Consider the following 72089-nt stretch of genomic DNA (forward strand, 5'->3'; position numbering starts at 1 on the left):
TCTTGACTTTTTTGGGGATCTTCATTGCCCTGGGAAACTGCAACCACAATTCTTTTGAAGAATTTTGGTTTAAGCACAAAGTCAAACTATTCCAATATGACCCTTTGGAGTAACAAGAATTAGAGACCCTTTTTCTTAATCTGGATAAAGTTCTCATTCTGGAACCAGGCTTTGGAACAGGGCAAGATGTACATTTCTGGCCTGATGTGAGTTGGTGCCTCTTCTGCTACAGGTAATTCTAATATCTCCTGTAGAAGAGAGTTTTCCAAACTTTTCAAGGGTGTGAATTAATAGTAGCACAGCTGTCCCATAAGTTAGTCAACCAATTTAGAATAGAGGTGTCAATCTTTAAAAAATTTATTTCTCATATATAGCTTTGTCACCTGTATTAAAATTCTTAATTCATAGGACTTTTGAAATTATTTTGAAAGTATATCCTGATATGGATTTTTCCCATCTCCACATTTCATTAAAAACTGGCTAGCTTGCAAATTACTCCTTGTGTTCTAAGAGCCCTGACTTCACTGCTGCATGACTGGGACCATGGAGGATATGAAATGAGAACTTTAAGGCAAGAATAGAAAACAGCTAAGGTATAAGATAAATACACACATAAATAATGAAAATAAATGTCACTATCCTCAGAAGAGTATATGCAGACATGAATTCCAGAGAATGTCTCTAAAATATTTTTTTTAAAAATAAAGGCCCAAGAAAATTCATTGTTAAATCTGAACACTTAATTAAAGATCCTAAAATAGAAATTTCAAGGCGCTCATTCCTGAGATTTTGCTTGATACAAGAAATAAGCAAAACCTTAAGAATGAGTATCTTGAAATTTCTATTGCTTGAAACAATGCATCTTGTTTTATCTCAGCTTTCCTAGCACAAAAGGAAATAAGTTGACCTTCGAAAGAAAAAAAATAGAAGAATTGATTATTTTATACACCTAAGAATAATTTAAGCCTAAGACCTAAGATATGGTGCCTGCTTTATTTCAATTGTCTTTTCTTCATAGCTAGCATTTGGATATATCAACAGATCAATAACATTTGACTTTTTAGACTATATTCTACAAAGAAGTTTAAATTCCCCCCACATATTTTATATAAATAAACTAATGAGCATTCTGATCCTTATACAATCCTTAAATATCTACGTACATATATAAATTAATACTTATCAAATCAACCTCTACTCAATTAAATTATGTCTAATTATAAAGTCACCAAAAAGAGGCTGAAGAGATAAATGAGAGAATAAGGGTCCTATCACTCTCTCTGGAAGATTCTGGAAATTCATCACATGTTAACATGTTGTATTTAGCTGAGAAAGCCTTACCAAAAAAAAAAAAAAAAAAAACAAAGAAAAAAATCATCTCTTTTCATAGCTTCACCAAATTGAAGTATGAATTAAGGCCACACATCATTAATATTCTCACAAAATTAATTCTCCATTGGCCTTTCCCACTCCTTAGATTCCTCTACTCCATCCTCCACGATGCATTAAAAGAAAAAGAGAAACAAACAAACCAAAAAGCCCTCTAGTAAGTTTTATCAGCCAGGAGGTCCGTTTTGGTTACCAAAAAACTCACAGAATATAAACCGGAAAGGCTGCTCCCTACCTGCGGGCTTCTGTGTGGGTTCAGATAGTTGCTGTTGAAATAGGCAGCTCCATTAGGTTGGTGTAACAGTTGTCAGAGTGGCTGCATCTGTTGTGTGTGCTGGAAGTTGCTTGTGTGTGTGCATGTAAGCATGCTGTGTGCCTACATATGTGTACACGTGTATGTTTGTGTGGGTAGGAAATTAACTGTTGAGCTATGTGAGCTGGCAAATGGTAAAACTTGAAGCAGAGAGGAAAGCAGATATGAGTAGTCTTGTGGGCCAGGCTGAGAGGCTTGGACTTTGTTACATGCAACAGAGAATTTAAAGCAAGGGGATAAAATTAAATTGAGCTTAGGTAACCCACTCTGTTGCAATGTGTTACAATGAAAAGGGGATTTATAGCAAAAAAAAAATTAAAACACAGAAGTTAGGAGAGTTTTGCAAATGCAATGAAAACTTGAATCAAAGCCACTATAATGGGAAAAGTAAGGAGTAGAGAGTTGCAAATATCCCTTTGTAACCTAAAATATCGTAATAACTAAAACATTTCCAATGTGATTTTAATTCACACATATGAGTTTGAATATCCTCACTTTAAAAAAAAATCATTTCATGTAGAGGTTAAAACAGAGCTTGGTTTTGAGGCTATATTTAAAATCAAACTATGACCTAAGACTGTAACTCAACAAGGAGTTTCTAGCAATTACTCTAGCCATACATGGATTTATCATTGTAATATTCATTTATCAGTATTTACTTAATTGGTAGAAACTTAATATTCTGATGCATATGATCAATAAACATTTGTTGATGTTAAATAACATGAATAAATAATTTCAGTTATTTCAAGTTAAATAGATCACTTACGACATAAATTATGTTTTCTTTTCAACATTGTAAAATTAGGGGTGATGGGAAAGGTCCACACTATGGCCACATAAAGGCATTAACTAATAAAGAGTGATCTTCACTACCAAGTTATTCCAAAGATTAAGGCAACCTAGGTCATTTAAATTTCTAAGGCTCATTAACCTAATGATATAATTATTTCAAATGACTGTAAAGATACTGTTAGTTCACCAGGTCATAATATTTGAACATACTAGTGGCTGCTTTATGACTAGCTGGTTGGAGAGCTGAAATGGACCAGGAATGGGATTTTGAGTGGTCAATCGAAGCAGTAAGAAGTTGTGTCTGTGTGCCAAAGGTATGAGGGTTTTGAATGAAACAACTAAAATGATTATATTCTGTGTAACCAGGCTACTCAGAGACAGTAAGTTAAAGCCTCCCTTGAATCTGCTGTGTATGGATTTTAATGCATAGCCTCTTCATAACTTCCTTCCCATCAACTGAAATAGTGACTATTACTTCCCCAACAGTCTTCTACAAAAGAAGAAAGACAGAAGGAAGAAAGGAAGGAAGGAAGGAAGAAAGGAAGGAAGGAAGGAAGGAAGGAAGGAAGGAAGGAAAATCTGTATGATTATATCCCCCAAGGATTGCTGGGGAAAACAACAAAAACAACAATAAAGCATATGGTCAAACCAAAGTGCTGAGGTAAAAGAAAATAAGAAAAACAAATAAATAATAAAATGAAATGACAGTGCTTGCTCTTAGTGTCCCCCCCCCATTTTTAAAAAACTGTGGCTATGACTTTAACTGATTTTTAATGCTGCTGCTTCTTTCTTAGACTATAATTGAGAACTATTTTTTTTTAATCCATGAAATATTGCAAGGGAAGAATATATTTAAAAAGATTCAATTGGCTATTGAGTGAAATGATTAGCAAGCTTTGGGAAAATAAATTATTGAGTAATAAGAACTTGTCCATTTCCCATGGTATGTGAGTTTTACTTTCTGACTCTCTGAGACTTGCCTGGTTATAGGTAGTCACTTAATAAAAATGAAAATCATTTTGCATGTTCCTGTTTCCAAGAAGGTGAACACAGTATTCAGGAAAAAGATTTGCTTTTAGCATTTTAAATTAAATGTACTAGAAGGTATAATATGATTTCTCTCAAGTTCTTTTAAATTAATATTTAATATTGTATACTCGGTGTTAAAATTTGGTGGTAATACAGGCTTATGAAAAGCTAATAGGTAAAACACAGAAATAAAGTGTTTGGCAGTGGTGTTAGCTCTTGACTTTTTCTCTGAGCACAAACTACGTGAGGCTATCACAAGGGGTACAAATCAGCTGTTAAAACAAGTTTCTATCTGTCCTTACCAATGTATGGCTCCCACATGGTTTAAAAGCATCAAGTCTCTCAGCATTGGGTCAATTCAAAGATACAGAAGTATGAAAAACAGCTCCAGAGGAATGAGTTCTTTTGGTGGTCATCTGGAAACCAGTACAGACGTGCTCAGCTTACAGTTGGTCTACTGATGGGCACATTTCTCCAGATCATATGCCCCATTTGTTGTTTGAATCAATGAAGCTAGAGACAACTTTTCAGCCTGCGGACATTGAATATAAAAGAATTTCATTAATATGCAAAGTTCTTCCTATTTCCATAATGCTATGTTAACATTTTCCTACTATGAATAATAATATGTTCAGACACTTGCTAACATATGTATCCATTTCATTATGGGTTTCAAAATAAGATGAGGTAGGAGTTGGATCATTCACGTCCTGAAAGGGAACTCATCATTTGTTAGTAGATGCATGATGTAGATGGTGACATGAAAAAGCACAGCCGTTCTATATAGATTTTCCTCCATTTACCCAAAAGGCAACAGGCTACCATGAGGCAAATATTAAAAATGAACCTCATTTTATTCCTGTTACTACCAGCAACCTTTCAATAGAACAAGTATTTATTTTTAATAAATAGTGTGATGATCTATGTTGTGATCATAATCTCTCAACAGACACTTGTCCCAGAAAGCCTTTTATTTCGAGGGGTTTCGACTTGTTGTTCTCATTTTGTTTGGGATTGTTTAAATTCATCATTTATTTTCCAAACTCAATATGCCCCTTAGTCCACAGATGCTGCTGAATTTATCTTTTGTATAGCTAAACCCTGACATGATTTCTATAATATAAAAAGCACTCAATAAATTTGTTACCACTATTTTGTTTTCAACCAAAAAAAAAAAAAAGAGTATCGCATCCACACTCCCATTCATAAGACAAATCTCTCCTGCTAGATGTAAATATGACCCACACATCTAAAGTGAACTTTCTCAGAATAAGTATAAGTAAGAGAGATGGAGAAAAACGGAAAAAGAGAGCAAGACAGAGCAGGGACAGCAGGAAGGAACTGTTTGCTTTTTTATTTGATAAATCTCTACTTAATGAAATGATAAATTCTTGTTCTTTTACATGTTTACCTTAACCTCCTCTTTAATTATCTTTATCATACGAATTAATTCCCCTGGAATAAGTCAGTGAGATTGGGAATTTGAGCAGAAATATAAAAACAGTATAAAAAATATTGCTCTCCTACACACACACATGCACACACATGCATATACACAAAAAGCCCTATGCAGTGTTAGATATGATAAAAACTTAGAGAATATTTCTACAGCTCACATTTCACAAAGGATTATCTATGAGGTGCTCTGACTGGGGAAATGGGTTTTTACAGTCAAACACACCTGGATTTAAATTTTAGAATGTCTGCTTCTTTCTAGTGTGGGGGTCTTAGGCATGATGCTACCTGACCTCTTTATGTTTCCAATTCTTCGTCTACGATATTGGCATAATAATGCTAATTTATGTCACATATGTTATTGAAATGTGTGTTAGTGAAATGATCTGCTTAAGATATGTGTTGCTGTGTGTAGAACATAAGACACTTCCTGATTTTAACAATTGCTTTTTCATGGATCATATATGATACTGAGGTGATATTTTTGTTTATGGCTTTATTGTGAATATGTGTTCATAGGCATGCTCTTGCCTGTTTTAAATTTTACAAGAAATTATCATCAGAGTCAAAAAAAATTGAAGCCTGTTGGATTTTGTCTTTTAAAGGTGCATGATGAATGGAGAAGTGTTAGTGTGGAAATACAAAAGAAAGATCACACTGAAAAGAAATTAAATTAAATTAAATTAAATTTTAAAAAATAAAAGAAAGAGCACAGTAAGAAAAGTGGACTCAAGTTCAAGTCACCTGTCTGACACCATTTCCCTGTGAGTTTGAACCAGTCACCTGTATTTCTGGGCCCTTGTTGTTTTACTTTGGAGCTATGAATAACATGTTCTCCTCTGGAGGAAGCCAGAAATCTGGGCCAAACCCAAAGTTTTTCCTGTTCTTCCCAGATCTGAACTTTATGTAACTATGAATGATTTTTTTTTTCATAGTTCATTGCTTTGTTCATTTTTAAGATAAAGTCATCATGGACCAAGTGGAAAGAAGCTGGTCAAGCACCACCCAGTAGAACTTTCTGTACTGAAGAAAATGTTCTGCAATAGTAACCAATATGGCATCCCTCCAGGCACATATGAATGGCTACTAAACACATGAAATATTGATAGTATGACTGAAGAAGTGAGTTTTAAAGTTTACTTAATTTTACTTAATTTAAAATTTAATTTAAAGAGCCATATGTGCCTGGCGACTGGAGTATGGGACAGCACACACTTGGTTATAGAAAAGCCTCAAGTCAGATATACCTCACAGGACTAGTCACTGTGTTAAAATAGATGTGGTAAATTAGCAGAGTCATCCCTTTCTGGAATAACGATATACGTGACCTCATGACAGAAGAATTTTCAGAAAGAAATCCAATTAGAGGTGATAGAGTCTTAACATGGAAAGTGGTGACTTCCTTTTTATTTATATCTTTAATTTAGTTTCTTTGAAGTACTTTTCTGTTGTATTAAAAAGGAGTTTTCCTGGTGAAAGCCTCATGATGGGAAGCCAATGGGCTGAGTTCCCACCCCAGCCTCTCAAGTACCTTCTATCGTTAAGATTGTCAAATAATAGTGAATGAAGAGGAAGTTTGGGAATTTTGTAGAGTAGAAGTTGGAAAACTGTAACATGGGTAACCCCTGTTTTAGACACTGTATGAAACAAACAAAAAAAGAAAATTAGTTTGTGTTGTAACAGCATACATGGGAATACTGAAAAAGTAGATGCCTTTTTAGTCATTGGGAAACTGTCAGTATTTGAAATCTTTGGTAAATATCTTAATATTTTAGTTACTATATCTGCTTAAGATATTTAATGTTAATTCATTTATTTAAATTAAACTTAAATAAAAAAATCAGATTTTTGTTGTTGTTGTTCAAAAACTTTTATTTATTTTCCTGTACAGTTTGTTAAAAAAAAAATCACAAAACAATCATTTCAGTATTTACATTTCACAAAGCACTTCTGTAAGCGTCTGCCAGCATTTGCGTCTCAGAATGGAATAATCCCATGATTGACATATCACAGTGAAACTGAGATTTTAGAAAGTTTAAGTGACGTCAATGAGCACTTAATGAAGAGTGCCAGAATCAGAACTCCAAATCTGGGATTTTTTTCTCCTACACATACCCGTTCTCTACTTTGCTTACAGCTCCGATTAGATGGTTTTTCTCTCAAAAACCCAATACTCCACTGAAAGGGACGCTGCCCTCATGTCCCATACTTGTTTTTGTTGGGTGCATAATTTCGTGCTCTAGAGTAATTCTCCTTTTGGAACCTTGCAAAGAATAAACACAAGCCCTAACATATGTGACTTGCGGTTCTGAGAATCATTCCTCTTCCCACTTGCTTTGTGAATCATATTTGTCTTGGAGTTGTCGTTGCTTTATTTGGATTTAATTTGCTTTGTTTTCCCTTGCCCCCAACAGATTGCTTCATGGAGACCTACAAAATACAGCTTTAATTTTAAAACTGTATTTTAAAAAAATTCCATTGTATGAATCTGGCTGAGATATCCTTCTTTGAACACAGATCTCAGGAATGTTCGCTGGGTGAAATGGAGTAGCTTCTCAGTGGCAGTTTATTGGGGGGTTTTGAGTTCATATAACCTTGGGCTTTACAGAGGTGTCGAAAGTTTGTAGCATGATGTAATAGTAAACATGTGACATTTTCTTCAGATATTTCCTTGTAAAAGAACAGTCCTTAAAGGAAAATTGTTCTACAGATGTTTGTAACTTTAACATTGGAACTGCTTATTTAAAAGTATCATGGGTCTTTGACCATTTTTCAGAGTGCCTTACTCAGGAGTCTTGACTTTATGGACAATGTTTATGTTCAACATTACAATGAAACTATTTATGGACTAAGTTTTGACATTACTCACAAGATCTCCAACTTAGAAAGCATTTAATGTATCAAACACTCTCTGAGCTATACATTTTTTTCCTTAATATTTTCTTCTTTTTAAATGCCAAAGGAATTGTGGGAATAAGTAGAACCATAAAATGTGAAAAGGTTAAAAATAGGAATATTCACCATTTCCAAGATATGATATACACATCAACCAATGTGCCTGTATGTGTTCAAGTAAATACTAAAATGGTCATACACAGGTCTTAGTCTGAAAAAGGACACCACAAATATGAAAAATGGGAAAAGGTTTAAAGAAGACAAATCACTAGAAAACGGAATGTACGGGTCCTCTGTTTATGACACGAGCTTTTTATGTCATTTTATCACGCTCTTTGTTAAAAAGCTTATTCTCACTCCAACACTGAAAGTCTGCAGACTGGAGTATGTCAAGTCAGTACTGTGGAGAGAAACTCAACCCATGGTTACTAACTGCATTTTTTAAGAAGACATGAGGCGCTGTTCAGTCCAGGGACTTGAATAAAGATTGTATTCGGATGGAAACATACCTGAAATCCAGTTGTCAGTTCTGTATCATTGCGCCCACGTGGTGAATGAACAAAATACAGGGTAGTAAAACAACTGGGAGAAGGTTTACTTGAATTTCTGTGGCCATTTAGACACATCTAAAAGAATGATAAGAATTTCTATTAAATGAAGTCACAGAGGAGCCATGGGAAGAAAACTGGACACGCAGGAACTTATCTCTTACCCTGCAGAGGAATGTACAAGGCGTCTCCCTCCATTCCATTCTCACCCATGCTCCCTGTCTTTCTCTACAGTGAAGGCAGGCTAGCTGACAGCCAACCTTCCAGATTCCTCAGGGATTTCTGAGGGAAACTTTTTCCTGCTTAGACAAGCACTGGGTCTTCCTCTTTCTTCAGCATGAATCACAGGCTTAATGACAGCAGTATTCATACCAGAAGGAGGGAAAAGCCAAGAAATCATAGAAGCTGTGCCATTCAGCTAGTGGGCCATGGCTGGTCTCTGTCTTCCACCAGCTTCTGTGTTGTACAGAAATAGCAAAGCAGTGTGTACTTAAGCTACTGCTTACTCAGGGGTTCTGGACTTGTAATCAAAGATAACCTCTGACATAATCCTGGCAGGAAAGAGAGAGAATGGAGAGAGACAGAGAGGAAGGAAGGAGCGGAAAGGGGGAGGGAAGGGAGGAAGGCAGGAATGGCAGTGTATAATTTGGCATGTATTGCACTAAGAATGCGACAAAGGTGGGTCTTGCCATCCTCATAAAACCCACTGAAGTCAGCGCTGTTTTCATCCCCGTTCACTGGTGAGCTAAGTGACTGACTATGAGGCGACCATTATGGTCCATGTTATACAGGTGAAATGCTAAGGCAGCTGGTCCACTGGAATCCAAAGTCCACACGCTGAAAGGCTTTACCACAATGACTTTGACTGAAAATGGAAGGAACACAGGGCGAGATTCTGCAGGAGGCTCAGGAAGATGAAAGACAGATTGGCATGGTGTTTCCACAGTCAATGGCTGACACTGTTTACGAAACTCTTCAAGGGAGGGCCCTGTGGCAAACGAAGAGGATTTCAAAAGGACCAGTGGTACCCTGGGGTGCCATTAGAGGTTAAAAGACAAAGTGATTCCACAGAGAGAACTAATAAAAGACAATGAGCAGGGGCACCTGGGTGGCTCAGTGGGTTAAAGCCTCTGCCTTCAGCTCAGGTCATGATCTCAGGGTCCTGGAATTGAGCCCCGCATCGGGCTCTCTGCTCAACAGGGAGCCTGCTTCCCCCCTCTCTCTGCCTGCCTCTCTGCCTACTTGTGATCTCTCTCTCTCTAATAAATAAATAAAATCTTAAAAAAAAAAAAAAAAGACAATGAACACAGTAGGGAGCAAGCTATTGAGGACCAGGCTCACAGGGTTCAAGTTCAATAGGATGATGCATCAGGATATCCTCTTTCTGTGATAAACCCCAGAGAGAAATAGGGTTTATTTCATCTCCTAGGACAGCACCATCCAAAGGAATTTTCTGTGATAAGGAAAGTATTCTGTATCTATGCTTCCTAACACAGGAACCACAGGACACACATGGTCTTGAAATGGGGTTAGTGCAACAGAGAAATTGAGTCTTTGATTTAATTTAAAATTTAATTGAAATAGCCACAGATGGCTCATGGTTACTGTATTAGACAGCATGGACTAAAACTATAGGACTACAAGGGCAGGCAGAGTGTATAGATTCCCCTCAGTTTGATGTCTGCTCATGAGAGAACATAAATCTCAAACTACAGACTGTTAGGACCTTGCAGGAAGTCATGTTGGATAGTTCAAGGAAAGCAGATATCCCAGGCATTTTTTCTGGTGTCACTGAGAGCAAAAAAATATCTCATTTCTTTCTTATCAAGAACAGATGTATTTATTTCCTTTGTGTATTTTCAAGCTTATTATCTACTTGCTTTATAAGCATATTATGACTCTCACATATTAAAAACAACAAAGTTCATCAATAATAATAACAAAAATACCCTCTTAGCATTATATGTCCCTCCAACTATATTTTTCTGTTTCTCCTTCCTCATATCGTCAAACTTCTTGAGAGAGCACCACATAACAAGTATTTTCACATCCTTTTTCATTATTCATCCCAGTCCTCTCATCTTGGCCATCTTACTGAAAATCTAAACATCCCACTGAAAATACCAATGTTGACAAATCCAGGGGCACTCCTGAGTTTTAATCATATGTGAACTATGTTCAGATTTAGCCCATTTTGAACACTACCAAAGAATGTTGGCTCCATTGGCTTTGTAACACAATTAACTCTGGGTCTCTTTGTTCTTCCTCTCTGTATTTCTCTTTTACACATTTTTGTCAACTCATTCTTCTACTTTTAGATGCTGAGGCTTTCCAGCATTCTCTTCTTAGTGTTCTTTTCTCCCAATGCAAACATTTACTGGTGTTTCTCATTCATTTTCATAATCCCTAATAATACTAGCACTTTGTGTCACCCAGTGTTCTAAGAATTTTACAGTTATTAATTTATTCAAATTTTATAATAATGCTATAAAGTAGATACTGTTATTGACCCATTTTACAGATAAGACTACAGAGACTCAGAGAGGTTAAATAATTTTCTTAAGGTTAAAAGCTGATAAATTATGGGGATGGAAATTGAAATCAAACAGTACAGCACAAGGGTCTATTTTTTCCCTTTATGCTGTATTGTCTACATTACAACCTCATTTATCCCTTGATCCTGGCAATATTCTGAACACATAGATTTGTTCATTTATGTCCACTCATACAACTCAATAATCAGAAAAAAAACCAAACACCTTCCTATGAATTCCAGTCTGCTGACTGTTTTCATGAACTTTCCAGTGTTTCTCAAACTCTAGTGTTTTCTTGAACAAAAGCAAATTGAAGATACTATCTCTCAAACCAGCTAATCTTCTCTGTATCAGATGAGCATTACCAGCTAAGAGTGAAGGTCAGAATCCAGGTCATAATTCTTTATTTTGTCCAATATTTTTTTGTTGTGGTAAAATACACATAACATTACATATAGCAGCTGAAGTGTTTTTAAATGTACAGCTCAATCATATTAAATACATTCATAATCTTGCACAAATATTACTACCAACCATCATCAGCTCTTTTCATCTTGTAAAACTGGAACTCTATCCATTAAACAATGACTCCCCCATTTAAGCCCCCTCCCAGCATCCAGCAACCATGATTCTATTTTCTGTCTCTGTAATTTGGACTCCTCTAAGTATCTTGTATAAGTGGAATCATACAGTATTTATCTTCTTGTGACTGGTTTATTTCACTCAGTGTAATGTCCTCAAGTTTCATCCATGTTAGAGCATGGGCAGAATTCCCTGCCTTTTAAGGTTGAATAAGGTTTGTGCATATTTTGCTTATCTATTGGTCTGTTGATGGACCCGTGTGTTGCTTCCACCTCTTAGCTATTGTAAACAATGCTGTTACAAACATTGGTGTACAAATATTTCCTTGAGATCTTGCTTTCAATTTTTTTGGTATATACCTAGAAGTAGAACTCCTGGATCATATGGTAGTTCTATTTTTAATTTTTTGAGGAACAAAATGGTTATGCTACACTAAATTCCCATCAATGGTGTACAAGCGTTCCAATTTCTCTCCATTCTTGCCAATACCGATTTTCTATTGTGATTGTTGTGATTATTGTTTTATAATAGCCATCCTAATAGGTATGAAGTGGTATTGCACCTAGAATTGATTTGCATTTCCCTAATAATCAGTGATGTTGAGAATATTTTCATGTATTTACTGGCCACTTGCAAAAATTCTTTGGAGATATATCTATTCAATCCTTGGGCATTTTTAAATCAGATTGTTTCTCTGTTGAATTTTAGGTACTCCCTATACATTTTGGATATCAATCCTTTATAAGACATATGAGTTGTAAATAGTTCCTCCCATTTCGTGATTTGCCTTTCTACTTTGTTCATATTTATGCTTTCTGTTTTGACTATTTTAGCTTTGCGGTAAATTTTGAAATTAGGAAGAGTGAGGCCTCCAGTGTTGTTATCCTTTTTCAAAATTATCTTGACAACTTTGGGTCCCTTGAGAGTCCATATACATTTTAGGATGGGCTTTTCTATTTCTATTTTTAGAAAAGTCATTATAGGGCCACCTGGGGAGCTCAATCAGTTAAACATCTGCCTTAGGCTCAGGTCATGATCCCAGGGTCCTGGGATCCAGCCCCACATTAGGTTCCCTGCTCAGCAGAGAGCCTGCCTCTCCCTCTCCCTCTGCCTGCTGCTCTGCCTATTTGTGCTCTCTCTCTATCTCTGTCAAATAAATAAACAAATAAAATCTTTAAAAAAATAAATAAACAAAATGTTTATTGTTTTAAGGTTTTATTTATTTGTTTATTTGACAGAGAGAGAAAGCTCACAATTAGGCAGATAGGAAGGCAGAGGGGGAGGGGGAAGGCAGGCTCCCCGCAAATAAACAACATTTTTAAAAAGTCACTATAATTCGGGGGCACTTGGATGGTTCAGTCAGTTAAGCATCCATCTTGGTTTTGGCTCAGGTCATGATCCCAGGGTCCTGATATCAAACCCCAGAACAGGCTCCACACTCAGTTCAAAGTCTGTGTGTCTCTCTCCCACCCCCTCTGCCTCTTCCCCCCCTTCTCACATACACTTTCTCCCTAAGATAAATAGGTATGTAGATAGAGAGAGAGAGAGAGAGAGAGAGAGAATCTTACAGAAAAAAACTCATTAATTTCTTCCAATGTTTTATAGTTTTCACTGTACGAGTCTTTTACCTCCTCTGCTTATCAGTTCCTAAGTATCTTCCTCTCTTTAATGCTATTGTAAACAGAATTGTTTCCTTAGTCTCCTTTTCAGGTTGTTCATTATTAGTGTATAGAAATGCAACTGATTTTTGTGAGTTGACATGTAATCCTATTGCTTTGTTAAATTCTGTTATTAATTCCCCCCAGGGGTGTGTGTGTGTGTGTGTTATCATTAGGGTTTACTACATGTAATATTATATCATCTGTGAACCAAGAAAATGTGCTTCTTCCTCCCCAATTTGGGTATCCTTTGTTTCTTTTTCTTTTGTAACTGCTCTGACTGGGACCTCCAGTACTATGTTCAATAGAAGTGGTGAAAGTGAGCATCTTTGTTTTGTTCCTGATCTTAGAGGAAAAGTTTTCAGATTTTTACCATTGAGCATGTTGTTTGATGTGGGTTCTTCACATATAACTTTCATTACACTGGGATAGCCTTCTTCAATTCTTTATATGTGCAATATTTTTACCATAAAAGGATGTTCAATTTCTCCAAATGCTTTTTCTACACTAGTGGAAATGATCATGTGTTTGTTTGTTTTCCCCTTCATTCTGTTAGTGTAGTGTATTACATTGATTGATTTTCATACATTGAACCATCCTTGCATTCAGGAATGAATCTCATTTGGCCATGGCATATTGCCCTTTTAATATGCTGCTCTATTTGATCTACTAGTGTTTTTTTGTTTGTTTGTTTTGTTTTGTTTTGTTTTTTGAGGATTTTTGTATATATGCCCAGAAGGGATATGAATCTGTAGTTTCCTTTTCTTGTAGTTTCTGTCTGGCTTGATGTTAGGGTAATGCTGGCCTCATAAAAGGAGTCTGGGAAAGTTTGAGAAGCATTGGTAAGAGTTGTTTAAATGTTTGGTAGAATTCATCAGTGAAGCCACCATGTCCAGAATATTCTTTGTCCAAAGAATTTTTTTTTTCCTTACTACTGATTCAATCTCTTTACTATAGTTTTATTCAGATTTTCTGAATTTCTATGATTTCCATAGGTTTTATGTTTCTTGAAATTTGTCAGGTGTTCTCTTAACTCTCTTTTTGCACTCCATGCTATCTTATTATTTGCATCCTCTGTGTCTTATCATAGTTCAAGGCCGTATCATTTCTCAGTGGAATTACTATTTGACCCTCCCATTTGGTCACCCCATTTCAACTCTACCCTGCCCCCTTCTCCAACACAAACAAACACACACACAGGAAACCCAGATTTAAAACTGTTGCTAGACTCATGTTTCTAGGATGCAAAACCAATTAACCCTTTTCCTTATTTAAAAGTCTTTGTTTCCCAGTGTACACTACTAATAACATCCAACTCCGCATGGTAGACAAACTCCTTCACAGTGGGCTACTCTCTGTCAGTTCAGGACTGTCTCCTGAGCCACACCTAAGGGCAGCCTCCTTTAGCTTCTACTATTCACTCCCTGAGAACTCTGTTACTTCAGTCTTTTCTTCTTGGCATTTATTGTTCGTTTGACTAAAAGTGCATTGCCTCTTCTGCACATAAACCTTGCCTTACTTGGGAACTACTCTTCTGCATTCCCCTCACACCATACTTTTAAAAAATTTACCTATTGTGCTTCAGTTATATAGCTCTGCTTTTCCCCACTAGCGTTAAAGGAAGGGAACATGTAGCATTCTTCCCCCTGTACTGCCCCCTCGGCCACAGTGCTGTACTGCATTGCTACTTCATAATGAATTCTCAGAAAATGTTTGATGAGTGGCTGAATGAGTGCAGCTACCCTTTCTTAACACTGCCACACCACTTCGGTTAAATACCAGAATGGAGAGATGCTTCTGCAAAATTTACCATAAAAAGATAAAAATCATTGTCACTCCCCATCACCCCCCGTATCAGTCCTAAAACTCTTCTCTCATAGGCACGCTTTTCTCACATTTTGGGGAGAAAAATGCCACCCTGGAGATTCTTTCTCCTCGGTAAAATGCTGTTGGCACATCTTGTGGAGGAGAAGGGTGGTGCCCCAGGGAGAGGAAGGACCACACACAAGCAACAACACTTGGAAATTTTCATTCCAGCTTCATCCCCTACTGCACCACTTCAAGAATGTCCTTAAGTCTGGCAGTTATTTCTGACACTGTTATTAGAAAACATGTGAAGAGCCCAGAGAATGTATTTCTTATGGAAAATAGAGTCTCTGAACATTTTCTGGAGTGCAGTGACTTTAGGAGTTATTTTCTATTCTTTGGAAGAAAGTGTTGGTATATAAATGTGGGCTATGTTGATCTCCACAAGTAATGACAAAAATAGGAAATGAAAAACATAATCTATAATATAATATATAAAACATAATATAATATATAAAATGTATAATATATAAAAATATAAAGACATTATGTAATTATTGCGACCCAGAAGAGCAAAGTCATGTGCTTATTTCCTGAGTTGGTACTCTTCTATCGATCAGCAACCACTTGCAAAGCATACCTTTGCTGTGTGGGGCAAAACACAGATGGAGCTGATTCAGTAATGCTAATAAGAGTACTACTAATAATGACAAAGGTTAATAAGAGTTTACTATTTACCAGTCATTGTTCTAAGTGCTAATATATACTAACCCACAGCTCAATAAATTTATCATTAGTATGCAAAGGACTTTTCAAATAAATCATCTAGTTTAGGTAATTTTTCATACTTACCAGGGTATGGATGGCTAAACTAAGATCCTAAGTAGTTAAAGGTCTTACCCAACTTCCTGCAACCAGTAAGTGTGGGAGCCAAAAATCCAGGGTATCTGAAACCAGCATCATTGCATAAAAAAGAGCCAGCTTCTATGGGATGAAGCTTCTAGTGCTGGGCATGCTGCTTCACCTGCCCTACATCTGAAATTCTTCAACATTTTGGAGGCCCAATTTTTTCTTTTTCTTTTTTTTTCCTAATCATTAAAGTGTTACTCATAATGTATGAAGGTGTCTGAAAACTATTACATAGAAAGTTGTGTGTAATTCAATTTGTAAGGATAGAAACATCCCTTAACATCCTTGACCCAAGTCAACCAGTCTTGCCCTAGTGTGAAATCATCACAGGCATGCCAAACATCCTTCTGTGCCTGTGGCTGGCTCTGATTTTAAGAAAAGAAGAGGAGTCCATCCAGTCATCCACTGTTCAGATACAAAGCTGCCACTGTGTGCCTGGCACTGTGGTAAGGGCTAGGCAGAGAGATGGACATTTGACTACAGGTCAGCTCCAAGTGTGTGTGGTGTCATCAAAGAATCCTTTTTCTTTTTTAAATTAAATTAAATTATTTTCTTAAAGATTTATTTGTTTATTTGAAAGAGAGAAAGAACACACATGGAGAGAGCAGAGAGATCTCAAGTAGACTCCCCACTGAGTGTAGAACCCAATGTGGGGCTCGATCTCACTATCCTGAGATTATGACCTGAGCTGAAAACAAGAATCAGATGTTTAATCAATTGCACCACCCAAAGAGCCATTTTTCATTTCTAGACTGAACTGTACTCATTGCTTGCTACTCTTTTTATGCTTATTTTTATGGATCTTAAGTGGTTTTCTCATTACCTGATTGGTGAGAAACATAAGCCATAAATATTCATAAGAAATAAAGAAGTAAGTGATAGATTTGGGAAGACAGGAGCATTAGAAAGCAATGGTGAGGGAAAGAAAGAAAGTCATTATGTCTGAAAAATAACTAATTGCAAATATAAGAAATGTCTGGAGAAATCTAAAGTCAGTTGAAAAATGAGAAAGGGCATTGGGTCTCCTATGGACCTGCCAGGTCTCTGTTGGGACTAGTGTTTAGTGTGGTGCCCAGTTCCTGCTTAGAATAGGCCACACCTTGTATGCATAATGACCCCTGGAGAAAGGGGAATAGTAATATCCTTAGTATCTGAGCCAGGCCTGATTTGGGTCATTTAGTCCAGTAACTGGGCCTAACATAACCAAGAAAAAAATATCAGTTTCTTCTTGGGCGGGTGGGGGGGGAGGCAGAATTACACGTTGAGAAATATGTCTATGCATCAAATGTATAAGGAGAGAGGAGTCAGGGAAATTTGAAAAACCAGTATTTGCAGGAAAGAACACTGGAGTAGGATAGACTTAAATGAAAGAAAACTGTTTTCCTCAAATGGTTTGTTTTGGTTTGTTTGTTTGAAACAGTGAGTGTGTTTAGAGTTAGATAGGGGCCATGTGGGTTCAGGTAAAGGGATGAAGAAGGCTGTGGACAGCAGGAAAACTAGACACTCAGAGCAAAGATAGGGTTGAAGAGGAAGATGCTTATAAAGGAAGATAAGACCACATATTGTTGAGGTTAAAAATCGCTTAAATTTTTGAGTATATTTTCACATGAAAGCAAACAAAATATCAGAGTGCTGTTGCCTGACCAGCTTTGGAAACCACAAATCTAAGTGGACAAGCATTATAAACTCTGCATTCAATTACTGCCCATAACTCTCTCTGACCTTCAAAACAAACAGGACATTTACAGAGATCTGGAGAGCAGAGAGGAAAGCCTCCGGTGTTCCATCTGATATTATACTAGACGCTCGGCTATATGATCTCCTCCGTCAAACAAAAGAGCCAGCTGCATCAGTGTCATCCAAAATCAGAGACCTTTCCTGTTAGAAGCCTCAGGAAAGTCATTAAAAAACATTGTTTATTTTCAGTGAAAATAGCATTCAGGCTAAAAGGAAAAAACCCATGGTCTTCACTGTTTAGAGCCCCCAGTAAATTAAAATATGTATTGTTTCCTAGTGAAATTAATATAAGAAAGTAGACTCAAGGGACAAGTTTCAGGCATGGAGAAGGAGAACCGTGGAGGAAGGGGTGAGGAGAAATAGAGGAAGAAGAGAAGGAAGAAGAAGAAAAAGAATAATGAGGGAAGGAACAGGACTGAGTGTAGAGAAGAGAGAGAAGATTTATAAAGAGATTTCCTTCCTGTGCTAAGATGCTTTACATATATTATCCAATTTAGCTTCACAACTGCCAAGGAGGTAGGTTCTACAATTATATGCATTTTAGAGAAAAGGAAGGCAAGGCTTCAAGAAATTATGGAAGTTGCCCATCATCTCATACAATGAGATAGAGGCAGACCTCCCACCCAGTTCATTCTGCCACCAAAGCCCATGCTTGCCAGATAAGCTCAAAGACCAGGGGGCAGTTTTCAGCTATGTTCATTTACATGTCAACCCTCTAAGATAGGTAAGTGGCTACCAAGCATTGAGTATACCAGTGCACCTAGACAAGTGGCTGGCCTTCCTTCCTTCCTTCCTTCCTTCCTTTTTTTCTTTCTTTCTTTTTTCTTTCTCTCTTTGAGAACTAAGCTTCCTTAATGGGGGATAGTTTGGAAAGACACATTTAATCAAGTATTTCATATACTATATATAAAGAGTTATAAGTTTTTAAAAAATGCTCTTTTCTCTCAATCCATCTCAATTGTTTACTTAAGGTGATGCAGTTATTTGAACTCTAACGTAAAGAAGTGAGACATGTACAAGCCCTCAAGGAAACAAGAAAAGGAAGGAAGGAATTTTTAGAGGGGAAAATCACCTACTAGCTTAAAACTAAAAACAGAAAGAGGACTACATTTCTAGCAGTTTCCAAGACAGGAGTCTCTGTTTCTCACTATTTGAGAATGATTAATGAATTGACCTCCTGTGTGCCACTTTGAAAACACACCAAATGTGCTTAGTTTGGCAGACCAGTAGAGGAAGAACTATTCACACAGAACAAAAAAGGCTGCTGTTTGCCAGTAGCTATTAACTTGTGGCTATATCAACACTTGTGCTGTTAACAATAATCTTATCCAAGAGTCTATTCTTGTAGAACCTCGAGGGTTGAAAAAATGTTTTATTGGCAGCATCCCTAAGCCTATAAGTAGCAATATGTTTTGACAGAAGGAAGCCACACAATTCTCACCTAGTCTTGGGTTTACTTTCTTATGCGACAGTCTGAGGCTGGAAGTAAAAACATACCTCCCCCTTCTCCAAAGAAATAGGTTTCATTCTCAAACCCTGATGTTCCAATTCCTTTTAAATTTTTCATTCTTCACAGATCCTCTAAACTTGTACCTTCTAGGCTTCTGAATCCAAACCTCCCACACAGATGCATTTTTCAACCTATGCCTACAAGAGCGCCTGACAATATTGATGTGGTCTCAAGATCACATCTATTTTGTGACCAACTACTGTTGAAATACCTCCTTTTGTTGTCATATGCTGGCTCTTAGTTTGTGGAAAAACTATATGTATCTACTTAAATTGAAAGTATTCTGTCTTGAAACAATGCCCAGAGCTAGAAAAAAGAAAATTGGGAGTAGTGGCAAACTAAGTTTATAATAAAAAGTAGAAGAAGTAGCCTACAGCACAAGTAAAACAGATCTACTGGGAATTCATCATTTCTGTCTATGGGGGACAGCATGGAGGATAGACAAGAGGGAGTGTTAGGAGCAAGGAACCATAGGTCCTCAACAATTAATTGTTATATTAGTCTGTCAATTTGTCGACTCTATCTTATCATCATTTCTGTAATTCCAAGTTCTACTCCTTGGAACTTTTGTGTTTTCCTTTCCACATATTCATGCCATAAATATCTACTGAGTATTGATAATTTACTGATAACTCTGCCAGGTACTGGGTCCACCAAATACCGTGTGACAACTTCCTTGGCACCAAGGAGCCCATGTTCTGTGTGTGGAGATACAAGCAAAGTATAAAGAGTGACATATGAAAGGAATGCAGATGGGGCTGGCTCTGGGACCAAAGACTTAAGGTACTCAACCCAAAAAAGGGGGTAGAAGGGGATGAGACACTTCAGTTCTATTTTTTTTTTAAATGAATAGAAATCAGAGAAAACACTTCTAGGTATGAAGGAAGAGCATGTAATGTCAGAGTTGTAAGAGATGCTGAATGAGATGCAAGTGATTCAGTAGAATTGGAGAACACCTGCATGGATTAGTAATGAGGAGCCATTCATCATGAACTGTGTTCAAGTGAAGGATGCCAAGAAGGAATCTCAAAAGGTTCTAGATTGAAGTAGTGGTTCCATGTGTCTAGATGGCCTTAGGTATATGACTTGTACTTAATTATTCATTCAGCAAATATTTGTTGTATGCATACTCTGTGGCAGTGCTCGGGGATGAGATAGTGATAAGGAGGTGATATGAGATAATATAAAAAGGATGACTTTCTGAATCTTCCACACAAAAGAAGCACTGAATTTTAGAAATTATAGTCCCCAGCCACATGGCAGTTGCTTCCATCTTCACCCTTATGTATGGTTTAGTGGCAGTTGCTACGTGATCACAGCATGACCCTGGCAGATACTTACCTTGTGGGCCTTGCCTCTGTGACCCCAGTGTATTTTCATGTAGCTGTTCTCCATGGATCTATCAAAGGAAACAGGAGGCATAAGCTCAGGGTCTTTGTGTTGGCAGTCTTGTCCTTGTTCTGTCACATTAATTGTTCTTAGAAAAATTATTTCATTTCCACATTAGTTGTTTTTTTTTTTTTAACTTTTCCAGTAAATGGGTTGCACATGATGCTTTTTAAGATTAATTTGTCTTGTAATTACTTGGTTCAGCAAAGAAAAATCCATGAATTTCGTTTTTGTTTAAGTTACAAACTTTTTCTGAAGAGTGAAAATTTGTACAACACTCAGCTAGATATTCAGGTGCTAAAATAAAAAATGAGTAAAAATTTTGGTGGAAAATCAACAATCACAAACATTCACTGAACATTTATCAGGTGTTAAAGTTCATATTCACATGCATTAACTATTTAAATCCTCACTATAATCATTTGAGGAAAGCACTACTATCTCTAGCTTAAAAATGAAAAACCCAAAGCACAGAAAGTTCTGTCAGAAATCAAAGAACTAATGAAAGTATGAAATAAATTTGGCGTCGGACTTTCTGAGTCTACTCTGCACTCTAGATTTCTGGCTTGGTCCTGTCCCAGGAGCAGGGAGCAGCTTGATATGGTTGAAGCATAAGGTGGGAGGGAGATAGAGGAAGAGAAACATGAGAATAGGAAAATGAACCCAGCTTATATGGGCCTTGAATACTATGCTAAAGAAGATGGGCATTAGAATACAGTGGAGGAAGTGGGTTGCTTATAAGAAAAACTAGAGTAAAACTGTCCTGACAAGTGATGTGTGAGGGACACTCTCTCATCACTAAGGAGATGTGGATACAAGAAGTAGTGAGGACTACAGGGAAATGGAGAAGCCTCACAGTGGGAGGGTGGTACAGGGACAGCAAATCAGCTGGACAGGAGAATGTAAACCCAATGCTGCCATTTCTCTTTCTCAGGAAAAGCAGTGAATATCGGATGTTAATTCTCCAAATTATTAAATGTTGGCCAATGGCATTTGTTTTTGTTTTGTGTCTTAAAACCACGGACCAAAAATATCATGTCTATTGGCCAGATGCACCCACTGGTAGACAGATGGTTAGTGTGCGACACCTGTGCTTTCAAAGAGTGCATTGTTATTATTATTTTTTAACCTGGAAAGCAATGTAAGCACATTAGCATTTTAGAAAGATAAATCCGGTGGTATTGTAGAAAATAGGAGTTGAGAGGGAATGGTCACTTAGAAGATTATTGCAGGAGGAGAAAGATGACAAAGGCCTGGGCCAGTGTCTATGAGCTTAGCAAGTCATGGAAGAGTTTTCAGAGAATAATTGATCCATTACGTGTGGCTGGTGATGAGAAGGAAGGAATCAGCACTAATTCAGGACTGTCAAGATTTGGTGATTAGAAGGAAAGTAATGTATTGATGGAAACAAGAAACATAAAATGAAGAGCACATTTCTGGAGGGAATTAGTGAGTTCAATTTGAGAAGTGTTCAGATAGGGTTTAGGGAGCATTCTAAGAGTATGAAGCTCCTCGGGGCTCTCCTCTCATAAAGAACAATCACTCCTCAGATTCAGGAAGCTCCATCCACTGATCACAATGGCTTCCTTGAAAACAGTCAGAACTTCAAGAACTGCTAAAAACTGTTCATTCTTGTGAGATTTAAACACAAAATCAATTATTGGCAAGACTTAGTAACCACAGGATTGTAAACAGGATTCTTTTAAAAGAATTTTCTCATTGTGACTTTCCTGTAAGTTTTTATTCTTGTCTCTCGCATGTAGGTTCTACCATCATGGGTAAGAAATCTATTGGAGGGAAATGGGGCTTGATATGGACAATTTCATTCAAGAAAATAAACTTGGAAACCTCGGTTTTAGTTCAGCATTATTTTTTCCTAATAGGTACACAATCAAGTTTCTGGGAATTTCTATTATTTAATGATCATAAGGTCCCTTTAGCCCACCAGTGCTGCTGAGCATAAAGCTTCACTTGTTACAATAAATAGATTTTAAAGGACTTTGTAATCACATATAATAATAGATTTATAAATATTAGAGACTAAAATTGAATAAATTTTTAGTTTTTTCTAGTCTCCATGGACTTTGATTTATTTGATTTGATTAATTAATTCCTTGGGGATAAAGCTGTAACAGAGAGAGAGAGAGAGAGTGTGTGTGTGTGTGTGTGTGTGTGTGTGTTTTAAACAGAGCTCAATCTATTCTGCAAAAAACCTGGAAGGATGTGAACTAAAACATATATTAGGGCCAATGGAAAATAAGTAGGTAATACCTTAGAATGATTATATATTATATATATATATATATATATATATATATATAAAAGAATGAATATATATGGAAAATAAAAGTACATTATCTTTCTACATATGTACTTTTATTTATTCAATAAACATTTATATGTATCCCACATGAAAGACATAGTGTTTGCTGGTGCTGAGAAACACAGAGAAAAAAAAGTTGTAGGCTAGAAGCAATAACAGTATGATGACAGATATATCACTAATTATAATATGAAGCAAAAAAAAAAAAAAATGATGCCAAAAAAGAAGGACTCCAAAAGTTCTAAATTTGGTGAATGAGAAATGAAGGTCTCGCTAATAAAGTGTGGTTCTCTGCCATATTTCTGCCCTGCTGAGATATTCCTTAATGTCTTGGTGAGTCTAAATCCACAAGATTTCTCTGACTCTCCAAACTTTAGCACAGTTTAAGAAGCAACTCAAACTTCTGACCAATAAAAGTAGAAGAAGTTGTTCTAAAATTAATTTTGAAACAATATCAAGGGCTATCCTGTGGAATAGTATCATCATTCTTTAAGGTAAATTTGTTGAAATATTGATTTTTTTCCAGATTTTTAATTTCAGGGGCAGTTTCATAAAGCTTGTCTTGTAAACCTACCGTATGTCTCCTAATGGATGCAAGAAAGCTCTAACACATGCAGAGATAACAACATAGTGCTTTTCCTTCCTATACTTGAAACAGGACTGAATATGACAGTAGCTAAATTAATATTAAGCCAGGATTACTTTAGTCTTCTTTTATAGCCACATCCTTTATACAACTCAGCGTATATGAAGTTTCTCCAGGAGCTCACGTCCTTTCTGACTTTTTAGTCTTTTACTGAGACCCTATCTGGGAAGACATGAATGGAAAAGATAGTACAGCCCTGAGATGATAGGAAGTCTCAGCAGTGGAGTGGGGTCCTGTAACTTGATCTTGCATTTTGGTTGCATGCAGGATGCTCACTCTATAGACCACATATTCAGGAGTTGACACTGGCCCAATAAAATGGGAAAATGGGATGTGTCACTCTCATGAAGGTAACCAATATTTTTTATAGATAAGAACACAATTGTCTTTTAGGGGATTCTCCCAAGGTCACACAATTAGTGAAAAATGGGCTTGGATGGAGTCAAGTCATGGATCTTGACTCAAAGTCTAGTGATCTTTTCTTAATCTTTTCTTCTAATATTGTATTAAATATAGAAATATCAACCTACTTAATCCTCATAAAAACTCTATGACTGGATCAGATTCCATCATGACAGCATGAGGAGCTCTGCTGACTGGTTCTTCAGCAAAGCTAGTGAAAATTATTTTTAAAAGCAACTAGTTAAAACTCTGTGATGCCACTATCATTATTATTATTCTTCCTATTTTTACAAATGAGGAACTGAGACACAGAGAAGTTAAGCAACTCACCCATGATCATGTGTAAAAGCTTGGATTTTAGCCCAGTTAATTGGTTCCAGAGCACATCCTTGGTATGGAAGGGGAGTGGTGATGGGAAACATAGTTTAAATTATCTTTATTCTGAAGAAAAAAAAAATGATGTAAATGAGATATCATTTATCTCAGACTTAGGAGACACTCAAATGGAGGTGTCTAATCTTTGCTTTCCTACTCATTAGCAGTGTCATCCTTTGCAAATAACATACTCCCAACCTTGATTTACTCATTAGGGAGAGACGATGGGGATGATAAAGTCTCCTTCTCTGGATGACTGCAACAACTGAAGAAGACATGCATGAAATGCAAACATTCTTTTTTTTTTTTTTTTAGATTTTATTTATTTATTTGTTAGAGAGAGAGAGTGAGCGAGCGAGCACAGGCAGACAGAGTAGTAGGCAGAGGCAGAGGGAGAAGCGGGCTCCCTGCCAAGCAAGGAGCCCGATGTGGGACTCGATCCCAGGATGCTGGGATCATGACCTGAGCCGAAGGCAGCCGCTTAACCAACTGAGCCACCCAGGCGTCCCAAATGCAAACATTCTTAACACCTGAGACATGGCAAGTGTTCAGTCAATGCTAATTTCTCTATCCCTTAATCTCTTTTCTCATTTCTCCTTCCAAAGGTTAAAATGGATTTTTACAAAGTGGAGAAAGTTCACCAAATGGAGAGTGTATGTATAGGAAAAGAATGTGGAATTGAAGAGTTGGTGTTTCTGACAACTTAGCATGCCAACCTCAGCATGACAGATGCTATCACCAAAATAAAATGCAAGAGCAAGGTTCAGATTTTCAAAATATCCTTCAAACAACTTGCTTCATATCTCTTGAGATCTTCACACCCAAGGAAGATATAAAAGGGACAGAGTGTGGACCAGCAGAGGACTTGTGTAAGATTTTATTTTTATTTTTTGAAGAAAGAAAGGTGCTGCTTTATTGAAAGTGTACTTTTCCTCCTGGAGGGATTCTTTCCTCTTCTGCTCATCCTAGGGAGAGGAGAGTCTGACACACCCCATGGAGACTTGTAGATCTCTTAGAGTAGGGGATACATTGGATAGTGGTCTGTCTCTCATCCTAGAAATCAAGGGGATAAATGGGGCAGGCAAAGAAGAAGTGGCTGCAGGAGGCAGAGATGAACCTATACTCTAAGAGTTTGTCAAAGTAATGGATATGTGAGTACTGGTCCTGAACCAGATGTGGGGGAGAAAGCTTCGCAGACCTGTTTTTCTTTCTTCCCTAGAAGAATCTTCAGAGATTGATGGGTCTCCACAGGGAGAGGTCTATATGGAATAGAGCTCTGGGAAACCACCTGCTAAATGAGAATCACAAGTATCCATGAACTGAATGTTGGAAGAACTTCACAAAAGTCAAGCAAGCATTGATTTTAACATATCTCATAAGGTAGAGCACAGAAGGTTATAATAAGACCTCATTTGAAAGAAAAACATTCTTTTTCCCCTTCTTACTCTCTCTTCCCCACCCACCACTGCCCCCCAAACCTGAGAGTTTGGGGAGAGAGTCATAGAAAAGCAAAGGCATGGGGAGCCTGGGTGGCTCAGTGGGGTAAGTATTTGCCTTTGGCTCAGGTCATGATCTCAGGGTCCTGGGATTGAGCCCCACATCAGGATCTCTGCTCATTGGGGAGCCTGTTTCCTCCTCTCTCTCCGCCTGCCTCTCTGCCTACTTGTGATCTCTCTCTCTCTGTCAAGGAAATAAGTAAAATCTTTAAAAAAAGAAAAGAAAAGAAAAGGCAGTGACAACTGGTAGGAAAAGGGAAGATGATTTCCTTTAGGATGAAAATTAAATTCATATCTACGATCAGACATTTTAAAGTACATAACTGTTAGTTTGGTGGTTTTGTCTCATTTTGTTCTTATGTTTGTTTTTATGTTAAAGTAACCATACAGCTATTTATTTGCAAGAGTGAGTATTGGAAGAGTAATCTCATCTCCTGATTTTTGTTCTATAGACATCAATAAATTGTGTTGAATTGTATTATTATTGTATTGAAATATATATTATATATATAATATAATAATAATATATAAAGGATTTATTATATATATATTAATATATATAACATATATAATATATAAAGGATTTACTTATTTATTTATTTATTTATTTATCTAAGAGAGGAGGGAGGGACAGAAGGGGAGAGGGAGAGAATCTTCAACCAGATGCCTCGTTGAGCAGGGAGACTGGTTCAGGGCTCCATCTCATGACCCTGAGATCATGACCTAAGCCAAAGCCAAAAGTCAGATGCTTAACCCACTGAGCCACCAAGGTGCCCCAGTATTGAATATATTTTAGTGACACAGTGTGAAACAGATATACATTTTGATCAAACCTCAAAATCATGGTAGTTCAATATGTCAGGTTGATATATTTGGTTATGAATATATGTGTTCTGTTTCTTATAATTAATTACTTTGATAAGAGAAACGATAGAAATATTCAATAATAAAAAATCACTTTTCGGGGCACCTGGGTGGCTCCGTGGGTTAAGCCTCTGCCTTCGGCTCAGGTCATGATCTCAGGGTCCTGGGATCGAGCCCCACATCGGGATCTCTGCTCAGCAGGGAGCCTGCTTCCCTTCCTCTCTGCCTGCGGCTCTGCCTACTTGTGATCTCTCTCTCTCTCTCTCTCTGTTAAATAAATAAAAAAAATCTTTAAAAAAAATCACTTTTCTTCCTTTCTCTTTTTCTACCTAATATGCACTTTTATATTAGCAGGCAGAGTTTACATTAATTTTCTGAGAACATTTATTTGTCTCAATATCTACAGTGCAAACACATCACTAGGAATGAGTTTTAGTTCACAAATTAGTAGGTTATATTGGTTTCAGATGCATCCCACAATGCCTGCTTATCTAGTGTTTAATATGTGGGGGAACTATCTCAAGCTCATTCCTTACATTCTAATAATTATTATCATATAGTAAGTATAAACATGATTTAACAAATGAAAAATATGGTATCTTTGTAAGAGAACAGACCACAAGTAATAAGACTAAAGTTCTCACATCTGACCAGTCAGTGGGTACTTTTGTGACCCTGGATCGATATAAACATTTCTATGTTTCAGTTTTCCCATGTGTAAAGTTAAAATTGATAGCAATCTAACTTTCTCAAAGTTTTTGTTTTGTTTTGTTTTGTTTTAAGAAAATTAGCTTTCTTGATAACCAAGAGATACATGCTGGGAAAAACACAAAAATGTATCAAAAGGAAAATGAAGATAGTTTCTTTTATATGTTTTTCATTTGGGCTAATATGAGGGACAGACGAGGTATGGCTAGAAACATGGATCAAGATATCATCAAAATACAATGGCCAATTGGCAAAAACGTTTTACATTTGTATAATAGTATCCAATGATACCAGTTAAGAGACTCAATAACAGCAAAAATGCAGATGACCTCTTTTACGTCTTGATGGCAAAATATACAAAGTAATTAGAGTGAATTTTCTCAGTAAAAAGGCTTTTGTAGATAATATTCCTCCTGGAACTATTATGTGACATAAATAATATCTTATAATATAATAGAATATGTAAATATATATAAATATCATAGAAATATTTTATAACATAAAATAGATTGTCTTAGGAAACCTTTCCTATCCTGGCATCCCAGATCTGGTTAAAATGTAAGTTCTGACTCAGGAGACCTGGGATGAAACTGACATTTATACAAGTACCCAGGTAATAAGGATACTGTTGATCTGTGCACCTGTCTCTGAGTAACCTTAAGTTACTGCTAAGTGCACTGAGTAATCTTAAGATTCAGCATTTTCACTGCTAAGAACGTACCTGAGTAAAATTCTCATATGTGGACACAGGGAACAGGAATGCAAATATTCCTAGCAAGAGGGTACAAATAAAATTTGGAAATAAAATAAATGTCAATCACCAAAATAATAGACTAATAAAGTTTTTGGTATATTCACACAGTAAAATAATATTCAGAAGTGAAAATTAATGTGATGGTGATAACAACATCAATGCATTTTAGAAACATCACACAGAGCAAAATAAACAATAAAGAAGTCTGCATGAAGAATAAAGCTTTTATAAAGCATAGATAATAATAAAAACAGACAGTTTATTGTGTGCAAGGCATAAACAGATAATAAAGCTAGTTTTACATAACTAGGAAATAAGAAATACTAAATTCAATACAGGATATCCAGTATATTCGGTGGATCCTGGGCAAGCATGAAATGGATGCTGCATGAGTAGCTTAAATGTTTTCTGTAAACTTCCATCACCTAAGTTAGGATATGAGTTCATCACTATATATTTAATTACTCTGTTTCCTGTCTTCCTATACATCGCCTATGTTATTTTATATATATCACATAATAGAAGCAATTTAATCTAAGGTCAGGAAAGAAGCAATCTAAACTGGAAAGAACGGTAGAGAGGTGGAAGGAGAAGTACTATTTTCACTTTATGTATTTTTGAAGAATTGGATTACTTTCATCAACTATATTTGTGATGTAATCAAAAGCAGAAGCCGTGTAGGAACATGCAGACGTGCACTCTAAGTTTGGTGGTCAGGCTGCTCTCTCCCAGAATGGCACATTTTTTTTTACACGAGAAGCTTTCAATTAGAATCCTATGGATCACATCATACATGCAGATATCTTTGATGGCTAGCATCATGCTTTTTTAATTTGTTTTCATTTTGATTAGAAGCAACTTTTCTAACTGACACACACAGTATTTGGATTTCTAGTTGTCTTGAGGAGTCAGAAACTCTAGCAAATGCAAACCTCTCTCCATAAGCACATGGAGGCTCTTGATTGGACCACGAGGGCAGCTGCACTATTTTGATAAGTGCATTTTCCACTCTACCGCATTCTCTCCCTATCACTATCACATTGTCTGAATGATCTCCGTCAGCTTTAATTTCATGTCTTGCCCCACATCATAGCACTGCTTAAACAAAGTCACTTTTGGGGGGCTCTGAGGTCAGAATGCCTGGCTGGAATCAGGTCAGCCTCTTGCTCACCATGTGACCTTAGGCAGTCTACAGCCTAACTTGCACAATTTCATCTGCAAAAATCACTTTTCTCATCTGTAAGATGAAGGGCTAATAGTACATGCCAGAGAATTCTGCCAGGTAAAATGCTTTGCAGAGGGACTGGTATATAGTAAGCCCTCAATAAATATTAGCTGTTGCTGTTATTTTGCCTTTTATAATTTTTGTGGTGAAAAGGGGCATGTCTCTGAGAATTACTAAAAGCACATCATAATAAGAGGGAGAGATATACAACTAAAATATTCTAAGTCCCAGAACTTATTGGATATGGAAAATTATTCAAGGGCAGTTTGAGAGAGAAGGCAGTAAAATATCAGCTTCAGCAAGATGAAGGCGATATTAAAAAAGGTTAATTTCCAGTCATAGTGGTGAAAGAAGAAGGGAAAAGGAAAGCAGATGAAATATCTAGCAACGATGAAAAGGTACAGAAAGAAAAGGGGGCACTTTCGTGGAGGCGAGAAGAATGCACACGTTAAATACTCAAATGTGTAGAAATTTACTGAGAAAGGAAAGAAAGAGGATAACAAATTTATGGCTAAATAAATAAAAGGTTGAATGACCAAAGACACAAGAAAAGTCCATAATAAGTGAAACTTGAGTCTGAAAAAAGAAAATAAAAGGGGAAAATGGGGAAGAAATATTATGCTTCATGGATGTGGGTATCTGTTGTTTCTGAGGATTCATGGAAAGGGGAGAAGAGGTTTGGTATAAAATCCTGAAGGACAAGTAGGATACATGAGCTCATCAGCTAAAATGAAGACCACAAAAGCAGGTATTTGAAACAGAAGGCTGGGTTAGAGGCTTTGGCACCCAACATAAATAAAATCCTTTTCATGTGAATCTAAGAATTGGGAAATAGATGTAACAATAAAGTAACAATAAAACAAAAGAGTAATAATATTTGGAGCCATGAAGATCTGTGAGAGATACATGAACTCTGTCTCAGGCAATTATAGATGTAAACTGTGGGGGAAGGGAGATTCAACTCTATAGCATATGCAGCAGCCACCTGCTTGGCCCCTGCCAATGGTACCAAGAAATGCAAATGGATGGATTACTTAAAGATATGTCTCCTTTTCTTAAAGAAGAGAAAGGTTTTTGTTTGGAGGGAATATAAGATTCATTTAGTTAGAATAAGAATAAGAATAAGAATAAGAATAAGAAGGAGAAGGAGAAGAAGAAGAAGAAGAAGAAGAAGAAGAAGAAGAAGGAGGAGGAGGAGGAGGAGGAGGAGGAGGAGGAGGAGGAGGAGAAGATGATGATGGAGGAGGAGGAGGAGGAAAAGAAGGAGAAGGGGAGAGGAGGGGGAGAAGGAAGAGAGGAAGAAGGAGAAGAAGAAGAAGGTAGGACAAGAAATAACTAAAACTAAAAGGATGCAAATATAACAAATTATTCTGAAATGGATACAGAATTAAAAATGTTTGCATGACCATAAGAGACTCTTAATCACACACACACACAACAAACAAACAAACAAATAAACAAACAAAAAACTGAGGGTCACTGGGGGGAGGGGGGTAAGGAGAGGGGGGTGGGGTGATGGACATTGGGGAAGGTATGTGCTATGGTGAGTGCTGTGAAGTGTGTAAACCTGGCGATTCACAGACCTGTACCCCTGGGGCTCATAATACATTCTATGTTTATAAAAAATAAAAAATATATAAAAAATGTTTGCATGTACACACATGCATAAAGACTGGAAAAATACTTATAAAGTGTGAGTCAACAATGTTTAGGTTTATGTATAAGAGGAAATAGAAAAGGTTGCCTTTTCAAATCATTACTCCAATAGGTTCCCTAAAAGCTGGATAAACTGGAACAGCTACTTGAAAGATGAAGGCATTCCTGTAGAACAAGATGGTTCAAACACCAGAGGAAATATCAGGGTGAGGAAAAAGTCCCCTCCTTTGTCAGGATATCAGAGTCTAGTGAGTGGAGTGTTAAAGAACGTTCTGGAAGAAGTGCCCGAGAAGAAACTCAAAGGATTGATAGCAGCTAAGACATTTCCAGTTTGAAATCCATTTAATGAGAGCAACAGGGAGAAAACAAAGATGAAATGAGAGCACAAATCTGAGAGCAAAATGAAGGTCATTCGTACTGATAGGTTCAAAAAGAAAGAAAGAAGGAAAGAAGGTCAAGTCAAAAATACAGACCAAATCCACACACGTCTTACAGTGTTCATAAAGGGAGGGTGTTTGGTTCAGAGATTGAAGTGGATGGCAAAAAAGATGTAGGAGAAGAAATTGGATAATGAAGCTGCTTCCAATTTAAAGAGAGATGTTTACAGAAAAGTATGTGGATTCCCACTGGGAAAGTCAAACATGAAGAATTCATTGATTCTATGTGAGATCTCACAACCTGGAGATTGGGAAGTCGGTCAGCTGGAAAAGAGAGGAGTCCCCAGGCTCAGTGGTCTGACCTTAACCTGGACCCCTTAGTTCAGTTAAAAAAATGCTTTGAGTAAAAATGAAACAGTGAACACAAGAAAAGAAGAGTCTTCTGATGATATTATTAAAGGATGCTTGAGAAGATATCAGAAGCTAGGATTGGTAACCATCGCTGTGCTGATTACAATGGTTTTGCTGGAAAAGATGCTAGTGTAACAAAAGGTGTCTCGAAGCCCATGTGGTCCTGGGTCATAAGGTATCTGGTGGATTGTGTCCTGGTGTCATGACAAAGGCGAGCATCACTAACGTGATTTTACACAATTCAGGTCAAGGAGACTTGCAAGAAGGTGCTGTGTCTGTTAAGTTAGGAGTGCAGAGGAATGTGTTCTATATCCGGTCTCTAGCACCATGGAAAAGCGAAATAGAAATTAAATGGATGAGGGGCTGAAGTAAAGCTGTGTTTTATACACTTCTACATGAAGTCTTCAGAATTTTTCCAAAGAGAAAACATGTCAGATTTGAGAGAAAATAAATGTAAAGATGAAAAAAAGGCAAAGCTAAGTAAGTTGGATGGGCCTCATCATATCCCATGCAGCTGAGATCATACTGAAAATAATGAAAGGCAAAGAGGTAAGAAAATTTAAAATATGTGACAAGTTCACAACAAATCTGAAGAAAGTACAGCACAATAAAAGGAGAGAAAAGAAAGTTTTATCTTGGCTGCATGGGGTGACAGATGATCTCTCTGCCTTCTATTATTCAAATTTCACAACTGAAATATAAAAAGTATCATCATCTCCATATTACGAGTTAGAAACTCAAGAATTAGGTAGGTTAAATAACTCGTCCAAGGTCACACAGCAAGCAAATGTGGAGCTGAAATTCAATTCACTGTCTATCTTACTCCTCAGCTTTTATCTACACACCATTGCCTTTCAAAACAAAGACATAAAAGTGAGAAATAAAGGGAAATACAATTACATTGAAGCTGTATAGTTGAAGGATGGGTGTATTGTCTATAGAGCAGGAGGCTGCAAAAAATAAAAAAAAAAAGGAAATGTAAAAAATGTTGGCATGATTTCCACACTCCCTTAAAAGAGAAATCTTGCACAATATCACACAGAGGTATGTCTAAGCTGAGCTGGGGGTCAGACACCTATGCTAACAGCACGGGGTTGCAATGTGGAGATGTGGTTCTTGTTAGGGAAATAATTACTTCTGAATAACACATAATTAAAATAGAGTAAGTGTTACCTGACTTCTCTTTTGCTGCTATTCAAATATATCACTGAGACTCTGTTTAATTAAAGAAGCAGTTGTATGACATTGGGCAGCTCACAGACCTACTCACTGTCCTGATCACTCTGGGAATGGTCCACTCTCAATGTTTTCATTCCTTGAGGGGTCCTGTAACGTTACGTTAGAGAACTTACCTTACGACACCATGCTTTTCTTTTCCCCCTGAGAAAATTGTGCCAATACTTTGATTGTAAAGGTCAACTATCCTTTTAAGTTTCAGAGTAGACACAATTGAGCAGTAATGATGACAAAATAAAACTAACGTAGAATGAATTTTAAAATATATTTTAGTAGAAAGGAATTAACAATAGTATCAGTGTGATGTTACTTTTGTACAGTTCTACTTTTTATATAAAAATTTCTATGCATATAAGAAAATGAAATTTTTGCATGGAATGTATTAATGAGTTGCACGATGATATTATAGGAAATATTTTTTCTTTTTGTAGTTTTTGATTTTTCTATGGTAAAAATGCATGAAATGTATAAACATGTTAATATATATTAATATATGTTAATATATTTGTATTAATTTAACAGCTTGGATTCAAAAGTAAATACTAATTTCAAGTCACTCTTACAGAATGAAATTAGACTAATTGAAGTTGACTTTAAGTGATTTTTATAATATAGAAAGTTTTTGTATGTAATCAATCCAGAGTTTATGGAAATTAAGACAGCAGTGGGGCACCTGGGTGGCTTAATCATTGGGAGTCTGCCTTAGGCTCAGGTCCTGATCCCAGGATCCTGGGATCGAGCCCCCGTTTGGGCTCCCTTCTCTCCTGGAAGCCTGCTTCTCCTTCTCCTACTCCCCCTGCTTGTGTTCCCTCTGTCTCTGTGTCTCTCTCTGTCAAATAAATAAATAAAATCTTAAAAAAAAAAAAAAAGACAGCAGTTAATACCTCAAGAAAAAGACTATTATAAAAAATTAAGAATATAAATAGTTACATGAACAAACTTTAAACGTTAAAGTATTAATCCTATTAATAGATTATGATCATATTAATATTTATAATTATATTAGTGTATTGATAATAATAATCACCAATATTTACTAGCTTTATCATATAAAGTATAATATATCACTTAACTTTTTGAGTAATTTGTGATGTAGATGCTATAATTGTCCAATTTTTACCAAGAGGCTTAGGCAATTCTAAGTGTTTTGATAACATCCACATAAATTAACAATAAGTTCATAAAAGCAAGGCCTTATGAGCACATTGAATAAATTAGACAAGATTGATGTTTCCTAAGCCTTATTGTTCACGAATCACTAATCCTAATGAATTGAAAATAATTTTTCAGTTGTGGTGCATCTAAAGAAAATGATTATTTCTCCGCTCACTATTGAAATACAAAGAGAGAATTCATTGCTCCCTGTCACAAAATATGTTTACCTGATCAGAACTCCTCTATTCCAGAGGAGAGTGAAAAGCGTGCTTATTAAAATGTTTCTCAGGGATTTTGACAACTACGAAGATAAGGCTGTTGTCTTAGCTCAGGCTGCCATGACTACATAGCATAAATGAGTGGCTTATCAGCAACAGAAATTTGCTTCTCACAGTTCTGAAGGCTTGAAGTAAGATATGAAGGGGCCAGCCTGGTAGAGACCTGGTGAGGACCCCCTTCTCGGTTTCAGGCAGCTAACTTCTCTGAGGTACACACTGTAGCAAAAAGAGCTAGCTGCCTCTCCAACCTCTTAGAAGGGCACCAATCCCATCCTGAGGACTCCACACTTAGGACCTTATCATTTCCCAAAGCCTCTATCTCTTCACACAAACCACATTGCAGGTTAGGATTTCAACATAAGAATTTCAGGGGGACACAAACATTTAGTCCATAATAACTCCTGAGTTTGTATTGACAAATCACAAATAAAAAGACAATGGATTTCAGATCTTTGCTTTCCAGTTTAACCCAGTTGCTTTCTTACATGCCACTGGAAGGGAGAGGTTCATGTTGATTTTTGTTTTTTGACTCCACATATTCTTAGTATGTGATATCTCCCCCAGGATTCCAATGCATTAACATTTCTTTTCCCACTTTTTCCCTAGTCTCCCCTTCTGCATTCTTGCAGTTCCCGAGGGAACTGTGACCAAGGCAGGAAGTACGTTCGTCATCTTGGACCTCGTTCTGAGGTGTTTAGGTTTAATATATTGCCACCCCTGGTGTACAGTGGCCATCTCCATGGCAGTGGAATCAAATATTCTCACATGAAGAGGGATTAGTTTGTTCTTTCAAAGGATCAAAGAGTATAGCCAGAAGAAAAGAGACTCTCTCCCATCTTCCCATCTTCCGTTGAGCTAACATTCTATTGATAGAGGCAAAAATAAAGAAATAAACAAATGGAAAAATGAAAGAATATAATAAAAGATCATAGAGTGATAAGAACTGTAGATGTAGATATAGAAAAAATTTAGAAGGGTAAGATTATAAAATGACAAAGTGGGGTAAGAATGCTAGATTAGAGAACAAAAGTCCTCCCCAGGGAATTGATATTTGAGCTGAAATATGAAGTAGGGAAGTACGTCATCTGAAAACCTTGGGAAGAGTGTTCCAGATAGCAAAAATAGAAACTGGGAGGGAGGGGAGGTATCCATGAGGACTGGGGTTTGCTTGATAGGTGGCAGGAGCTAGACTCCTGGAACAAGGAGCCTCCTGTACCTGGGGCATTTAGGTGTTTCTCATCCCAAGTCTCCCTTGCCAGTTCAGTAGGAGTTCTGAGATCCTGAGAGAACAGGCTTCCTTTGAGAAGAATGGTCCATGAAGCAGCCATCCTCTGAGCTTCCTGTAATGCCCCAGCCCATCCCCTACCTTCCCCTCCATCTGGATCCATACTTACTCCCCACCCACCCACCCAATGCCAAAAAAGGAATGCTGTGGCATCCAACTGTGTCCTGTTGGACTTTTTGGGGAACCCTAAACTGCATCCAGCCAGCCCAAGACAGTATTGAGGTTGGTTTGCTTTCAGAAAGCATGAAGGTCAGTGTGCATACAACAATGTGAAAATATGGAGGAAGGAAGGAGGTGAGGCACAAGAACAATACAACTGTTTGCTCATGTAGGCATTGATAGCTCACAATGCTTATATTTCATTTTGAGTGTGATGGAGACTATAGGTAAATTTTGAGTAAGAGCGTGAAATTATCTAATTTGTATTATCATATGTCACTCTCACTGGTATTTGGGGAACTAACTGGAGGTAGAGAAATCTGTCAGTAGCATACTTCAGTCCAGGTGAGAGAAGTCTGTGGCTTAGTCCAGGTGTTAGCCGAGTAGATGTTCTGACATGGTCAGATTCTGTGTGTACATGTTTGTACTGTGAAAATGGTGTCAGGTGGATTCATTAATAGATTGAATGAAGAATAAAAAGGAGATAAAAAGGAGTCAAATATCCATCCAAGGTTTAGGGACTGAGTATTAAATGTTGTGTCCATGGACTGAGATTGGAAAGGCAGGATGTAAGTGGGCTCAGGAGTTTCACTTTGGACATGCTGACTTTGAGGTGCCAGTTAGATATCCAAGGAGAAGAGGCAGGGGGCTTTATGTGCCAGAGGCAGACCAGGGTAGAGATCCAAACAAGGGAGACACGTCCACACAACTCTGGATGAGATCATCTGGGAGGCTCATACACATAAATACAAGTAGAAAACTTGCTCAAGCCTTTGTGCTATGACAAAAATGTGATTTTTTTTAATATTTTATTTTATTTTTTCAGTGTTCCAAGATTTATTGTTTATGCACCACACCCAATGCTCCATACAATACGTTCCCTCCTTAATAACCACCACCAGACTCACCCAAACCCCAGCCTCCTCCCCTCCAAAACCCTCAGTTTGTTTCTCAGAGTCCACAGTCTTTCATGCTTCGTCTCCCCTTCCAATTTCCCCCAACTCACTTTTCCTTTCTGGGATTCTTTACCTGAAAGTTACAGACAGCAATGATCTGACAAGGGGGCCATGATTTGTAGAATGTAATATATACGTTACCATAAAGAAATGAAAATATTAATGTTACCTGTGGTTATCACACAACCTCCCTGCAAAGGCAGTTATTTTTTTTTCCAATACAAATTTAAGTGTGACTGTCTTAATGCCCTACAGTACATGAGTCACTTTCAGCAGTGAACTTCAGTTAATCCTGAGAGGCTGACAGATTCACTTATAAAAACTGGTGGCACAATTGGGAAGAAAAACGGCCCTTTTGAGTAAATGTTTTATAAAGGCAATTAAAGCAGAAAGATGTGTTTATGGGCTTTCACCCTTCAAAATGGCTATAGATCAAATTTATTAAAAATGTAATTTGGGAAGAGAAGCTGGCAATACAGTAATAAAAATAAAAATGAAACTAATTTATCTTAGAAGTCTATGGTGCCTTTAGCCCTAACCAACCCAAAGATTTTGTTAGTCAAACACAGGTTGGAATTAAAAACTGCATTTTAATCCCGAAGCATTTTGAACAAGAATGTAGCTGTTGTGTATATGGTCACAGGACAGAAGAATTCTCATACTTTAAGACAGAAAATATAGATAAAATTTATATATAGTTAAAACTTAATAAGGATAATGTTTAGGGGCTATTTTTCTTTTTTTAATTCAACACAATGATTTGGTAAAAAAAAAAAAACAAATGCATTATTCATACGTATATGTATCCAAGTAGTTAAAATAGGCAGTCTTTTTTCTTTATTTTTAAAATCAAAATTTTTACCTCTTTTGCACTTGCTCTTTTTTTTTTTAGATTTTATTTATTTATTTGATAGAGAGAGAGAGAGATCACAAGTAGGCAGAGAGTCAGGCAAAGAGAGAGGGAGAAGCAGCCTCCCCGCTGAGTAGAGAGCTCAATGTGGGGCTTGATCCCAGGACCCTGAGATCATGACCGGAGCCAAAGACAGAGGCCCAAATCACTGAGCCACCCAGGTGCCCCATCTCTCTCTTTCTTTCTTTCTTTCTTTCTTTCTTTCTTTCTTTCTTTCTTCCTTCCTTCCTTCCTTCCTTCCTTCCTTCCTTCCTTCCTTCCTTCTTTCCTTTCTTTCTTTCTTTCTTTCTTCTCTTTCTTTTTTTTTTAATTAATTGCTCTTGAAAGAAAATTAGGGTATACCTTTTAGGTTTAAATAGAACATTTAAGATATCAAATACTGTGAGAAATCAAATAATATTCTTTTTCCCAACATACTTTTTGTAAGAGACATCCTATTTTTTTAAAAAATGTGTGACCTGTTTTCAGTTCAAGAATAGTATCCAAATGGATTGTTTCATTTCCCAGAAAGTATCTTTTCTGAGTGCATTCCAGCGATTTTGATATTCTATAATAAAATGAATTGAACCTGTCCAACTTAGGACAGAGTCCTTCACCCGAAGAACCTGGCTGCTTGTAGACAAGCGTCAGTTTCAGCGTATTCAAGTAAACATTCTTGTGAAGTGTTTGTGGGTACAGAGAGGAAAGTGCTGCCCCCCAAATGGGATTAACCGAACAGACAGTCTGGAGGGGTGGGACAGTTCTAATTTAGGATGGCAGCCCACTTCCCAGTGCCTTCCTTCCTTCCTTTGCTTTGGCTTCTGTCTCCCTGGGATTGGGCAATGTTCTGAAATGTAAATCCCCTCATTTCCTTTTATGCCTCTCAACATTCCTGAAAGATTACACTTAACTTTCAGACCTAAAGAGTTGATCTTTATCTTTAATTCATGCAACACAGAAAAATTATTATTAATAGCACACAAAGCAAATAGTGATTTCAGAATCCTTATTATCATATAAGCCTACCTGAACAATGATCTCAGAATAAGAAAAGTATTTTTTAGCAGAATTTAACATGTTTTAAAGTCTGTAGCACCGTTGTATTTAAAATCATTAAACGATCCTATCTTCATTAACCAGATCATCTTGATATTAGCTTGAATTATCTAGCAAGACAGTTGTTTTTGAGAACTAAATAAGTTTGCTTATTAATTATAGTTGTAAAGTACCATCCACTTACATTAAGTTATTTATAAGTACAAGTCTTAAATAACATTAATTTAGAAAAAATAGCAACCAAAATTCTTGCCTCTTTACAATTTTTAAAAATATTTATTTATTTATTTATTTCTAAGGATTTTATTTATTCATTTGACAGACAGAGATCACAAGTAGGCAGAGAGGCAGGCAGAGAGAGAGGAGGAAGCGGGATCTCCGCTGAGCAGAGAGCCCAATGTGGGGCTCAACCCCAAGACCCTGGGATCATGACCTGATCTGAAGAAAGAGGCTTTAACCCACTGAGCCACCCAGGCACCCCACCCCTTTACAATTTAATATCAGTCCATACTACACATAAATTAAATTAGGAATATTGTTCTAATAGATTATTCCCCAAATAGCACTTACTAGGCACATAGAGCAAGAACCCAATACATCCATTCTTTGTGATTTTCCTAGTTCAGACAGTAATTACAACCATGAAACAAACAAAAGTGGTCCTTTATGCATAAATATTTGTTATTTTGCTATCAGAATTAGTGGAAGGACATTTTAAACGAAACAAATACCTGGGTCTCCAGGCCACTTTATATTTTCAGCTATAAAAATATAAAATCAAATCGGAAGGTTTTTAGGCGATCGAATGATTTTCCATCTCTGGGCAAAGAAGAGGAATAACTGATTTGCTTTGTGAATATATTTCACCAATGTCTATATAGAATGTGACAGTTACCTACTGCACAAACTGTATCCCTTTAGAAATGTAGTAAATTTAAGCTTTTTATGAGCCTGTGTGAGCCTGTGTGATAGCTAGAAAAAACGGCACGCTGAAAAGGAGTTTATTTAAACTTCAGAATCTGGCTGAAGGTGCAAACCACATCTTTGCCTGGAAGCTGTAGATCTACCTGAACAAAGATGGGCTCGGGATGTATTCATGGAGGCAACACAATGGAGCCTCCTCTCTGCTAATATGCATGCATCTTTTACTTAAAGTGTGAATTAGGGCAAGAATAGCAATTGCTCTAAGTTCCATTTTCCATACTACCTTAAATATGTCCAAACACAGTTTAGATTAAATGGCAGCTTCAAAATTTGTGTATTCAACAGTTAATCCCTCTCTCTCTTCTCTTTCTCTCCTACAGATATAAAGACAGAGATAAAAATAGACACATCATCAACAGAGATATAAATGAATCATAGATGTAAAGGTGTAGATAGCTAGGTCCGTGATGGTTAGAACTTAGACACACAGAGCACAGTTATCAGAACAGATTATTGGTAGAGAGATCATAGATAATCTAGGATAGTTCATAGCTCTATAACAGATCACAGGTAAGTATAGATAAATCTATGATAGATCCACACATATATGATCTATTTATATCTTCGTATGTATAGGAGAAAGAGAAATACCAGGATTGAACTTTTTCTGTGAAGGGCCAAGTAGTTCACATTTTAGGCTTTACTGGCCATATGGTCTCTGTTGTAATTACTCAGCTGTTTTGTGTGATAGCATCAAAGTTGTAAACAGTATGTACATAAATGAGCACAATTGTGTTCCAATAAAATGTTATTTATGGACCCCTGAAAATTGAATTTTGAGGAATTTTTATGTGTCATGAAATATTATTTGTCTTTTGTCAGTCATCTAAAAATGTGGAATCTATTCTTAGTTTGAGGTCTATCAGAAAGAGTCCTCAGGGCTTAATAGCCCAAGGGGCTGTAGCTCGTAACTTTTAAAATATATATAAGAAAAAACATTTTTTTTTAAATTTCAATGAATCTCATGGTCCGTTGTGGCCCATGTCATCTTATTATGATCTGCAGCCATCTATGCAGTAAATATAAACTCGAGAGAAGACAAAGAGACTAGTTTCAAAGCAGAAGACTTTTTAAAAGAAAATGTAATTTTATTGCACAAATTGGTCCACAGCCAAGACAGAAAAACTCACACCTCTACTTTAGAAGAAAGTGCACAGCAAGAATATCTCAGCTGAATGTTTCATTATATGTAAGTTAAGATGTATAATTAGTCAAAATAAAATTCCAGTATTTTCATAGTGTTGCAAACACAGTACAATATTAATTTTCACATTATATTTTATATGCAAACAAATTGGATTTGTCTAAAAAAAAGTGTTGCTTTCCTCAGAAAAGCTGTCTTTGATAATAAATAAGAATTCCACTGAAAATGAAATGAAACTTTTCATACATGAGAAATTTCAGAAATACGAACGGAAGAGAAATGAAGCCTTCTCTCTGAAATACATGATTTTACAGATGGAGCTTCTTAAATTAATAGTCAAAAATCCAAATGCCCCAATCTATCAATTTATACAAAGAATGAATGGATAAATAAACAAACTTCTCTTTATTTGTTTGGTTTTAAGATTTCATTTGACATCCAGGTCTTTGGTACAGTAGACAATAGAAGCATTTCTCTTTTCAATTCAGCAAAAATTCCTAATCAGAAAGCTGAATTTGTCAGGTGATGATTTCATGAAAGTACCATCAATTTGGTTTCTATCCAATGTTGATAATTCAAAATGTTACCGATGTTTATCTGTTTGTTCACTTGCTTGTTTGTTTTTGGTGGAGACTTAAAAGAGTTGAGAACTGAGGACTGGGCCCTCATTCAAGTCATTTCTTTCATTTTTCTTTGCCTCTAGGAGATAGAAACGGGCCAATTAAATGTACAACCCCCTTCAGGAGCCTAGTTGCCCTGCTAGGATCATAGACGCATATCAAACATTTCTGTTCCTTTCATGACCAAGGGCACCAGAGGAGTTTCAGAGCAACAACAACAAAACAAAACAAAACATCGAGGGAACCATACTTTATCTTTTCCTTTACTCTCCTGCTACAAAAACAATCAAGCAAAAAGAACACTTTCTCATTGGATGATTAAATTACCATCATTTTGTAACAAATCTATAAAAGAACAGAAAGTGAAATCCTGCTTAAAAACTAGTGTGAAACCATATGTACAGCCTGTGTTTTAAAAATAAATGGATTGGGTGGTTAGAACAACCACTTTTGTTCATGCTAAAAAGTGTAATCTATTTTTTTTTAGTTTATTCGCCGGGTATTCATCTTTAAAAGGTAAGAAAATAGAGTTCACAGAAGATGAGCCCTGCTTTCTCACAAGTGTCTTTGAAAACCTAAATTTGCCATAATAAGCTCTTGGGTCAACAATTTCCTTCTAAACAATGATCTAGTATAACTTATGAAAAATGCATATTTAAGAGTATAAATATGAAAGAGATGAAAAAAAAGACCAAGAGAAACTGAAGTGGAATGTTTGGGTAAGCATCTAACACCAATTTTGTTTGTTAGCGGTTTGATTAAAATTTTCCAGTAAAATCAGCAACTTCATGGGGAAGTTTCTGCTCTTCATGATGCTCCAGAACCGTTCTCTTCATACTGATTTTCACAAAATTTCTGGGTGAATGCATTGTCTTGTTTGCTCTCTGACATTCCTAATAGTCTTAAATACCAACTCTGTACTAAATACAATACGACATAGAAAATGACCTTAGAAAAAGGTTCTAGTCTGGAAGCTTCATCACAGCGTCACAGAAATCGAAAGAACCCATTGCAACATAAGTGCTGCTTATAACACACCTATAATTATCCTTACTAGTACCACGGCGTCCAAATATATACTTCCTGGTAAATTTTCACGTAAATTCGGATAAAGCTCAGCCTAGGAAGCATATCCAGGCTCTCTAGAATAAAAGTTGTATAGTGTGATTCTGCAAGAAAGGTCATAATAATAGTAAACAACAACAATAACAACTAATTCCACAGATATGTATTGTTCAATAGCTATTATATTTTCATCAACATGAATCATAAGACTCACAAAAACTGCATTATAATTGATAAATTTTGAAGAATGCTATGTGAATACTACTTTGCTTGCTGGGTGTTGGCCTTGATTAACTGCCTTCCACAGTATTTTACCGCAGACTTGTTATTATCACTCTTGAACCGTCTGTGAATTGTTTAAGAAGTGATGACGATGACATCGCTATTGATGTTGCTGAAAGCTCTGTTGGGAATATGCAGTGTGTCTTCTCTACAGCAGACCCAAGCCTGTCAAAGACCCACATGCCCTTGGGTCTTACCAGGCCAGCACCTGCAGAGCCAGTTTCCAGCTGCCAGTGTCTTTGTCTCTTGTCTGGCCCTCTCTGCCTGTGGCAGCCCCAGGAGAGGAAAATCTCCGGAACAGCTCTCGTCCAGGGACTGACAGGAGTTGGTGTAAAATGCTCTGGCAGCCTCACTCCTCAATGGGGATGACCCAGAGCCCCACATGAAGTACTGGCTCCCAGAAAATCCTGTCAGGACTAAATTGCAACCCATCTCATTGGGAACTGGCTTTGTAACACATGTTTTCTTAGCTTTCCCTGACCTTCCCCATTCTACTTCCTCACTTCAATATTCACTATTTCCAGGACTACATCCCAAATAAACAACTTGCCTTTGAATCCTTGTGTTCTGGATCTGTTTTGCAACTTGGTGAAACCAGATAGCAGATTTCCCAAAGTATTTTCTGAGAGCTATGAGTACACGGTGTTTCTCTTTTATCTAACAATAGTACCTGTTTGTTGGCTTTTAAAAAAACCTTGTGAAATTAGTTTTTGTGTCTCTAATGTAATGAAATGGAAGAGGTGCTTGAGTATCTAACCAGTTTCCTTAAATCATATACACACATCTCTGCAATAATAATGAAAGGCAAGAAACCGAAGAGACTAGAATGAATTCTGCCAAAGCACTTATAAGGTACCAAAATCCAGTCAGCCACCTTGCTGTTAGCTAATGCTTTGCTATTGCTGATAAAGAAAGGTCTTTGCCAATATTAATCTTGATTAAATTTTCTGACAGCCATCGATTAAAGATGGTTTGAATCAATGGCATAACACGGAACTAGGATCATTGTTTAAATTATAGTCTACACTCCCTAGCCCTAAATACTTTTCCACCTTATTTCTATACTTGGAAACCACTTGATAGGTCTCAAATGAGACTTTTGATGCCTTCTACCCCTCAAAAGGGATGGTGTTAAAGGACATATTATCTATTAAAATTTATGGCCTATATTAAATCCTTAAGTTATTCTAGGACTGGCATCACCAAAAAATTATCATTGCTCTAGCAACATTCTGAGGATTTCCATTATTTCTTTAATTTTCTAAGACTTTAAGGAGCCTTTGATTTCTGGTATTTCACATGTGACCATAGTCATTGACATGCTGATTCTGGCACTAATACCAGATGAGCTCAGAGAGTCAAAAAGTCCTAAAACATGTGGACAGACAAAGTATTTGAGTGAATGAGAAAAATGTGAAATATAAAAATATATGTATGCTAACTTATTCTACAGCATGCATCTTCCTGGCATTCACCTCATCCTAGAAGAGGAAAGAATGCACCTGCCAAGTGTAAGATACCAGCTTCATGGAGGCACTCAATTTCAACTATAGTCAGCCTGAGGCTCAAATCTAACACAGCAGTTCATCAACTACTGAAAAACAAAACAAAACAAAACCAAAAAACAAACAACAACAAAAACAGGCAAATAACATCAAACAACACCAACAAGAGACTCCAAAGTTGAAAGGGGTTTTCTTAAATATCAGTTAGTCTTTTCCAAATCTGGAGTGATGCATGCATTTGGTTACATTGAAGACTTTTTAATTACCACTTTCACTTTAATTTATTTTATTTATACTTATAAACAGAATCAGGAAACTGGGTGAAAATTTCAGAAGGGCCCTTTCCTCACACATCATGAGTAATAATATTCATGAACAGTGATCAAAAAGAAATTATTGACAGAAAACTTTTGCTGTTATCACAGGTCATTGTACTCCACAATACCTTCCTATCTGGGCCCTCTTAAAACAGTTTTTATTCATCTTGAATTAATATTTATTAATCTTAAGCCTAGTCAGGTTTTTATTTTCTAAGAAAAGGATACATCCTTAACTAAGAAACTGAGAAAGCAGACATATAGCCTTGAGGTCCTTTTGCCTGCTTTCAAAAACCAGGTTTTATACATCCTTTTGTTCACTGAATATTCATAAAGTGAGCCCTAACTTATGACTAGTTATGTTTGTATTTTCTGGGTATGCCCTACCACCTGGATTATGACATATAACATTGTTTAAATGCAGTAGTGATGCTCAGCTCAAAGTATAAGAAGGTCAAGTGTTGCCAGAAGAAGAGAGTGATCAAGTCTTCCTGAAGAGAAGAGGTCATACTTGTGTTCAGGCTGGAGGCAAATGGAGATATTCATTAGATCTGGAAGAGCCAAGAGGAAATCTGAGTCAGAGGAATGAAACAACAAAGAGCATCCAGGAAGCAGACATTTATTAGGAATCAACTGAATGTTGAATGGAGAAGTTGGATTGAAAGAAACCAGGGAGTAGAAGCGTAAGTGTCTGGGATTTTATCTTATTGTCAATGGAGAGCCTGGGAAGATAGTGGGGAGGGAATGGGAACAGTCGAATAACAACTTTTTTTTTTTTTAACTTATTTATTTGAGAGAGAGGGAACCAGCAGGGGGAGGGCCTGAGAGAGAGGGTGAGGGAGAGGAAGAATCCCAAGCAATCTTCTGGCAGATCTCAAAGTCCAAAAGGGGGCTCCATTTCATGACCTGCAATCATGATCTGAGCGAAAATCGAGTGCGACACTCAATCAACTGAGCCACCCAGGTATCCCGCATCTACTTTTGAGAAGGGTTTCTTCAAGACCAAGGGGAAACTTAAATATATATATATATATATATTTTTTTTTTTTTTTTTTTTTTTTCTTTTTTTCCAGAGCACCTGGGTGGCCCAGTCATTAAGCATCTGCCTTTGGCTCAGGTCTTCATCCCAGGACCCTGGGAGGCTGAGCAGGGAGTCTGCTTCTCCTTCTCCCATTCTCCCTGCTTGTATTCCCTCTGGCTATCTCTCTCTCTCTCTCTCTGTCAAATAAATAAATAAATAAAATCTTTAAAAACATATATATGTATTTCAATGTGTAATTGATACATAATGTGTTACAGTCACGAGGGATGGAGGATAGAAACCACATCTACCACATGCATTCCATCCTCCATAAATATGCAAAGTTCAAGCACACATATTTCTATTATGACTTAGAAATGAAGGTTGGAGGTGGAGGTGTGTGATGCTGACAGGAGGGAACAGAAGGAAAAGGAAGAATGAATTCTGTTCCTGTCGTATGTGCTCTGGTCTATTCTGGCCAACATTTGTCTCCCTGGTCCCTTCTCCTGCTCATTAGCCACCACTGACTCCTCTTACTTCCCACCTCCATCCCAAACCCAGAAATATATTTTAAAAATTCTTTTGATTTATACAGGAATAGCCATCCATTGGAAAGATGACATTTTTAAAGCTGAAATCCAATTAGAGGTATAAAGATGATAGTGTTGTTTTCATAAGATTCCAGAGTTAGGGGCACTGTGTGTGTGTGTGTGTGTGTGTGTGTGTATTTAATTACTACATGTCAAATTCTTCAATAATTTGCCCTTTGTGACCACTTGCATGTCCATTCTTTCCATAAGACTGGACCGGGGGTTGAAAGATCTTTACATTCCAAAGCTCTGCATCTGTCACTAATAATTTTAAACAATATAAATGGCATTAGAATGTGTATTAGGCTTTTAACCTGGTTTTCCATCTGAAATGCTTCTTATGTAAACTTCAGCGTGGTCCAGTGATCAGCAATTATAACAAATCAGATTTAGTATCAAATATTTTCCCTTTTTTGATGGCAGAATAAAATGCCTTCCCCACCCTGAACATCAAATACACCCATAAGGGACTGCCTGAAATAATGTCATTAAAAGTGTATGCATCTCATCAGGAAGAGAACAAACTGAGTTTTAGTCCATGGCATTGCTTTCAGATAAACCTGTGAAGGGAATAAAAACTGTATTTCAGTGGCTGTAATTGAGAATATGGAAGAGATATTTACACTCAGCCTCTGTTTCTCCTTATCCTTCGCCATCTCTCTTACTGCCAGTTTAATTGTCAACCTGTCTCTTGAGTTTCATACCTTTCCCAAATGTGTTTCCCCCTCTGCCTTATCTCTTCAAAGCCATCAGTCACACAGCAGATTTGTAATGAACTTGCTCTCTGCCAAGGCAAGAAAAAAAAAAAAGTGACATCATTTTCAAAAAGGGGAGATCAGCACTTTAATCTCAGTGAGATAGAAAATAGAACAAAGGGAATGTTTGGCAGGGGCTAAAAGGGGGGAAAGGATGGGGATGGCGCACACACTTTCTTTCCCTCTCCATGCTCTGTGCACTATGCTTTAGAAATTTGGAATCCATTTGTTTTCCATTCTCATTGTATCCTGCTGGCCATGCAAGGTCTTGTCTGGACATAATTATTGAGGAAAGGGTGCGGCATTATCTCTCCCTGCTTTTGTGAGTTTGGTGGGTTGGGGTGATGGTGAAATGTTTACAGGCTTATTACAGAGTTTCAACATTAATTCAGCCTTTTAAAATTCTGATGTGAAGTAGCTAGTTCTTGAAACTGATCGGGCAGGTGTATTCTAGTTGTAGCTAAAACCAAATCAGAATGAGAAGAGAGGGCCAGAGAAGGAAGAAACGGCAAGCACTTGTTTTAATTGCCGAGGACCCCCTCAGTCTAAATTGTAGACATGTGGATCAAAGGTAATATGGGAATCAGCACTGAAGGCTCAGAGGCTAAGATATTAAAACAGCTGTTTACAATAACTTGTGATGTATAATCAAAATTAGTTTATAAAAGTATGATCCTCTGAAAATAATCAGGCTGAAAAGAAATGTAGGCTCTCTCCAGTTACTATGCTTTTAGTTATGGTGGGGCCATGTGCTGGAGATTATCAAACATGTACCATTTGTCAGAGAAATGTGATGAATCATCCTTGATAAAAGATAACAAATGTTCTCTTTTTCAAGTGAAGCTGATTTAGAATTAGACATGTGTGTTAGCCATGAACCTCCCAAGCCACAAGATCAGGTGTGCCAAGGACACAACTGTTTAAAATTTTTACTATTAATTTCTGTCTGCAAGCCTCAGTTCCCTTCCCCTGTTATCAAAAATCTCAGCTTTAAGTCAGTTCTTGGTAAACCCAGTTCAGTCCAAAGTTTGCCCTTGCTCTGACTTCTGTGTTGATCCAAATTTCATGGATTTTACTCAGCGTCCAGGTCCTTTTCCCAGTCCTACCTCCAAAACCCAGTGTCTACTAAGGCACGCATCACTCCATGTGGTTTCCAGCCTGAGTTCCTCTCGTCTGTTGCAAGGAATTTTATTTCCCATGGTATTACTGGTTGTTGTTTCAAAAACTATTTTGTGTCACTGATATCACTACCATGAAGGATCTTCAGCACCCTTGGCCATTTCTCAGCCACTTTCATATCTCTCAGCATAGTGGTAGACCACAAGAAACCTCTAGATGCTCTCCTGCTCCATCTTGAGGTAAATGACTACTTGGGGGCCATGATAGAACTCAGCGTAGATTGAACAGGCTGCATTTTCTACTCTATTGGTGCGCCATCACTCTGAGACTGCAGGGGTTAGGGGAAGTGATGTCTAACCAACTTCTGTCTTCCACATTCCGAGCAGGAAAGAAAGGCATTTGTCTGTAGATGATCTGTTCATTCTAGGTCTTCACCAGCTCTCTGGGATGTGGTGAAGACAGGGAGGATGTAACCAGATTCAGAACTCATCCTCAGATACCCACACAACAAATTCACTTGACTACTTTTCCTCACTAACTCTCTTTTTCTTCCTCAACTCACACAGATTTTGTCCCCTCTGTGATCGCAAAAGCAGAGAGAAAACATTTGCTTCCAATCTAATTGCTCAAAACCCAAGTTGGTGGTGCTCACGGTTTTTAATATTAAAATATTTGAAACTTGCAAGCAAAAGCAAAAATGATCTTCCCTATTATTTCTACAGTAAGTTTTTAAAGTCAATTTTGATGATAAAAAACTAGTTTCGATCTTTCTTTGGTCTTTGTTTTTTCTGCTAGATATATATACCCTAAATGAAAATGTATCAGGAAATTTTTAAAGAAATATCACATATCAGTATTTCAAAATACTATCAATTCTATGTTGCTTCCCCCCTACAAATCTTTGCCTACCAAAAAGAACATGTGGTTCTCACTTACTGTCCTGCTCTCCTCTAAGAAATCTTTTTACCTTTAATCCATTTCTCCAAAACAACTCCACACATAACAAAAGAGAGTATATGTTCAAAGTGTAGGACCCTATACTGAGGTCCTCCAAGACTCTGTAGAGAAATCTGCATGATGAAGTAAAAATATGGAGCCAAAAGAACCCATCCATTGGCTGAACAGCCTCCTATGGACAGATACGAATGTAGAAAGGCTTTTGTCCAGACGGAGTCCAGCTGAAGCTGTCAGAGCTTCTCAGGGATGTGTAGTAACACACACCAAAGGTAATCTGTAGTTATTGATAGGCACTTGGGTTAAAAAGTTCATGTGGGCCAAAGGGACACAAGTTTTGTGTATAGAAGGACACATGAACATGGTTGGAATTAAGAGGAGGGGACACAGAGAGAGAAACAAAGACAGAGCAAGAAAACCAATGCTTAGAGTCAAAGAAATTATGACACAAATGTAGAAGTGACAGACTAAGTGAGGTGTATTCACAACTGTATCTCTGAGCTCTCTAGCTCCCTTTCTTATTGTTATCCACTGAATCTATCAGTGACCACCATACTTTATATTATACATATTTATTTATTTACTGCCTATTTACATACACACACAGAGACACACACACAAGATTATACATTCTATGAGAAGTGAGTTGTTTGTTTTGTTCACTGGTGCATCCACAGTTCCTAGGGCAAGGGTAGGGATTTTAACAAATATTTGTTACAGGAAAGAAGGAAAGAAAGGAAGACAAAAGGATGAAAGGAATGTAAAAGGAAGAGGAGGGGGACTAGAAGGAGGAGAGCAAGAGGAAAACTTCTTGGCTGCCCTTCCTGCTCTTTCATTCCATAACTCCCCCATTTTCTTTCTACAAGTTCTGTTTTCTGGACCTGAGCTCATTTGAATGTGTTTCTCTTCCCTATAACCAAGTGAACCCTGACGACAACTGGTGTGGGGACTGATCTTAGTTTACCGACCCTTTTTCTTTATTTCAGATGAGTAGCTAACTTTCTCTTTAAATGATTTTTAGGCCTCATAGAAAAACTGACCACATGATACCATGAGCTAGTTGGAAAAGCATGACTAAGGGTGCTGATTCAAATCACAAGAGGAGATGCTACAAAGGTACAAGGGGAAAGATGACATACAGATGTTATCTCCACAGTGGTGGGAGATCTGGTTCCTGAGGAAGCAAGGGATCTTTCCCCACTTACTGTTATGTCTTTAAGGACAGTAAATAGTTGAGTAGTGGCCCCCAAATGTTAATGAGCATATTACCAGAATGCTTGCTAAAAATGAAGGTTACAAAGTCCAACTCCCCAAAATTCAGATTCTACCAGTATATGTTGTGGGTCAGGCATCTGAATTAGTAGTCAAAACACCAGATGATCTGATTGTTTGTGTCTCTCCAAAATTCACAAGTTGAAATCCCACCCCCTACTGATGGTGGTATTAGGAGAATGGGCATTGGGAGGTAATTCACTTGCCTAAAAAGGTGACCACACTGATGACTTGATCTTGGACTTGAATATGATTAAGAGATTTCTGCTGTTTATAATCTACCCAGTCTTTGGTATTTTCCTTATAGCAGCCCAAACAGACTAAGACAATACCAGAACAAGTGGTTCCCTAAATACATATTGAGGATAAAAAAAGCTCTAATTTGATCTCATCTACCTCTTTGTGCCCTTAGATATCCAGAAATTAAAAGACAAAATGTCAAAGTGGATGGGATGGAAAAGGTGACGGTTTGTTGTGGTGGTGGTGGTTTTTTAATTAGCTAGGCTTTGTGTTGAATTTCTTGTATAAAATGTTCTACTTTTAGAACTGCACGTGTAAGAACACAGATAACTGATTAACAAGTTATCAACACCTGGGATATCAAACTAGGAATGCCCTGATCCATATTCCTTTCTATCAGGTTCTCACAAAAATTGTATCATTTTTCTGCCTTCCCCACTTCCCCATCCATTAGAGCTTTGATATATTTTCTTGCAACTAATTAGCCTCATGTTCTCAGAAATGGAATTCCTTCTGTGAGGTATATTAGGCTCTTTCAGAGGCAGCTGGGCACTCCTGGGAACAGGACAATGCAGTAATGAATTGATAATGTGATGTAAACACTGAGCCTCCTGACTATTTTGCTTCATGGCAACAGGGCAGGTCATAATATGAAAGCTGGAAACGAATTAGGACTAAGTTAAACCTTAAACCCCAACCAATAAGCTCTTCGGAATCTGGTGGCTGGATCTAAGAATAACATGTAAGATTATATATGTTGCTGGTTAGGTCACATCTTAGGTCCCTAGCCTTGGACACACTCAAATCCCAAGTCTTTCCAGCTGATTGCTGATTCATTCTCCTTAAATAAGATCTGCTGAGAGGAAAGAGTTAAATCTGTCTTCAGAAGGTTCTGCCTGACTCTGAAGTCATCCTTCACAGAGGCCTGCCTACTTGATGAAAAGTAGCATATTAAGCTTCTAGGCAGAGTTATGAGAGAGAGATCAAATAAAGAAAGAAGTACCTCCCACTCACAGACTTACAAAATATATAGCCTTTTGCAAAATGTACAAAGGAGGATTCATAGACTGAGGAGTTGTTTGGTGTTCCCAAAATACAGTGTCTCATGTAAGAACTTGAGAAGATAGAAGACCCAGTTAAGGCAAAGCCATAAAAACAGAAAGCAAAGTGAATTCATTTTGTAATTTGTTTTATTATCTCAGGATTTATAGAAAGCAGTTCTACCTATTCCACAATCTTTTTTTTAGTTTTGTTCCTTTCCTTTTTTTTTTTTTTTTTTTTTTCCCTCTGTTTTAAACTTTCAACAATAGGTGGTCTCAGAAAGTGCTGAATTAAGACTTAGCAAAGTCAAGTCCTATGTATCTGGCTGGTCCTATAGTTCTAAAACGGTCTCACAAGCCAGCACCTCACATTTGTCTGAGAGACATGAGACCAAAAAACTAAGCAACACATACTTACAAACACTTGCAAGTACATGTGCCCACACATAGAGACATGGACAAACACACATAAGACTATTGTTGTGCATTCGTTTGGGAAAGCACTGCTTGCTCCATAACACATTCTTTCTTGGATCACAATATTCATCCCTACTCTAAATTAAAACTGGTAGATCACATGAGAAAGAATTTGTTTCCCATTCCGACTATACTTTAGTTCTTTCCCACCTAAGTGTAAATACATTTTTTAACCAAAATAATTGATATTACAGCTCTCATTTCCCTTTTTAAAAATTGGTATTTTCCACTAGATTTAGTTTCACATATTTTTCAAATATTTATCACATTAGATTCACATCTCAAACTGATCAAGTTAAGTGGGAATCTCCATGCTTTCCCTAATTTATTTTTATCCACGACACATGAAGAGTCCATTTCCATCTTATAATTGGCTCGGCTTGTAAGATTCATTTGTGTTTTTCTGACTAATTCTGTACATCAGCTATTCAAATGTGAACTAACTAATGCACTGCATAGGGTAGTCTTAAGCCCTTATGTTTTAAGGTTGTTTTTTTTGTTTGTTTGTTTTTTGTTGTTTTTTTTTTAATTTTATGAGAAGAGAAGCCCATTTGATTGTGTTGAGACCAGTCATTCTCAACACGGTTCATTTTCTCTTCCCTAATGGCTTCTAACATTTGCTGTGCTTTTATTATAATGCTGAATTCATTACTTTTGTTACAGTTTTCCCATTAACTTTAAGTCTTTAGTTTCTATTTTAACAACACAAGGTCGCAGAGCAGGTAGGTTATGTGTTTAATAAGAAGAAAAAAATGTGACTACAAGTTAAATGGGGAGAGAGGGGTTGGACTGGAGACAAAGATAAGTTCCAAGCAATGTGCAAATATAACAGAAATGACCCCAAGTCACTAATAGTAAACAAATTCATTGAGAAGTTACATATTAAAATTTAGGTGAAATTCTTTTTTTAGAAAGAAAACCACATCAGTTTTTTTTTTTTTCTTGACAAATTTTAAGTTAGACACCATAGCTTTCTGCACCCAAAGAGTATCCTTAGGTAATATAAACCGAAGAGAACTTTCCTCTATACTGCAAGGTTCTAGGTGGTAGAGAATTTATCATGTCTTAAGATGAGAACTTCACCATTATAAGAAAAACTGATCCAATGTTAAAATGCTCTGACATTCTGTAACCTTATAGAGTACCATTTAGAATTGACTTGCACATGGTAAAAGACTTTAATACCCTCACAGAGTTTTCTTTCAGGGCGTGATGCCCTGGGCAGGACTTGGGGTAGTTTATCACTCAGAGCCCTTTTAAGAGAAATAAACAAAGAAAAAAAAATTAGTTACTTTAACACAAAGATTTGATATAAATAATTGTCAACCACGTATTACCCCCATGAGATACAAAAGAGAAACACTGGTTTTACAAATGCAGTTACTAGGGGGAGCAAATATCACCCCTAGGGTTCAGAAAAAAAATGGAAGAGAATGATGATTTAAAATCTAGACGCTTAGAGGAAGGTCCTGTGGAGTTTGGACCAGAGCTCCTCAGAGGACCCTGGCTGCCTGGTGCTGGCACATCAGAAATTAGGAGAAAGTACTACCTGAAGTCAGGACATAGGTTAGCTTGTTTTTTTGTTTTTGTTTTTTTGTTGTTGTTGTTTGTTTGTTTTAAGATCCCATTTATTTATTTGACAGAGAAAGACAGAGAGAGAGAGAGAGAGATCACAAGTAGACAGAGAAGCAGGCAGAGAGAGTGAGGGAAGCAGACTCCCTGCTGAGCAGAGAGCCCAGATGCAGGGCTCAATCCCAGGACCCTGAGATCATGACTTGAGCTGATGGCAGAGGCTTAACCTACTGAGCCACCCGGGTGCCCCTAGCTTGCTCTGATATAGCTGAGAAGGTACTATGAGATTGTTTCTAGGATGTGAAAAAACTGCAAAATAGGAACAATTGCAGCTATTGGAACCTACTGACAATGCCAATGGAAAGAGGGGATTTCAAGGGTGAACCTCATAAGAACAACAGATTATGAGCATGTCTCTTTTTCCTCCTTCTGCTTTCCAGTCACCCTCTTGGGCCCCCTTTTGGCAAAGCCTAACAGAAGCCAGCTGGCAAAGAAGAAGTGTCCCCAGAATCACAGAAAGAAATATGGAGGGATGGATTTGAAAATTAGAAAGACAGTAGCTTCTTAACTGTTACATAAGGAGGATAATGTGTATTAATGTGTCTAGCACATATAACTTGAGTTTACAAGATTATATTCTTGGTTCTATAATAGAGAAACAATATTAGTAATTGCTAGCATATAATAGCATCTACTCTATACTACATTCTATGCCAAATGTTATATATGAGTTGTCTTATTTAACTGTCCAGACATCTAATGAGAGAGTGATAATCAATGAAGCATGAATGGTTATCTAAACTGATTTAAAATGTGGATTTTAAGACAGAAGTCGCCATAAACCATTTCTTCTTTTTATCCAGCCCCTTCTCTATATGCATATCATCCTTTTTTTTTTCTTCTGTAGAAGAAAGAGTTGAATTTATTGAATTTATTGTTTACTCTAAATCAGGGCTTTGCACAGAGTTTTAAAAAAAATTATTTGAAAAAATTATTTGAGAGAAAGAGAGAGAGAGAGAGCACAGGAACAGGGGAAGGGACAGAAGGAAAGGGAGAGAAAGATTCCTCAGGAAGACTCTGCCAAGCAGACTGCAATGTGGGGCTACACCTCACAACCCGAGGATCATGACCTGAGCCAAACCAAGAGCTGGAGGCTCAAATGACTGAGCCATTTAGGTGCCCCTCCATACCTTTTAAAAAATTCATTTTGAAAAAAACTAATTTATTCTGAATCCAATATGTTAACATATAATGTTGTATTAGTTTCAGGTGTACAATATTGTGACTCAGCAATTTTATACATTACTCAGTGCTTGTCAGGACAAGTGTACACTTAATCACCTTCACTTATGTCACCCATCACCCAGCCAACTCCACTCTGGTTACTATCAGTTTCTTCTCTGTAGTTAGAGTCTGTTTCTTTGTTTGTTACTTTTTTTTTTCCTTTGTCTTGTTTCTTAAATTCCACATATGAATGAAATCATATGGTATCTGTCTTTTTTTGACTAATTTAATTCTCTTAGCGTTATATTCTCTAGGTCCATCCATGTTGTTATAAATGACAAAATTTTGTTCATTTTTATGTCTGCAAAATATTCCACTATATATCTATATCTATCTCTCTCTATATATATACACACACACACATATACACACACATACATATATAAAACATTATATATATAGTGATATATATAGTTATCAATTTATATACTATTTTTATATACATATACATATACATATAGCTATATACATGCTATTGTAAATAATGCTGCAATAAACATAAAGGTGCATGTATCTCTTTGAATTAATGTTTTTGTTTTCTTTAGGTAAATACCTAGTAGTATAAACACATTATCTTAAAACCAAACCTAGCTAACCAGTGTTTCCCTAAGTCACCTGTAGCAACCAGGAAAATTACAAGAGTTAAAAGATTCCTTTACCAGAACTCTAAGCCACAGTTTTATATAAACATCATAGCCTTTCTCTTAGCCATTTCTCAAGGGAAAAAATAGTATTATTTCAGGGGAACTAGTAGCATGCTAGAAACATGAACTGTTTGACCTTAGAAGCATTTGATTAAAATATATTTATTTTTCAATTCAAACAATGATGATATAGTTCATAAATTCTCTTAGTTGAAAATGATGGAAGACAAATCATTAAATCCTAGAGGGGTCATTAAAAGCCAGAGCATACAAGTCTGAAATTAGAAAGTTAAAGTGAGACAATAAACTATCAGTAAAATGCAATGGAGGGGCATCTGGGTGCTCAGTGGGTTAAGCCTCTGCCTTCGGCTTAGGTCATGATCTCAGGATAGTGGGATCGAGCCCTGAATTGGGCTCTCTGTTTGGCAGGGGGCCTGCTTCCCCCCCCCACCTGCCTTTCTGCCTACTTGTGATCTCTCTCTGTCAAATAAATAAATAAAAGCTTAAAGAAAAAAAGAAAAGAAAAGAAAAGAAAAGAAAAGAAAAAAGAAAAGAAAAGAAAAGAAAAAGAAAATGCAATGGAATTTAGTCTTGTACCACTTCTTTCGGTGTGGGAAATTAGAAACTCAAGGCAGTCCTATCATAGGATGCCCTCCTAGGTACCACTGGAGTTAATATCCTCATTGACAGAATCCAAAGTCCATAACACCCCCACCATGGAGCCTCTGTCATACTGTTGTACAAGGTCTATATTTGACATCATGTTATAAAGAAGACAATTTTATAATGAGTCCCATAGCATTTCTGCCATAAATTGTGTACATTTATTGTATAAATCCAAAACAGATCCTCCTCACACTTGGGTTCTACTGATTAGAATCTGTTAAGCATGCATGGGTTTACTTTTGGAAAATTTTCGTAAACTTTTATTTTGCCTTCTCTTATCATTGTGCTATTTTTACTCTTTTAGTCTAATGGTTAAGAACTTTTTTTGTTTGTTTGTTACAAATAAGAGGACGCCAAACTACTGATTTCAGTAAATAATAAGGACATGTATTTTTCATGCATGACAGGAAACTGAAGGTCAGTTTTGCCAGGATTGGCTCAAGTCTCACTGCTGCTTCTGAAGACCCAACCAGCTTCTGTTCTTCGTCCCTGTTATTCACAGCATGTGCTAATCTCAATCTCAGACACTAGAGATGTACAAAAGCTTCCTAAAACATGCAAGGTGACTAATGTTTTTTAATATTTTTAAATAATCTATGGTCAAAATGAAGAAACAAAGGCTACGTAAAGAAGAACAGTATCATCTATAGCATAAAATGGCAGTATGACTTGGAGAAAGCTATTTAACCTTCCTAGAACTCTACTTGCTTATCTCCAAAATGAGCATAAATGTTCTTAAATCATCATTAAATGCCTCACTCCACACCTGTCACATTTCAAACATTTAATAAATAAATAAGCAAACATATACTGAATGTACAAAGAAATACCTAGTTAAATGATGTGCATTTTAGTTATTTAATCTTATAATCTTGCATATAATGAGACAGTCTTTGGTTTCCATGCGACGTTTAAATTCATGGCATTTCAAATGGGAAAAGGGAGGATTTGCCTGACTCGACCGTAGATACCGGCCCTTCCTGTGTACTGATGTTAGGTGGCTTATCCAGGCATGTCTATATGTGAATAAGCCTAGTGTTGATCTGCTTCCAGTTTACCTAAACCTGTCTGAAAGGTAGATCCAGACAGCTGAGTCATTCTCTAACAATTGCCAACTGGTCATGACTTCCCAAAGCCAGACAATCCACCTCCATGATTCTTCTTCTTCTTCTTCTTCTTTTTTTTTTTCCCCCCCAAGGTTCATAAAGCAGATTCATTATTTTCCATCTATGGTGTCATAAAACAGTGATTCCAAAAACTGAGAAGGTAAGTGATTTCTTGGAAGCAAAAACTATAAGGCAGAGGCTGGAAGAAAGACCTAATTATGGGTAGAGGTGCTCAGAGGCACAGGAGACCAGGAAGCACTCTATCAATAATCAGAGAAGTTCTCCCTGACTGCGGGGATTGTTGTCGTGATTTAAGGAGAACAACAAAAGGACTCCACAGTGAGAGACCAAACTACACTTGCCCAGATTCATGCTAGCACTTGCTTGAATTTCCTCATACACAATTCCTTCCCCCATGGCCCTACTCATCTTTTCTTGGAGACAAATGTAGGTTCAGTTTCCCCAGGCTTCAATCAGACAACCCAGCTGCCAGAAATGTGCTGGCTGATGATCTTTCTGGAGTTACCTCTCTGCTACTTACTTGCATCTGTCAGATCTGGAAAAGGAAGGAAGAACAGAAGACCCTTGTTGTGAAAAACCAGGCTATAAGCTCTGTGAAAAACCAGCAACTAATGGTAATGCTCAAGCACTGTGTTAGCATTAATTAGATTTCTATGTTGTAACATTTGCCAGTTATTAACTATAGTTTCACTTTGCCTCTCTTTACTTTGTTTTTATAATATTGACCAAAAAGTATTACTTCAATGAAGTTCTTTTTCAGTATTTATGAAAATGTGGCCTACCAGGGACATTCTATAAATAGCAAATAATTAATGTTTTATCTAATTTGCCTGCAAAACTACTGGCAAGATACTATTAAGGCCAATACATTACTTAGTTTATCTAGACCATAACAGCAGTTAAAAAAATAGAATCCCTAGCCATATTAAAGAAGATAAAACGATAGTTTCATGTGAGGTTTACACAAACACGTAGAGATAATGGAAGTTATTTTGAATATTGGCAGACTTGCGAAAGGAAATGGAAATTTGTGAAAGTGAATTACTATAAGTTGTTAACCATAATTCAATATTTACTTGCAGACTTTCAGAAAAGTAGTTCACTGTTCATTTTATGCGATGAGTTGTTAATATTACATGAAATAACAAATTGGCATCATAACTAAACAGAGTCTCTGGGCAGTTATCATAAAAAGAACGAGGGAGATCTAAACATGGGAGTTGGGTTTTTTACTGGCAAATGGATTATTCTGTACAACATGAAATCTGTCATTACTGCTTTCTGATCAGAGACGCTTCAGGGTCAATTTTAAATGTCTTCATTATACGAATCTTATTTATTATAATTGTGGGTGAGATTAAACTTGTTAGAATGAGAGCCTATTATATCATTCTGCTATTTTTAAAACCTTAGGAATTTCACACTTACCCAAATGAAGGACTGATATGTGGCCCTACAACCATTCCCATTATGGCAGAGCCATTCCAACAACATTCTTGACATGCTTGAAGCTAAAGGCATGCCCAGACAAATGTTCCCCTGTTCTCCATTCCCTTCAGTTTCTGGTGTTAAGTACTAATCGAGCCCCGGATCACCCTTCAGAAAATAAAGTAAGATAAAATAAAATAAATCCACAGAATATGGCAATGAAGTTTCTGTTGATGCCGTGCTGGAGGCCAAAAGACATATTCATGAGTGGCACTCTGAATGGGAGCTGAAGTCATTTATTTAAAATGGCAATGAGACAACCTCTTAAAAAGCTCCAGTGGGATGAACAGAGGATAATTTGGCCAACGTCCCCTACCAAGGGCTTCAAACTTAGACTTTTATCATTATTTCCCAATGATGTTCTACTTTATTATGAATCAAACTGTATCTCCCTAAAAATTCGTATGTTGAAGTTCTAACTCTGCAGTGTGATTGTATTTAGAGACAGCGTCTCTAGGGAGGTAATTAAAGGTACGTAAGGTCATAAGGATGGGATCCTAATCCCTTGGATCTGGTGTCCTTCGGAAGAAAAGGGACAGCAGGAGTATGCCCATACAGAAAAGACCATGTGAGGACACAGCAAAAAGGTGGCCATCTGCAAACCAGGAAGAGAGGTCATACCAGAAACCGACCCCGATGGCACCTTGATCTTGGACTTCCAGCCTCCAGAACTGTGAGAAAATAAATTTCTGTTGTTTAAGGCCCCTCGTAGTATTCTGTTACGGCATCCCAGGAGGACTAATACATACCTATAATCACACAGGTTAATCTGAACTATTAAAAGATGTTTGCCATTCTTCCAATGCTTATCCATTTATAAAGCCACCTTGCCTGAAGCCAATAATAACAACAGCAGAATCTCCTGAACTCTTTTACTTGATAGGCACTCTTCCACGTATTTTCATTTTGTAAAGTAATTCATATTATTACCTGTTTTACAGATAAGAAAAGGAGTAGAAGACAGTATAAGTAACTGATCCAAAATTGAATAACATACTCAGAATATTGTAACTAGTAAAGTGAGCTACAGAAAAGCTTTTTTAAAAAAACCTGTTATTATCGGGGGGGGGGGGGCGGGAAGCACAGGTGTATCACTGTGCATTTGTGTGTTTAATGGTATTTCTTTAACAAATGTGAAAAAATTAAACTTTACACAATTAAAGAAAGCTTTTTAGTCATAAATTTTATAATGTATTGAGAGTCTCCAAAAAAGAAGATAAAAGGACATTTCAAGGAAAATCACTATAGAGGTATACAGAATTGTCTCCAGTAAGTACATTTATCTAAACATGGAGGAAATTGCTTGTATTTGAAAACAATTGTGATTTTATATATCTGCTTTCAAGTTGAATGCCAAAATTTCCTTTTGAATCCTGCAGTAAGCTTAGAAGCCAACGTATTTCCAGGAGGTAGGAAAGCTACTATAAGCTTATTTTTAACTTGTCAGCAAGTAAAAATCTAACTAATGTTGATCTTTCTCTGACAGCACTTGCTTGGAAGCTTCCATAGCTTTGATTAATATTTAAACACCAGGGCTTTCAAAGCAAATTTACAAGCTGAAATTACTAAAGCTACAATAAATACAGAAACACGTTACTACTTTATTTTCTACATGAGCTAAAAAGAGCAGCCATTAGGAATGAGCAAGTACAGGAAGGAGGAACTTTGTTTTCAGTTTGTTTTTTCATTGACCGTTAGAAATGCACACTGTAAGGAGGGACTTATGGTGGTTTTGTTTCCTAGTTCTGGAGCTAGACTGTATGTGAACACTGGCTCCACCATTTCCTGGCTGTGTGACACTGGACAAGTTATTTCTTCTTTCTGTCCCTTAGTTTCCTCATCTGTGAAATGGAGCAGTGACAGTATCTCTTTCATAGGAATTTTATACACCTTAAATGAGTTTACAACAGATAAACTGCAAAGAACAGTGCCTAGCACATAACAATTATTCCATATGTGCTGGTGTTTAATTTTTTCCTATAAAAATAAACAATGAAGTCAAGATTCTACAATATTCAGCCATTAATTCAACAAATATTCATTCATTCAATAAATATTTATGAAGTCCATACCATGGCCAGGAATTGGCTCTAAAGAGTTGAATAATTTGAGGGACCTGTTGTCTAAAGTCTAGCATTATAGTGGGAAGAACAGATGCATACATTTCGGGTAGATGCTGCCTGCTGAGCTATCTGTTAGAACATGGACCTAGGAACTCATAGGGAGTTCTGGGAAGGGCTTTCTGGAAGGAGTACTGCTGGAGCTGATTTTGCCACTTTATGGCTCACTTAGAAGAGGATATGGAGAGAGACATTCTATTTTTTTTTTTTAAATCACATTCAAAGTATTATTTGTTTCAGGGGTGCAGGTTTGTCATTCATCAGTCTTACACAATTCACAGAACTCACCATAGCACATACCCTTCCCAATGTCCATCACCCAGCTGCCCCATCCCTCTTACCCCCCTCCCCTCCAGCAACCCCCAGTTTATTTCCTGAGATTAAGATTTTCTTATGCTTTGTTTCCCTTTCTGGTTTCATCTTGTTTCATTTTTTCCCTCCCTTCCCTTATGTTCCTCTGACCACTGCTATTCAGCATAGTACAAGACAGCCATTTTCAACAGAGGAAGCAGAACAGCAAACTAACCAGAAACCAACGAGAGGTGTGAATAGTTTATGAAGCATAGGTAAAGGGGGCGTGAGGAAATCAAGCTGAGAATTAAACACTGACCCCATAACTTCTCCCAATTTCTACTTTTCTGCAACACCCTGATGGTCCCTTTCATTGAGGACCAATAACTCAATTCTGACTACATGTGGGGAAGAAAAAAATGCATGATGACACTCTTGCCTCGTTGTCCAAATTGGGGCAACACTCCAATAAATAACCACGTCAAAGTCATCTCGGTCTAAGGGATGTGATTAATTGGACATGTTCCAAAGCACACTAATATTGGAGTGCACTCATCTCACCTGCAGATGTAAATATTTTAATGTGCAGCTCAAAGATGGCTAGACAAGTATGAGTCCAGAGACCACCGTAATATATTTAAAATTAAAGCTCAATATTAAGTAGTCCCATGAAATGTAATAAAATTTCACATCTGGCTACAGAGTACACATTGTCTAAATTAGGGAGATGAGAAATTGCAAACTAAGTGTGAAAGCCGCTTCAATTAATGACGGCTATTTATGACCTAGCCTGTTCTTTTGATGCATACAAAATCATTGAACTCGTGGCACACAAAAGCCTGAAAAAACACAGAAAGATTTGGGATGGGAGAAATATTTAATCATGCCAGTTTTATCACAGGTCGGCAAGGCCATATCTTTAGGTGGGCCTAAATCAACAATATTAAAATGAATAATTTACCCGGTTCTGACTTGAAGCTGATGGACTATTTTATGCTGAAGGAAGAAAAACACTGAGCTTTGTAACTCTTCACCCTGATTGCTTGTAATGTTCATCGATCTGAAACAAACAGTGCATAAATCTGTTCTTTAGCAACAGACGCAACTGAGATGTCGATTAAAAATGACCGAGCAGAAATTGGAACATGATTACCAAATCCATAGTACTGAACACCATTCACTGACTCATACACAGCTACTTCATTGAGAATGAACTAGATAAAATATTCTTTCAAAAAATTGAATTGTAAGGGACACTTTATGAGATACTTGTGAGACATTTTTTTTTTCTTTTCTGAGATAAAAAGATGAGTTTCTGATAGATAGTCTTGAGAATTCAAACCATGTCCCTTCTAATTTTTCTTTTGTCCCTTAATGAACAAAGATCACACAGTCAAACTTCATTTGCCAGTTCTGTTGACAATTTGGACAATGAATTATGTTCACCTAATGTTCCTTTAATGTTACAGAAGCTCAATTAAAGAAAGCAAGCTTATGTTCTTCTTTTTTTTTTTTTTAACATTTTATTTATTTATTTGGCAGAGAGAGACATAGCGAGAGAGGGAACACAAGCAGAGGGATTGGGAGAGGGAGAAGCAGGCTTCCCGCCAAGCAGCGAGCCCAATGCAGGGCTGGATCCTAGGACCTTGGGATCATGACCTGAGCCAAAGGCAGAGGCTTAAGGAATAAACCACCCAGGCACCCCAAGCTTATGTTCCTAAAGGGGACATAAGTTACTCTAATAAGTTACTCTAATATTACTCTTTAGAACCAAAGGGGAAATAAGTTATTCTAATGTTAATCTTTAGGACCAAAGGGTAACAGCAAATGATATGAGTTCTATAGTCAATGACTGCTTACCAGAAGCCATTGCAGCATAATGGTTCTGTAGAACAGGAAGCTGAGACATAGAACATCTTAGCAGCTAAGCCACTTGCCAGAATAAACCTCCAATCAAATCTCAGTCTGAAGGGCTCTGTGGTTCTCACTAGTGCAATGTACCAAATATTTATTGCTCTCAACCTTCCAGGCACATGGTAGGTAGGTACTTCCTTGTTCCTTTGTAGTTGAATGGGAACATGGGTCTAGTAGAAGCCAATCAGTTGCAAGCACAGAGACACACACCCTCTCCTTAATAAAGATGTAACTGTTGGAGCAAGACTCCAGAGTTCTCTTTCCCTTGGCTCATGCAAGTGACAAGGTTCTAGCTAGTGGCTTCACTGTCAACCAGAGTCCCAGGGAGTCCCCAGATAATCTTCAGAGCAGCACTGGAACAAAACACACTTCTCTTGTTTATAGCATCTGGGATTTGGGAGCTGGTTGGTTTCCACAGCCCAGCTTCATCTATCTTGATGGATGGAGACCACAAAGCCTATTCTCCATAAAGGAACCCATAAACTAGGGATATCATTATAAAACGAAGTCACAAGGAACAGAGATAAAGCTTTATGATGAAATGAGGATGAGATTGGGGCAATAAAGAAAGAGAAAACCAACCTGAGAAGAACAATTTGGAATCTCAAGTATAAACCAAGTGTAGAGACTAAATTCACTTGGCAGTTTTGGAAGACCACAAAGAAACTTCCCAAAGAATTCAAAGTGAATATCAGAAAGCAATTGAAACTTAAGAAATAGTGAGCTTCATAGTGACAATAGAAAAATGGGAACTTACTCAAAATATCTCTTCTCAATATAAAAGGACCCATTTATAGATAAATTTACACTTTTATGACCATAGCATCATTGTTGGAAATACTATATAATGCTAGTACCTCCACAACCCTCAGGATGAAAAGATATTATTACACTCTCTTTTCTAATTCTTTGCACATGTTTCTAAAACGTATTTTTGATAATAAACCAAACACATGTGCTGTCTTAGGAGCACTCATTGGGCTATAAACCCTCTGGAGGAAAACTTGAATGGGAGAATGCTAGCTTAAAAAAAAAAATCATCTTATCCCAACATGCGTCCAACAATAGCTCTCAAAGAATGATTTGGGGAAACTCAGAGAGCATTTGTGTTGGACTTTGCATACCCATTTAGGGGCCTGGATGTCTTTACATTGACTATTGGGAACCAGTGAAGAGACATATACCTGGGATAACGATCAGTGGGAAGGCAGCTCTGGGGAAATTATACAGGGCCTTCTGCAATTCCTGACTGAATTTGATCAAGCTTTTAGATGTTATGAGAATGGTTCTAGATAATACGGTTAAAGGGAGAAAAAAAAAATGAGTTGGCTCCCCCCACATGCCTTGTCAATAGAGTGTATTAGCAGAGAGGAAATATTATATATTTCTCTACTAGTAACCAATTCTATCTTGCTTTCACTACTGGTTTTTTTTTATACTTATTCTGGCAATATCTGGAGGCTTCCCCTTTACTGTGAGTTATTCCCTTGAAGCTCTAGGTTAGATTAGGTTCCCTTACCTGGGGCTCCCGTTAACTCCATACATTGCACTATCAGTCTATCTGGCACAATGCATTATAATTTCTAAGTATGTCTGTGTCTAACTCTTCCACAAAACTGAGAGACTTCTGACAGAAGGGACCTTCTGATGTCCACTGTTGTGTCCCTAGGACTCAGGACAGAGGCAGACACAGAGTAGCTCAAAGCAAGTTCATTAAATTAAAAGAAAAATCAATGAATGAATAAACTTGAAACTAAATGATATAACTGTTGAGAAGGTGACATATTACTTCACTGTTTTACAAATAAACCTCAGTTAGAGTCCCATCTTCTTACATCATCAGGTTGTTGCAAATGCCTTACTGTATAGTAGCACATTCTCATCTTTGTACCTGTTACTTGTCCCAAGATCATCTCATTTAACAACAATATGCTATTGTTTTTGTTTTTTTTTTAGATGAAAAACTAAAGCTCAGATTGATTAGGTGCTATAAGAGAAATAGTCCCTTTAGGAGACAAGGGCATGCTTTCTAATCAGATTATAATCTGAAATATAACCTTATTATAATACCAGTAAACCTGATGACTCTGAAGTGTGAGCAATATTTCTCTACTGCTTGCAATTCTAAATAATTCATAATAGCATTCATGTGAACTCACAGAGTTAAACCTATTCTCATGACAGAGACATCTTAAGTGGAATTTTGTAACTAAGGTGTAGTATTTTCTCTTAGAGCAAAGATTTGGAAAGTAGACTACATGGTTTCAAATTCCAACTCTACACAGCCTATGGTAATATGTCTGTATCTCAATTTCTTCATTTGCAATATGTTGCACATGATTGTTGGAGGCTTAAGTTATTGAATAGCTATAAAGTTCTTAGGGCATGGGTTATCCCAGAGCTAATGCTTAATAGATATTATTTCTACCCTCATTGGAACTACTTGAGTCAACTGTTAGACCATTATCATCAACATTACTAAAAACAGAATGGAAAAATTCCATTTTTCTTTAAGGTTTTCTATGTATCACTATAGGATTAGAGATTGTGGCTTTAGCATGGAAGACCCTTCATGGTCTAGAGGGCCATGTATGACCTGGCACATCCTTGTCTGCTCTCTGAGCTTCACCCACCTTGAATGTGCTCTTTGGCTGTGTTGTTATGTCTGCATATTCCTATAAAGAAGAATGCCTCCAGGCATTTCCAGCTTTTGCACAGCTGCTCATTCTGCATACAGTGTAGTCTCCTCTTCACTTGTTGTCCTTTTCCCTGAAAAACTCCTTCCACAACTTTAGGATTCAACTAAAACTCATCTACTCTGAAAAGACTCCCATGTACCCCTTGCAGCCAAACCTGGCTAAGAGCCCCTTCTAAGTGCTCCAATAGATGCTGCACCTACCCCTGTGATCATGCTTATTGATCTGAGTTTGCCCTGTGCTTGCCTGCCTTGCCCAGTGAACAGACAGCAAACTAACCAGGGGCAGGAGTTGAGTCCTTTCACCTTTTATTTGTCGTATCTGGCATCACATGGGAACATCAGAACCCTTAATAAATAGGTGCTGAGTGAATAAATATGTGAGAAGTATCTTTCAGGTGGAGTAGAGTTTATCTGTTCAATTGCTCAGAACAATACTTCCCAAGCATTTTGAAATCAGGATATATAACTAGCTCCAGAAAAAAAAAAAAAAAAAAAAAAAAGGATGGGCAGTTTGTCCACTTGAGCCTAATATCACAGGTCTCAACCAGCCTGGACCACTGAAGGAGCACCCATCCACCACACCTAAACATGGAGGAGCACCCCCTCTCCCCAAAATAAGAAGCTGTGGCTCAGAATACAGAATATAACAGCTCATCCTTCCACTTTTTCAGCCATCTTCACTCTGTCTTCTTCAGGCAACCCTCATGATTTAAAGGTGATATTCTGCATTAATAACTGTGAAGGTGGCATGTTTGGTATCGTTGGTTGGAGCAATCAAGATACAGGGTCTAGCACCCTCTCTGTTTTCTAGAGATGAGCACTAACATACTGTTGTCAAGTAGCAAAGTTTGTTTCTTAATTTTCCTTATAAAAATGAGCTGTTAAGACCTGCTCTAGCTACATCATGGGATATTTCCAGGATAATATAATTTGCTACAGACAAATTCAAAGTGAGATAAATAAAATTCTATATGGATATAGTAATGAATTGCAAATATATACTCCTAGCATGTGAAATGATGGTATCCATTACAAGTAGGTGGACTATATAATTTATTTTATAAACCAGGACATAAGTGAGAGTAAAATAAGATACCATTAAGAAACACAACAAGATGACAGGCAATCATCAATAGGCCACCACCAGGACTCCATCAGGAACACCATCACCCAAATTACAGTGAATATTCTAGAAGATTCTAGAATTTGAAACGTTTCTTTTAGTGGCATCAGCATGTTTGTCTTTGCAGTATTGCAACACTCTGTTTATATTTGGGGCATTTATCACCTTTTGAAGGGAACAACCTTTCTCCCCACACCACCCCACTGCAGTTGAAACATAGCATGGCAACTTGGCCCTGTCAGTCAGACATTCTCAACCCAGACCAGAAGCACAGGAAGCTGAGGATACTCAATATCCTTGCAGATAAGTATGGTGGCAGCCATAAGAGCTACACTCAGTTTCCAGAGGACCAATGATAGTGGTTTTAGCAGCAAGCAATGATTGTTTTAATGGTACAAGGTGGTAAAGTCCATGCCCAAAGATGGTGGAACGCTGTCTTCAAGGGGACAGCCCCCCAGGCTCTGCTCCCCAGCACTACCGATGTTGTTTTTTCTTCCTTTACTTCCAAGACCAGGTCCATGGCCATCCCCAAGGATCTGGGAACCACATTTAACCCGCACCCTGCAATGCATTTCTTTTCTGCTTACATTAGCCAGAGACAGTTTCTGCTCAAATCTAGATGCACCCTAATAAACTAAAATTAAACTACACCAGTGAAGTAACCAAGGAACTATAAGTCATATAGCTTGCTTACAACCACATCACTAGAAAGAGAATCAGAACTAGAGGCCAGATCTACTGCTCCCAGTCTGGAGAACTTTGTAACTCCACACACTAAGATACCCAATAAATATTAGTTTAATTTGGTATTTTTGTGTGTTCTGTTATATATTTTAAATCGATGCTCTCTACAGGGCCACACTTTGAAACAGGTGATTGATGCAAGCACTCTTGCATGGAATGGTGCAATTATTCCACAATAATTAGGGAAACTTTGTAAACTATTGTCAGAAAAATAAGAAAAAACAAAACCTGGGAAATGCCTTTTACAACCTTTGTTCTTCAGAAATTACAAAATATATTTATCTTAGAAAATAAAAGCTAAAACAAAGAAATATGTTGAAAAGAGAATTGTGTGGATATTAAATAGGCAAGTGTCCAGATCTTCTCTACATGGAGTCTCAGAAATACATTTTATGATGATGTGGTTTGATTAATGAAAATTAAAAAACTATGGGTATTTACTTTTTTGGAAAGAAACACCACTGGAATGGATATTCTTTCCTGTCTGTTCTTGAAAAATGCACCTTTGCTGTGATATTTTTAGACAATTTATTATGGGTGAATCTGTTTTTCTTAACTCTATCTACCAAGCTCGCATGTCACTCCAAAGGAATAATTTTAATGTCTATTTGATGTTGTCTATAACACTACATCTTCATTTCTTGTTTTCTCTTTTCCTTACTAGGTATCAAACATGCTGGCCATTTCACAAACTGTTGCCAAAATAATCCTAACAGCCCAGAGCAATGAGTATATAGAAATGCATTTATTGGTGCAGCTCCCCTCACTTCACCTGGTTTAGCTTTGCAAAGACCCTTAAAGGATCTGAATCAGCTTTTAAAACCAAGAAGGCAACTCTATGTCCAGAACATCTGCCCCAGCTGCATTTCCCATTTTGGCCCTGGGCTCCAGGAAGTACTTGAGTCTGCAAAGCTGCCAGGACATATATTCACAGACTTGGAACTTGAGTTACCATGGAACAGCGTCCATGGAAGTCTCCTTAGACTTCTAAAATCCTCCAGTATCAGCAAAATGGAGAACACATAGCCATGAAACAAATTAGTCTGAAATCTGTTTAGAGACCAAAAGTGGTTGTCACACATCTGGAAAAAGAGTGCAGTGTGGCTGGGTAGGGAGGGGGAGCCTAAGAAAAGGAAAATATTAATTGAGCAGATCAAAGAAAAGGAGAATAGAAAAATATCAGACTGAATGTAGACACAAAGTTGTTAGCGGATATTGCTTTGTTTGCAGAAATGGAGAGCACAGGCTCCTGCCAGAGAAGACCTGTTCCAAGACACAGCTGCTGTGAGTGTGCTTGCCTGGTTCCTACCCATTTCCTGCTTCCCTCTCACTCCCACCAAACATTGTACTTGACACAAGCATGCCTGCTTCTGTTACTGGTATTGCAGCCAGGTTGAAATAACCTTAGCACTGCCCAAGGACATCTCTTCCTGCTCTGCTTCTTCTGGGTCCCAGAACCTCAACTATTGTTAATCAGTTGGCTCTAGCTTAGACAATGTTGTCCTTTTGCTTAGCCAAGCTTTGTAACTTAGCTTACACTGATGAGGAGAATGGAGCAGTCGGAGAGCACATGGATTTTAGAGTGAGACTTACTACGTTTGAATTCAAGTTCCATCCCTTATATGTTTATTTACTTTATCTATATGGGTCTCAGTTTTCTTATCTGTAGAATGGGAATGGTAGTAGTAAAGTGCTACATTTCCATAGGGTTATTGTGTCTGTTCCATAAAGAAACCTACATTAGAGTGGTTAGAATGCTACCTGGTACAGTATTAGCACTACATAAATATTTTCCTCTCTTTATCTTCTGTGTGTTCTATGAAGTTTTAGTCTGAATGATTACTTATTATGAATTCAAAAGAATTTTCCATCACAATACCTTCCATTGCTCCGAGTTCATTGTAAATTCACTATCCAAGTATTCATTCTGCCATCATATAGCTATCAAAAAGATACCACCTGACTTAAAAGAAACACCTCTTTTTTCTTTCAACCTGCTCCCAGGGTTAATTGATGATGAATAAGCTGTAGGGAATTTTGGAAGATGACGGAAATGTTTTAAAGGTGGATTGTGTTGATAATTTAATGCTCTTCAAATTTATTAAAAAATCAATGTATTCTGCTCTTACAATGGGTGAATTTTGTGGTATATAAATTATACTTCAAGGAAGTTGCAAAATGGAAAAAATGATTGTTTTTAAAAATTTCTCATTTTGTCTTTTAGGGAAAAAGAGGCATAAAACTATAAAAATCAGTATGGAAATGGAATGAAAGCAAGTACTACATCACTCTAAATCTTTCAGAGTTTTGGGTTTGTTTTGGTTTTTGGTTTGGTGGGGGGTTTTGTGGGTTTTTTTTTTTTTTTTTTTGGATGGCTCAATTATTTACTTTAGAAATAGTAACACATTCCTTGGTTACCAAACATCCAGGGCTTAAGAAATCAGGCAGTATTTCTGAAACCCATACCAGGATATTTTCCAGATTGAAGAACAGGGTGAGCAAGGGGGGAACTTGAGGGCTGTTTTGAGAAATCTGGAACTTGACACCATTTTGCTGAGTAGAAGTGCCAAGAAAAAAGCCTTAGGTGTGTCAAAAAAAGTTGAAGGTCTTTTGCATTTTAATGAAAAGATAGACTTAGATCTTATGCATTCAATGAAAATAACCTTAATAAAGGAAACTGTTATTACTAGAAGCAATGTTGATTTTAGCAAAATCTTAACCTCTTTGAATAGTAGAATTTACTTTAATCCAAATGGAGATGACCCATCTGAAAGAATATATAGAAGAAGAAAAAGAGGATGAGGAGGAAATTCAAACTGCATCACTTAGCAAATGACTCATCAGAGCAATAACCAGCTTCCAGTTTTAATTGTGCCAAGAGTTTTACTTCAAACACCAGTCTCAGGAAAATATTTCAGCAAATCCTTTTTGTATTTGGTATTTCTACTGGCATTTTGGCAAATTCTTGATTCATTCAAAAGATGGCTAATTCTGTCTGCTGAAACGTGCACTAGTGGGGTGGGTAGCTGCTTGTTACCATGAGTGCTGGCGGCAAGCTGGAGATTTGAATTATGATAATAATGGAGTGTATCTGAGCCTGCTTATGCAGGAACTACAGAAAACCGTTGCAGTTGTCATTTGTTTTTAAAAATATCAAAAGAAAGAGATTTAGGGTGTGTTTTAAGAAACCAATGCTTTCATTCACGTTTTTACTCTCATCTTTGAGACTTTATTTTACTGAATAATAAAATAGCTCTCCATTTAGCCCCCTGTAAATTGCCACACTACTGGCATCTAATCAAGAAATATACTGCATGACATTCTCCAGGGTTGGAAATTTGTATTTCAAAAGAGTTGAAAGTTGATCCTAAGTACCTGGGGTCCCAGAGGTCTCAGGGGGAGGACAGGGTCAACCCAGTGGTCTGGTCATGACAGGAGGGGCACAGATAACTTTCCACTGAGAATATGCCAGGCTGTCCAGGTGGCTGCTTTCACTTTATTAAGAGCAGTGATAAAAACAGATCTTGTCTTGGCTAGAAGATTGGCCTCTTCAGACTTGCAGACATGAAGGTACCAAGATTCTGGATTTACTCTGAGTTAATGTTTACCTGAATTATTGATTGCCACGTGGGTTACAAAACAGTTGGTGACTCCGTTTGTGATGATTTTTCTTTGAATTACAAAGCCTGAGCTATAAATCCAAACCTGAGAGGATTTCTTTCATCTTCTCTACTTGTGAAATGTACCTCTTCAATAGAACCGACCCTGGGTCATTTTAAATCAATTACTAATAAATCAGTGGCACTTTCTTTTTCTCTCATTGCAAGTGAAAGTACCGTTTTAGGAATTAATTTTGTCTCTGGCTTACCTTTGTCTAAGCTGTTTAGCTGTGACGTTCTTTATTTATTTCACAAAATGATAGGCTATTAATTGGATTTTAAGGTGCCTTGAGGTATTGGAGGTTAAACCACACAGTGGGTTAAAATATTTCAAAAACCCAGACAGATGTTAGCAACAAAACTAACCACTATATGGTAAAACGAAGTGTTTAGGATGTTGTAACTTCATTTCATTGATGGCCTTATAACTTTTTTCAATGTAAAATAGTTTAGAGATGATATGCAATAAAAGGCATATTTAGTAAGACAATTCTCATTAAAGAGATTAAAGCCATAAATTAAAAAGTGAGGCAAATAGCTCAACCACTAGGGAAGACTGAAATAATATTATTAT

The sequence above is a fragment of the Lontra canadensis genome, unplaced genomic scaffold, assembly GCF_010015895.1.
Source record: "Lontra canadensis isolate GAN:19392208 unplaced genomic scaffold, GSC_riverotter_1.0 scaffold64, whole genome shotgun sequence".
Classification (NCBI taxonomy): Eukaryota; Metazoa; Chordata; class Mammalia; order Carnivora; family Mustelidae; genus Lontra; species Lontra canadensis.